The following is a 60,948-nucleotide window of genomic DNA, read 5'->3' as shown; positions in this document are numbered from 1 at the left end:
CATGCCACGCCTTCTTGTATGATATACTATAGTTCATGGTCTTTTTTATATCTTCGATGACATTCTTAATCGGCATATCAGGTTCATTCTGCATACGACAATCAAATATGAGTTGGATTATCTGGATGTGAACACTATAAACAAACAAATATGTATATATATGTAAACATTTATTTTTTATACTAACCGCAACTTGTCCCAAAATATGAGAAGCAATGTAGCTGGAGCTAATATTAGTGTGGTCCCTGTTCATTCGTGGGTATAAACAATGGTGAGGACCCCTGTACTGCTTTATTTCAAAAAGACCATGTTTCCTACTAAGAGATGCACGCAACCACCAACTGCAGTCGTGCTTGCAAGCAGACACCCAAAGGTCTCGCTTGGAGGTTACGACCTTATACTCTCGATTATTTGTTGCATGGTACAATTTCACAGCATGTAGAAGTTGCTTCTTATAACAAAAACCATTCCTCTGTCCAACTCGGGATTTTCAGTGCTCCAGATCCGGTTACGGGGAACGACATCACGGGTACTAATGTCAAAATCACCACCTATGTGAATGTTGTCATAGAAAGGGATTTCAACTCTAGGTGGAATGGGGGCATTTTCAGGGTCAACGGGAGCCTGGGCATCATATTCTTCATCATCATCATCATCTGATCTGCCTAATAAATTTTCTTCATCACACATGTCATTGTCATCATTGTTTAGGGCGACATCAGGACCGTATATGTCACTGTCAGCAAACTGCACCTCGTTTACTGTTTCAGCCATATTACCAGCAACTTCAACCGGAGTGGTATGATGGCTGCATGTGGGCACATCTTGTGTGTAACTGTCAAATTCATACCCATATCCACCACGCGAACTTGATTCTACACCATGGCCCTGAAATGACTGTTGTGTGTAGCCCAGTGGATAACATTGATCTGATTCATACATAGGAGACTGAAACGCTGTTGTGTCAATCCCATGCGTCAGCAATGTAGTGAACGGACGAGAATCCATTTGTGTCATGTTCGGGATATTGTGTACAATCTCTTTATCAATGTAGACTTCCAAACAATTTGGTGCTTGAAAAGTTGCACTGATACTTAATACGGTGTTCAACGCCTCATCGTCATTGATTGGTAATATCTTGTATTTGCTGTGTGCTTGCCACTGGCGATAAAGATATCTACATTTGAAGGTCAATCGGACACTTTCCCCGTAACTTGCCACCTTTGACGTAAACATCTCCTCCAAATTGCTAAGCATGGTGCCAATTTGCACCGCATATATCCCTTTCGGCTTAGCATCATATGATACGCCTTCATCGGGATCTCGAATTATGTTTCCCCCCCAGTAGAAAATAATTGGAACAGTGTCCATATACTTGCTTCAATTAAGACAAAAAATATTAAAATAGCAACAATATACTTATATCTCCTTGTACTCGTAAAAGAATTATATGAATTTTAACTCATTCAAGTACAATTACTTGTGATGCAAAAACTGTATTTAAGTAATCATAAATTATAATCCAACAATCATTATTGATTTTTTAATTAAGATATGAGTTAAAATAATGATAACGCTTTAGATTTTTTAGCTTTTTAAGAAAAACATCTTACAACACATACAAAATTAACATCATGCTCTTCTGTTATGCTTTTTACATTACTTATTATGATTAAGATCATGCTTTTATGCACATTAAATGTAATTCAGCTAAGTTTTAGGTCTAAAAATCTTTTATTAATTTTGGATTAATTTTTTATAAATTATAAAAAAATGATTATAAATTATAAAGTAACAACATTTGTAATCATTAAATAAATATAATTGATGTAAGTTGATTTAGGTAATTGATAAATTATAAATCTAAGTAATTTACATAAACTTATAAGTGTAAGTTGTTAATCTTGTTACTTTGAGTGTAGGTAAACTTATGAATGTAGGAAAATCCAGCAATCTTATGAGGTAGGTAAACTTATGAGTGTAGGTAAACCTAACTTTACATCAAAGTAACAATATTTCTAATTTACCTAAATTTCACATCATGACATAAATTATGAGTGTAGGTTGTGACTTTATATAAATTATAAAGTGTTGGTAAACTTGATTTATACATAAAGAAAACTTATTTATACATATTCGTGACCACGCTTGTAAGTAAAATATGTAAAAACGTGTTTTCAAAACACATTTTGAACAAAAATTCAAAACCAGCACTCACTCTTCTTTGTCACAGACACTGACACTCAATCTCTCTATCTCTCTCTCTGACACACACACCCACAACACTTACACTCACATGAAACATATATAATTTTTAATATATATAAATTTTATTTTATAAAATTCAAAACAATTATTTTTTTTTAATTTAATTTTTCTTTTGAAATAAATTATTTTTCCAATTATTTTTATTTTTTTTCCAATGAATTTTTTTTTCAATGGTGGGGGAATAACTGTCATAAATATAAACCTTAGGGGTGTCAGCGTAATTTACCAAAAACAAAAAATTACATTTTAAAAATTAAAGTAAAAAAATAATCATTTTATATAGTTTATTATTATTTGCTATTATCAATTATTATTATATATATTTAATATTGGTCTGAATTTTACAAAATAAAATTTATATATATTAAAAATTATATATGTTTGATGTGAGTGTGAGTGTGAGTGTGAGTGTTGTGGGTGTGTGTGTTAGAGAGAGGGATAGAGAGAGTGTTTGTGAGTGTCTGTGACAAACAAGAATGAGTGCTAGTTTTGAATTCTTTGTTGTATTTTTACATTTTGATTAGAAGTGATTATTATCCACGGGTCAACAGTAAAACCGTGGTTTGCAACCACGTTTTCTGAAGATAGAAAGAATTACTTAACAAAAGCATGGTTATGTATAAATCAAATTTCCTTAATCAGATTTACTTTAAAAAAATAATTACTTCAAAATTTATGTATAAATAAAATTTCCTTAAAAACGTGATTTCTAACCTAGACAGATATATCAATAATTTTGAATATGAAGACATTACGAAGATTCTTCTTTTATTTTTCTGTTCATATAATTTTATAGTATAATTTGTATCAAGTATTGTATTTATTTTTTTCTGTTCATATAATTTTGTAACAAGTCATACAAAAATCTTAAATCATAGTGTAACTTTTTTCTATGAAATTATTATTTTTTTCATTGAGTTCAAATAACTCTACTGATTTTGTATGACTTGTTCTTAATTTTTATTTCAAACATTGTTCACGTCATTTTTTTATAACTGGTGGTCCAATTAGTGAGATTTATGGACAATTAAAGAGAAGTTAATTTTATTTGCTCAAGCTTCTGCCAATAGGGACCTTAATGACAAAGTTATTTGGTAGGTTATTTCCTATGACATTATTCCCTAACTTAGGGAAATAACCTCATCCGAAATAACGTAGGAAATAACTTAGGGAAATAACGTACGAAATAACATAAATAAAAAATTAATGAGCTCTCATAATTTTAAGCAATATAAAAAACATAACAAAAAAATTATCGACCTGAATCGAGTCAAACTTGAGTTTCATTAATATTAAAGAGCTCTCATTATGTGTTAAAAATTAGGTATGCTCCTTTCAGATCTCAAGTTAAACTCTCAGTATGTGTCATGTTTATAGGTATTAATTGAGATTTGTCGGATCTACGTGGAAGGGACGTTTGGTGCGGATTGTAAGATTAGTCGATAAATACGTAAACTAATTCAGACATCCGACTATCATAAAAAGTTAAAACTTAATTGAATAAACATAATACAGGCGCATAGAGAATAAGTCAATTGGATAATTCAAATGGGTAAAAATTATCGAGAATGACTCATTTTATAAATCAAATATTTTAATTTTTTCAAACATAATTTCTAAACAAATTTTTTTTTTTTTTTTAATATCAAATGTTTTCATAATAGCATTTTCCATGACGACTTGAAAGGCCTCTTTTGGCAAAGAGGTAAAAAGTAATTTTTTGACTTCTAATTTTTTGTGGATCAAATTATTCGACCTCTAATGTTTATATCAATTTTTTTGTGGATCACTTCTAAAAAGTCATTTATTTATATCAAATTTATAAAAGGGAATGTCATGAAATTTAAGGAGGAAAAACTCGAAAATGAAATTCAACCCTAAATGGGGCATGAAATTCAAGTAAACTATACTTTTTGTATTTAACCACGATTAGATTTGAATTTAGTGCATAAATTTAGTCACACCAATTTTTCTTATCGTAGGGGCATGTGACATCAATGGCATATTTTAAAGTTTTCTTTCTTTAAAAAAATTTTTAGTGTACTACTTAAAGGGTCACCCATACAAAATATTAACAATCACAATCACTCTTTAAAAAAATTTAACAAGAAAACGAAAGAAGGCTTACACCGACATAAAATTCAATTATCTGACTTTTCTATTTTGCCATATCCCTATCTCCAAAATATATATATATATATATATATTTGTTCCTGGCCAAAATGACGAGAAAACTTCCATAGCAATTTCTTATCACAAATTTTGTTCCTTACTTTTCAATTTCTTGTTCTTACTTAAAAAATTGAAATTTAGAACAAAAATATTTTTGTTACTCTATTAATTTTAAGTTATTACTACTCCACGTCACCTAATTAATAATAATTTTTACAGCCAAATTAACGTTTCTCTTTCTTATGTAATTAATTAACAACATTAAAATTCAACAAATTATGCATAATTAAACACATTCAACAAATTCAACAAATTATTTATAGCAAAAGATTTCACATTCAACAGATTATCTATAATTAAAATTCAACAAATTATCTATAATTAAACACATTCAACAAATTCAACAAATTCTCTATAATTAAAATTCAACACATTCAACATTCACATTCAACAAATTATCTATAGTTAAAATTTCACAAATATAAACCTTAACCCTAATTTATTATTTCTGATTTCACAACATTTTATTCACAAATATAAACCCTAGCCCAAACCCCACATTCATGAACCCTAACCCTAATTTATTCACATTTTATTCACAAACATAAACCCTAACCCTAACCCCACATTCATGAACCCTAACCCTAATTTATTCACATTTTATTCACAAATATAAACCCTAACCCTAACCCTAACCCTATCCCCACATTCATGAACCCTAACCCTAATTTATTTACATTTTCACAAACACAAATATATTCACAAATATGTAAAGTAGATGATAGAAGCCATACCAAAGAGAGAGACGGTACTGAAGCAGAGGGAGCTCGAGAGAGAGAGAGAGCATGGAGCACAGACAGAGAGAGGAGTAAGAGCGAGAGAGACAGCAGAGGGAGTTTCGTGTTTGGAGGAGTAAGCGTGAATGCAAAACACAGGGCTGGGGGAGATTATATACAAGTTTTAAAATCGTGGTTGTGAACTATGAGTTCACTTAATGGAAAAAATTTGTCCAAAACTCGTGGTTAGAAAAAGCGAGTTCAAAACAAAAATTTTTTGCTAAAATCGTGGTTTGGAAAAGCGAGTTCAAAAGAAAACGGTTATTGATAAAATCGTGGTTACAAATAGCGAGTTCAGAACAAATTTTTTTTTCCACAAAAGCGGGGTTGCGAACAGCGAATTCAGAACATAATTTTTTTTCGAGGAACTCGTGGTTTGTAACAGCGAGTTCAAAGGAAAGAAAAGTTAATTAAAATCGCGTTTTGTAACCACGATTTAATAATTGAAAGCACTTTTTGTAACCACGAATTTAAGATTTCCCAACTTTCACGCGGGATAGGCAGAAATATGTTGAAATCGCGATTATAAACCGCTAGTTAGCTTATTTTGGGAATTCTTTGAAAACTAGGCTTAGTTTCGGAATTGATTTACTATTTTAGCTTATTTAGGGAAATGCCCCCACTCTCTTCTCCCATTCTCCTCCCACACCACACCATGGTCTTCTAGCTTCAAACTAGTGGCTGCTCAGCATCTCTCTGCTTTGCTTGGTTTCTTGCTTCCTGTATTGCTGGTGAAAACATTCCCTTTCTCTCTCTAAACTCATAGCTGCTCAACATTTTTGCTCTGTTTTGTTCCTATATGCTTGATATATTACATTTGTTCCTTTTGATCTTCCTCTATAGATTTTCCCTTGAATTTTTTTTAAAAAAAAATGTCAATTGTGTTCTTTTCAACCCGTTATGTTTACACTATTTACTTTGCTCTCTATTAGATTTTTCAATAAATTTAACTGAATTGTTTTCTTCCCTAGTTCCACTTTGATTTGTTGCTCTCTGTGTGTGGGGATGTTTAAGTGTTTTCTTCTCTGAACTTCGTGTTTGATTCCGATATAATTACTAGTTTGATTTGTTTCTGTCTTTGGCATTTCATCTTTGTATTGCTTCTTGATTATTTTGTTTACTTATCTTCCCAACTGGATGGGGTTTTTTTTTTTTTTTGGGGGGGGGGGGGTTTGGAAAAGGCTCGGGATTTGCTATGAGTGTGTGCTGACCTAGTTGGATATGCCATTTAGCGATGAAGCTTTTTCTTTAATTCCTATTATCTCGATGTATTCCTCTTTTTCGATTTGATTAAAGGTCAACCTAGTTAGATATGCCATTTAGCGATGGAGCTTTTTCTTTAATTCCTATTACCTCGATGTATTCCTTTTTTTCTTTAAAAGAAATTGCACTACAACCAATCAAAAGGATATTGAGTTGAGACTGGTTCCCCGGTTCCTCTGAGAGCAAATGAGGGCGATATTGTGCCTAAAACTAAGTAGATTTCGATTCCCTGCCCTTTGTCATTTAGCAATGAAGCTTTTTCTTTAATTCCTATTACTTTGATGTATTCCTCTGTTTTGAGTTGAGTCCACCAAGTTAGATATGTCTTTTAGTGATAAAGCTCTTTTTTTAATTCTTATTACCTCGATGTATTCCTCTTTTTTCGAGATGATTAAAGGTCAACCTAGTTAGATGTACCATGTAGTGATGAAGCTTTTTCCTTAAATGCTATTACCTCGAGATATTCCTCTTTTTTGAGTTAACAAAACTTCTTTTTCTGATTTAAAAAGAAAAAAAAATTTATGTAAAAATGGTCTGACATGGCGGAGAATATTGCTTATGCCATTTTGGGGAGAATTGGAAAATATTTGGTTGATCCAATCGTGCTACGGTTGGGATATCTATTTTGCTTCAACAACAACATTGAGAATTTGAAAGATCAAGTGCAGAAGCTTGAAACTATGCGAGATGGGGTGCAAGTACAGGTGGATGCCGCCAGGAGAAACGTAGAGATTGTCGGAAATGATGTTGAAGAGTGGATGACTAGTGTGGATAACATCAGGGAAGTGGCAGACAGAATTATTTTAGAAAAAACAGAAATTCAGAAGGGATGTTTGAATCTGAAGTCACGTTATGCGCAGAGCAGGAAAGCAACAAAGAGGACTCAAGTTGCTGTTGAGCTAAGACAAGATGGAAAATTGGAGAAAGTATCATGCTCTGCACTTCCAATGGGGATAGAATCTCTATCCTCGAGGAGTTTTAAGGAATTTGAGTCCCGAGTGTCAACTATGAATGAGATCATTGAGACTCTAAAGAATGATCAGGTCAGCATGATTGGGATATGCGGGATGCCAGGTGTGGGCAAGACAACAACGGCGAAGGAAGTTGCCAAAAAAGTGAAAGAAGACAATCTGTTTGATGAGATTGTGATGTCAGTTGTAAGCCAAAAGCCAGAGTTGAGTAAGATTCAGAGGGATATTGCAGAAATGTTGGATCTGCAACTTGAAGAGCAAAATCCTATTGTCAGAGCTGGCCGGCTACGGAAGAGACTAGAAAACAATAAGAAAATTCTTGTGATATTGGACGATGTTTGGGCAGAATTTAATGTGGAGGCCCTAGGATTTCCTCTGGGAGGTGGCAGTAAAGGTTTCAAGATACTTTTCACATCCCGAAATCGATATCTGTGGAGGAGAGTACAAACGAAAATAGATATCTCACTTGATGTCTTACACGAGGAGGAAGCATGGAATTTGTTTAGGGACAAGGTAGGAAATTCTGCTACAAATCCTGATCTGCAATCAATATCGAAAGAAATTGTGGAGGAATGCGGACGTTTACCTCTTGCACTGGTGACTATTGGAAGTGCACTCCTAAACAAAAGCAAGCATGTATGGAGTGATGCACTTCTTCAACTAAGAATGCCTTGTTCCAAAAGCATTTTGTCATGAGTGCCTGCAAATGTGTATCGGTCTATAGAGTTGAGTTACACTTATTTAGAGGATGAGGAAGCCAAGTCATTGTTTCTGCTTTGTTGCTTATTTGAAGAGAATTATTATATTCCCATCGAAGATTTGGTTAGATATGGAATGGGGCTACGGTTGTTTGAAGGCATCAATGAACTAGGAGAAGCAAGAGATCGAGTATTTGTGTTGGTTGATCAACTAAAGAGCTGCAATTTGCTGTTAGAAAGTGACATAGACAATTTCATTGATAGTGTACAAGGTGAGCATGTTAAAATGCATGAAGTAGTTCGTGATGTTGCCATATCCATTGGATCCAGGGATAAGCGTGTACTTGTGATAAGTGATGGCCTCAAACTGAGAGAGGGACCAAAGAAGGACATGCATGAGCACTACAATTGCATTTCAGTGATAACGGAGAACACTAGGGAGCTTCCGGTGGGGTTTAGAAGCTCAAAACTTGAGTTGTTACGGTGCACAAGTCTTTCTTCAAGAATGCCGGATAGTTTCTTTGAGGGGATGAGAGAACTCAAAGTTTTAGATGTGCGGTGCATGATGTCTCGATGGACACCTTTATCACTTCGATTCTTGAGGAACCTTCGAACATTGTGTCTCGATTATCGCTTGGTGGGAGACATATCTGCAATTGGAGAGTTATTGAACCTAGAAATACTCAGCTTTCGTGGTTCCCTCATCCAGGGTTTACCAGAAGAAATTGGAAAATTGATTAATCTAAGGTTGTTGGATTTGAGGAAATGTATATATCTCAGTAGAATATCACTGGATGTCATATCAGGCCTGGCCAGATTACAAGAACTGTACATGAGAGACAGCTTGTTTGGTAATTGGGATGGTGAGGAAGATATAGGAGGCAAAACAAAAATGAGAAATGCTAGCCTCAGAGAGCTTGAGTCATTGTCCAATTTGAATACTTTAGAGATCAAAATAAGAGATGCAAAAGCTCTTTTGCCAAGAAATTCCAGAGCCCTCTTTGGGAACCTGACGAAATACACAATTTTAATAGGTAGCGATTGCGACTGGCCAGTGGGATGCCAACTCCAAAAGCAACTGGTACTCAATCTTGGCACTTGTGTTCCTTTAGAGTATGGGATCAACTGGCTGTTAAAGAATACCGAACTTCTTTGTTTACAAGGGGAGGGTTCAAAGGATATGGTAGATGAGTTAGTTCGAGATGGAGTTGAAGGACTGCAACACTTGAAGTCTCTCTCAATTCGTGATTGTGATACACTGGAATGTGTGGTTGATACAATGAATTGGATTATGCCTACTAATACTGCTCCTGCTGTTTTTCCTATTCTGGAAAGTTTGGATATTCATTGTCTGCCTAGCTTGAGAGAGATATGTCTTGGCCAGTTTCCAGTGGGGTCCTTCAGAAAGCTAAGAGCAGTGAAGGTATCACGTTTACCTGCTTTGACGCATTTTCTGGTGGAGGGTCCAGCTCAAACTCATGTCTGCCTCAGCTACCTGAGATTCATTGACGTGCATCTTTGTTCTAAATTGCGAAATCTGATTCCACTATCAATTGCAAGAGGTCTCGCGCAACTCCAAGCTCTTAACATATCTTGTTGTGATATGATGGAAGAAGTTATTTGGAAGGAAAGAGGAGATGATAGCATTGGCAATGCAACCACTGCGAAAAAGATTGTGTTCCCCAATTTAGAAGAAATGCAACTTGATAGACTTCCAAAGCTCGCTGGTTTCTGTAGAGAGATTGATGAGATCGAGTTCCCTCAATTGAAGAAATTGCACGTTGAAGGTCTACCACAAATCAAATGCCCCTTCCCCAATAACAGCCATATGTCATCAGATTCAGAAGGAAACCACAATGCTTTTATGCAATCTATTTTGTTAAAATCCACCTACTCTCCACCTACTTCACCCACTTAAACCTACTCCACTAAACCTAACCCACTACACCACTACCACCTCACCTACTCCACTAAACCTAACCCACTACACCACTACCACCTCCACTTCACCTACTCCTTACCTACTACACACTCACCCTCTTCTATATATAGGAATCATGAATCATTGTAATAGTAACAATCAATATCAATCAATAATACATATATTTTTACATGGTATCAGAGCAGGTTTAGAACCTAATATTTTCACTTCCCCGGCGGGCGGCAACCTCACCTTAGCCGCCCGCCGGACCTCAACCTAGTCTACTAAAATTTTCTACACATACCTTCACTCTTCTTTCATCACCTCGCCGAAGCAAACCCAAAATCCCTCTGGGACATTTCGTCGAACACCATGTCTGCAACAATGATGGGCATGACACACACACAGAGATGAGGCCGTCGATTCCCAGTCATCAAGGGCATCCCCAACATGCATCTTCATGAAGCTCTCTTCAAAGAACAGCCGACTAATCTTTCGAGAGCCGAAGCTTCTTCCTGAAGTTATCTCCATCTTCTTCGTCGTTGATTCCACGCGAACAAGCCCTCTCGATCTCGTGCTCGTCTCCAATGGCCTCTCTCTCGCTTCTCTTCCCGCTCACGCTCGAGATTGTACTGTTCGTCGACGAAACTCCCGCTTCCTCCTCGCAATCCACCGTCAACGGAGCTCGATTCACGGCTCCCAAGGACTGGTTTCAGAGACACTGCTGTCATCCTCATTCATCAGTTCATAACATTTGGATTTGCATGCACACCACTGTATTTTGTGTGGGAGAAGTTCATAGGAATGCATGAGTGCAAGAGTATGTGCCAGAGGGCTCTTTCTAGGCTTCCTGTGGTCATCCCTATTTGGTTCCTTGCTATAATCTTCCCTTTCTTTGGTCCTATCAACTCCACTGTTGGATCTCTTCTCGTCAGCTTCACTGTCTACATCATTCCTGCTTTGGCTCACATGATCACCTTTGCTTCTCCTTCTGCTAGAGAGAATGCAGTAGAGAGACCACCATCATTCCTAGGAGGTTGGGCAGGCTCATACTGTGTAAACATCTTTGTGGATTTGGACTGGTGAATAGCTGAGAACTCGTTTTGTATGGCCTCAACTGGGGTGGGCAGCTTGTTCTTGAAAGCCAGTATTTCCCTCTTTCTCTCTCTTGTTTGGAGATGGTGAAGCAGAGCACATGGTTTTGTCCCCCTCTTTTGCTTTATTTTATTTGGAGTTGTATAATGCTCAAGTCATGAGTACCAGACAAAGCTACACGTAAACAACTACACCACCGCCCCCAACATTATCTTTATTTATTTTATTTTATCTTCTCTTTTTTATTAAAAAAAATAAATAAATAAATAAATACATATCTATACAAAAAAAAAAAAAAAAAAAAGACACAACCACGTTATTTCTCACTTTCTTTTATTTTAATATATATATATATATATATTTATATTTTTTTATTATAATATATTTTTCCTATCTCTCTGTTTATTTTATTTTATTTTATTTTCTTTTCTTTTTTCCATCAATATTTACTTATTCTACAACTCGTTAGTGAGCATCTCCAAATATTTTTATCCATTTTCTTTATCCGTTGTTTTATTTTATTTTATTTTTATTCTCACACAAAACAACAACACCAAATAACACCACAAACATTCCACACACTTGTCATTTTTTCATGCCGGGGATCAATCCCGATCACCATTTTACACCCAAAAAAAAAAAAAAAAAAAAAAAAAAACCAACAAAAAAACCAACAACACAAATCGAAACAGTGAGATTTTTCTTCTCTACTCTGCTGCAGGTCTCTTCTTCTTGCCTCCGTCCTGGGCGACCCTTGCCGTTGTTACCTCCGTGTTTCCCACTCCACTGGGCATGATCACTACTCCCTGCTCCTCCACTGCAGCATATGGTGGCCCTCCGAATTGGAACATCACGGTGGCCTTCCGCTTCAGCTCCTTGTTTTCTGCCTTTAGCACACTTATCTCTGCTCGCGCATCCTTATACATGCGTTGGAGCAGAGCCAGTTGGGCGTTTAGCTGCTGCACCTCATTTGTTCTACTCTGCAGCCGGTTCGACAAATTTGTAACCGCAGTCATGGTTTCCACACATGACTTCAGAGTATACTGATTGGCCTCAATATCAGTTTGCACCGCCATTTTTTGCTCCACCGACCGCATCGGAAAGTTCAACGGAGCAAAACCAGAGGTGTTTGGTTGAGGTTCACTGGCCACCGCACCAGTTATTTCTCTTGTGGGCTCGTTCAGTTCTGGAAAGAGCGTGAGCAGACCACGGGAAGAGAAGGCCATGTTTTGGGTAGCTGGACGGGAAGAAGAGGCCATGTTGCTGAGTGTTTCAGAGACGGGTTGGTTACAGAGTATTACAGAGTTTCTCTCTCAGGCAAGGAAGAGTTTTTTCAGAAGATTTTAGCAGGTTTTCTACCTCAGCCTCCGCATTGATTTATATAGAACATGACGAAGAGGCCGACACGCGCACTGTCGATCACGTGCATCACCGCGTGTCTGGCGCGCCTTTTGATGGCTCGTCTTTTGATGAATTGGGCACGCCTTTTGATGGCACGCCTTTTGACAAATTTGGGCACACCTTTTGAGGGTGCAACTCCTATAAGGGTCCGACAAGACTCTGTAAACTGTCCCGACATTGATTCCGGTTAGTTTCTACAAGGGTCCGACAAGACTCTGTAAACTGTCCCGACATTGATTCCGGTTAGCTCTTTTATGGGTCCGACAAGACTCTGTAAACTGTCCCGACATTGATTCCGGTTAGTTTCTACAAGGGTCCGACAAGACTCTGTAAACTGTCCCGACATAGATTCCGGTTAGTTTCTACAAGGGTCCAGCAAGACTCCGTAAACTGTCACAACATTGTCTGCTACAACGGTCCGACATGACCCCATAAACTGTCTTCTATATCGGTCTGACACCGCCATCCAGTGTCCTCTACACCGTTATGACACCACCATACAGTGTCCTCTACAACGTTATGACACCACCATACAGTGTCCTCTACATGGTTATGACACCCCCATACAGTGTCCTCTACAACGTTATGACACCACCATCCAGTGTCTTCACCAATGGTCTGACACGACCATACAGTGTCTCTTATCCTCTTTTATTTTTATGTATTTTCTTGTTTTGTTACTCTCTCCAAACTCAAGTTGGTTAGTTCCTATCCCCCTTGAGTTTGCGGGAGGCTGTTAAAATCCACCTACTCTCCACCTACTTCACCCACTTAAACCTACTCCACTAAACCTAACCCACTACACCACTACCACCTCACCTACTCCACTAAACCTAACCCACTACACCACTACCACCTCCACTTCACCTACTCCTTACCTACTACACACTCACCCTCTTCTATATATAGGAATCATGAATCATTGTAATAGTAACAATCAATATCAATCAATAATACATATATTTTTACATATTTTCCCCCCAAAGGTATGTGTTTAGGTTTTTCTTTTGCTATTGTTTTGCTTTGCTTTTCTTTTTTTTTTAGTGTGAATAAAGAAAGTACTCACTCTATTCTTAGGAGAACAAGAATCTGCTATGCTGATTTAATGGAAGTGTCTTGGCTGATTCTCACATAAAAATTGACTGATCTATTCTAGCATCTCTGCATTGTTGTGATGTAATTTTTTTGGCTATAAAAAAGCCCAAAGGACCTTTTTTAAAGAAAAAAATAAAAAATAAAATCCAAATTTATTTGAGGGAAGAAATTCCAAATTTAGATGTAAATCAAGTTATTACTGTGTTGTAAATATTTTAACAAATTAGAAATATAATATTATATAAATGCCAAGAAAACTTATGCGATAGAAAAAATGTTTGAACGTGGAAAAGAGAAGATGTACTGAAAACATCTGAATTTCGAAGAAAGAGAAGCAGAAATAAAGGATTCTAAAGAATATGTGCATAACGAAGCATGTAAAGATTTTACCAAGACAAGCAAATAGGTCATCCTTGGAATCTCATGTATTCTTTCTAATGTATGTTAGTCTTCCAACCTATTCAGATACGATCATACAATGAGTGTAAATTTTTCTGTTTCTTTTTCTGCATCTGGCCCGTTGTTAGCTACCTATGAACCAACTATAAAAAGACATCCAAACCAGTTGACCGGCCAATTGCAAGTATAACATCAGCTCTATATAAATTTTTGGGAAAAAAAAATCTGCAGGCACTTAAAAAATTTGCAAACTTTGTCTACAAAGTGGAGAATATTGTACATAATGGCATAGTGCACCAGAGTGGTGTGCATCTGTTACATATAATCCCTCATCCTACAAAGTGACCTGCATTCTGGCCTGTAACATTACCATGCAATTTAAGAAGGCATTTAATGACAAGAGACATCATTTTGCAAATTCTTTTATTTTTTTGGGTTCGTATAGCACTACTAGGAAGGAAAAGTACTACCAGTATCCAAGTTACTGAGTGGTCAATGTTCTATTCACCCTTGTAAATTCTCAAAATCATATATATTGCTTATGGATAAAACAGGACTAGAATGATCTACTATGCCCTAAATGGCAAAATACAAACCCCCACTTTGTCTTCCACATTTCTAAATATCCTCTTAGCCTATCACATTTCACACACCAGCATCTCAAAAGTTTATGCCTCACCCATGTTATGCCAAAACCAGGTTAACATCTTTGCAAGCTTGATATGACGTGGGGAAGAGAAGAGAAGAAGCAATTTTACTTTATTTGGGTAGGCAGCCTATTCTTTCCCTTGAAAGATTTCAAAATCAGTCTAAGGGTGTTGCCAAATTTTCGTCAGTGGAAGCCCCTGTAAATCCTGTAATTTGTTGGTATTTTCATATCAATTCAAGTTGTTGAATTTTTGGTCCATAATTTAAGAATTAGCACTAAAGAAAGGTTTTAAGTAACTTGGTATTTTATTATGTTTTCATGTTTGAATTCTCATTTCCAATGCTTTTTAAAAATTCATAGAAGTCCTATGGAGCACTATAGTTTTATATTTCGTGATCGTAAAGAAACAAGGCATTTTGCACTATAGATCCTCATTGACTACTAAAAGCTTTAAATATCATGAAAATGAGAGTGAAATTCTAGCACGTTTAACATTTGGCGGCTTGTTAGCAGGTTGCATTCCCTAGCTTGGAGGTGCTAGAACTTGAGTTTCTTGACACTTTGGAAGGTTTGGCACAGGATCCACTGCCAGTGGGGTCTTTGTGTAAACTTAGAAAAATTAATGTAGTCAACTGTGATGAGCTGGTAAATGTGGTTCCATCAAAATTGCTGGCGAGGCTGCGAAATCTTGAAGAACTCACTGTAGAGGACTGCAGGTCAGTGGAGAAGGTATTTGACTTGGAAAGGTTGGATATTAAGGAAGGAGATTCAGATATGCTCTCTCAATTGAAATCTGTCAAATTAATATCTCTACCCAAACTGAACCATATTTCAAAGAGAGATCTTATTGGATTTATGTATATTCCGAGACTAAGTACGCTGCATGTTCATGATTGTAATAGCTTGATGCATCTATTCTCACCAGCCATGATGAAAAGCATTCCACAACTCCGAGAATTGGAGATAAGAAGATGTAAGATGATGTCAGGAATTGTTGCAGAAAGCAATGGGAAAGGTGAAAGTTCAGTCCACAAAATTGAGTTCCCTCAATTGAAACTTTTGCGTCTTTATGATCTGTCAAACCTTGTGAGTTTCTTTCCCAAAGTGATTGATACTGTGGTTGCAACAAATGGCAGCCTTCAGAACTCTCTTCAGCCTCTCTTCAATGAGAAGGTAGATGCAACAAATTTCCATATGCATGTCACTGTTTTTTTGTCACAGTTTCTAGACTTTTGCAGACTTTTCTAGACTTCCCGAAAATGTCAAATTCTCTCTAACAAACGCTAATACTTTTTAGCGGTGTGCTTGTTAATGCATTTGTTGGGTTTGCAGGTTGCATTTCCTATATTGGAGGAATTGGAACTTGGTGGATTGCAGAACACAAATGACATATGGTGCAGCCAACTTCTGCCTGGCTCATTCCATAAACTAAAATTAATGTGTGTTTCAAATTGTGGCAGTTTGCGAAGTCTATTCTCTCCTTTCATGGCCAGATATCTTGTGAACCTTCAAAAATTAATCATAGATAATTGCTTGACAATGGAGGAAGCAGTTGCAAAGGAGGAAGATGAAGTCAGAGGTACAGGAAAGATTTATAAAACTCTATTCCCTCAGTTGAACCATTTGGAACTCAGAGGTCTACCAAAGCTTGGGAGCTTTTGCCACGTTACTCATGACTGGGAATTACCATTAGTGGAGTATGTGCATACCCATAATTGCCCTGAATTGAAGACCTACTCACCTGGATTCCTACGCTCCTCAAACATACAACTTGGATCTGGAGAAGAATCGGCTCAGATGGATCACTTCAAAAACACCTTGCAATACTTTTCTGGAAAGGTTTGTTACCCATACTAACATTTCTCCTCTCTCTCTCTCTCTCTCTCTCTCTCTCTCTCTCTCTCTCTCTCTCTCTCTTTGTTTTTTTGTTTTTTGGCAAAGAAACCTTTAGTAGTTTTCTTCTGTTAAGTACTTTTGTAGAATATTTTAACTATAAAAGAATATTAAGCCGTGTTTTGGTCAGTATATAAAGGAACAAGCAACAAGCTTCAGACAGTGGACAAAAAAATTATTTTGATGAAAATACAAAATTTAAAAGTTGATCAAATAATGGCATGGTAGCTAGAAATAGTGTACTGTACAAGTAAATTTACAATTAAAAGTTGCATCAGAAAAACAAAATGTAATTCTTTGAACACATCCTGCCCATCTTCAAAATCATTTATAAGTTACAACTGATTCAATTATCTGGCAACCAAACACGGTTTACTTTCATCAAAGCCTTATGAGCCTAGTTTTGTCACTTGATTAGATGCACATCTTTCAAGCCTTAGAAACCTCTTTTCTATGATTAAATTTACATTTGATTCTTTCCTCCACTAGGAGAAAAACATATATATATATATAATTTATCCAAAAAAAAAGGAATTATATATATATGAAAAAAATACTATACCAACATTTTTGCTAATGGAATGAAATGAAGATTTTCCCCCACGCATACACACATGCACAGACACACACACACACCACTCTAGTAGTACGAGGACTAGATATGAGTGAGTCCAATAATCTTTAAAAACTTCTACAAATTTGATACAATACTCATCAAATTTCTTTCCTGAATAGTATATTTGAATGCTTACAAGAGAAACAAAACCAGCACCAGAATACCAGCAGAGATTCTAGATCAAGGCTGAACTTTGGGTGCCGTTCCAAAGTTTTCATGTTAAAGCAGCTAATGTCCATATTTCCTTGAGCTAAACCTTGGGGAAGCAAATCACGAGCATTCATCAAACCCACTGGAAAAAAAAAAAAAAAAAAAAAAAAATCTGCCCAAGCATTGCTGGAACAATTTTCTTTTCATAATTCTGTTTTGCATTTTCTTCATCTATTCATCTGTTATCAGAATCTTATGATTCACGATTCGATTATCAATTTTTGCAAAATCGATACGAATCTATGAGTGAATCGATTTTGTAAGTGAATCTCTAGTGAATCGCACGATTCACAATCAATTCACGATTCGATTCACTTTTACGATTCATGCAATCTTTGAAATTATTATGTCCAACATATTTTTAATTCTTTTTTTCTCCATCTTTTTAATGAAAATGACATAATACAACTTCTAATAACGTTTAATACCAAAATAACTAACATATATACATGATTTGTTGTTATTTTTGTGATCATGGAGTTTTTAATATGATCCAATCAGACCCAACATATTTTTAACCTTTCTTATTTTTTTTCCCTTTAAAAAATCATAAGATATCTTCTAAACATGTTTAAGATTAAATTTACACTATGAATTATCTATTATTATTTTATTAAATTGAATATAAATTGAATATTATATGTATGAGGTCAGTTATACGTTTTAAAATGCTTTAGCCTTTAAAATAAAATATTCAAAATAATTCTTTCTTATTATTTACTCTCTGTTACTTAGAAAAGTATGTGTGCTTATTGTTCAAATATCAATATTGTTGTTAATTATTGTTACTTTGGAAATTGATAGTTTGTTTATTTGATTATTATCTTTATTAAGAATGGTTGATAAGAAATATCTAAAAAAAAAGAAGGTAAGATGGTGATCTTACATATGAATCTTTATTAACTTCTTATCTATTAAACTATGTGATTATTAATCAAAATAACATTTGCATTGATTTTAGTCTAAATATTTCATATTCATAAAACATATTTAACATCCAAATGTGTAGATATATGGTTTTAAGTAATTTAGAAAAAGTGGCTGAATCTTTATGATTCACAATTCGATTTGGTACGAGGCCATTTTGATTCACGATACGAACTCTGATTTGACAACTATGTTCTTAATTTTATTTTTCCAAAATTTTTGTTACAAAAATGTAGTAAACGTATGCAAACATGGGCCATGAGTCCCAAATGTGACTTTGGTAGGCAATCTATTATTTTTGTTTTTGGTATTCTTCCTCTGATTCATTATGTCTTTGCATATTTTTTTTCATCAATGAAGAGTGCTTTCTATGAAAATTTATCTACCGTTATTCCTGAAACAGCAACAACAAGAAGAGAAAGAAGATGGTGAGGATGAGGAGGGGATGAAAAGGGAAAAGAAGAAGGAGAAGAAGAAGAAGAACAAGTAAGCTGCATTCTAGTTTCCTACACATTTTCTACATTTAATTTGTTTTCAAGCATTTTTATTATTTTCAAAATTTTTTGGGACTATTTCTTTCATTAAGAAGTATATGAAGAAGAAGTTAAAAATAGAAATGATGACCATGACTGAGGCAGGTTTTGAAAATCTAGTTTTCACCATGTTTGTTCTATACTCCTCAAACTCTTATGATCTTCACTAGTCATGTCAACCAAACGAACGCGATCACTCTCCAAGCTACTGTTCCTAGTTAGGCTAGAATATCAACATTGTCAGACTCCTTTTGGGAATGCCTCAATGCGCTTCCACATTTATTTCAAGTCTGAACAAGACCATCAAATAGCTCTCCAGCGAAACAACTACTATGCCTATCGTGTTGTAGAAGCGAATGATAAATTAGCCTTTGTGATAGTATCAGTTGGACATACGAGAACATGTCTTGTAACAGTAAAGTTTTTGCTCTCATTCCAACACAGCAAATAAGATTCCCTGATGTATTAGAGAAGGTAGGATAGGAATATTATCAAATTGAATGACACATGTAACTTGGTTTGCAGATATCGGGGCATGATGGGGGAACCGGAGCCAGCCCTATAAGTTCCATTAAGCATGCCGGTGGTCGTTGGGAACTTGGGCTTACAACGCATCAGGTTTGCGTACAACTTTAAATAAATGGTTCAGATTTCTTCCTTCAATTTCTTGTGTATTACTTCAGGTTCTAAATGTTTAGAGATAACTTCTTTACAGACACTAATTGAAAATGGACTGAGAGAGAGGGCCATTCTTAGAGTTGACGGAGGCTTCAAAAGTGGGTTTGGTTCTGTAGCAATGATTGCTACTGGATGTATTATGGCTTGCATCTGTCACACAAATAATTGTCCGGTTGGTGTTGCCAATGAGGTATTAAACACAACAATATATTGTGTTCAAATTCCCATGCTCTTTCTAAGGTACCTGCTTGTGTCTGCTTATTTTCCTTGTCTAATGACTAATTACATATTTCAGAGGGAAGAACCACGACCTTGTTTTCCTGGCTTGCCTGGTGATCTTGTCCACTTCTTTCCATATGTTGCTGAAGTGGTAACTATATGCTGTCTTTTTTGATGTTTGATGGATTTAGCGCTTCCATGCCTAGAGTCTCCAGTTTGACCTTTTCATCTATTCTGTTATATAAAACAACACTAGAGATTGTCTGACCAGCAGTTTGGTATGGGAGAAATTATGGTCTGACAGGAGGCTAAAAGCCAATACTGGCACTTGGAAAAATCTTTTAAAATGTGTGACAAAAATAGTGGCAGAGGTAATGGGGGTATAGCTGCACTTGAAAAATAGTTCATGAATGCCTATCTGCATAACAGGTGGCACCTCCCTAGTTTTATTTTATGTCAATTGAGTGTTTACTTGATTTATAACAGTTAAAAATAAAAGAAGAAATCTAAGAAGGAAGGAAGAAGATGATAGAACAGAGAAGATGAGAGAAGAACAACGTTAGGAGGCACAAAACCTAATCAAAAATTAGTTTGTCCTCTCTAACTAGGAATATTTATATCAATAAGTGATAAGTAAACAATTACACAACTACCCTTCATCTAATCTTAACACTCCCCCTCAAGATGGTGCATAGATAGCTCTCATGCCCAACTTGCACACAATGGGATGAAAAACCTTACTACCTAACCCTTTAATAAATATATCAGCCAATTGTTCTGCTGGTTGCACAAAAGGCATACAAATCACTCCACTTCTGATTTTCTCCTTGATAAAATGCCTGTTAATCTCAATGTGCTTTGTTTTATCATGCTGAATTGGATTATGAGCAATGTTAATAGTAGCCTTATTGTCACAATACAATCTCATTGGCCCGCTACTTAACAATCCCAAGTTTGCCAATAAAACTTGAAACCACATAAGTTCACAAATGCCATTAGCCATGCCCCGATATTATACTTCTGCACTCGATCTGGCTACAACTGCTTGATTCTTACTGCGCCAAGTCACTAGATTTCCGCCTACAACGGTACAATAACTTGAAGTAGATCTCCTGTCATCAACTGCACTAACTCAATCTACATCAGTGAAGGCCTCTAACCTCAAGTGACCATGATTAGAGAACAAGATTCCTTTTCCTGGCGTTGATTTCAGATACCTCAAGATCTGATTAATTGCATCCAAATTACCTGTTCGTGGATCATGCATAAATTGGCTTACTACACCCACAACATATGCAATATCAGGCCTAGTATGGGAAAGATATATTAATCTCCCCACAAGTCTCTGATATCTTTCCTTGTCAACGCAATCTCCATCACTACTGCTAAGTCTGTGATTGGCCTCAATAGGGGAATCTGCCGGTCTACATCCTAACATCCCTAGTTTCACAAGTAGATCTAAGATGTACTTTCTTTGAGAGATAAATATACCCTTGTCAGATCTAGCAATCACAATCCCAAGAAAGTACTGTAAAGGCCCAAGGTCTTTAATTTCAAATTCCTTGGAAAATTGAGCTTTGATTTGAGATATCGCCTCTACATCATTCCCAGTCACAACTATGTCATCCACATAGACAATAAGTATAGCAATCTTATCAGCCCGCTGTTTGATGAACATGGTATGATCTACATGACTCTGCTTGTAACCAAATCTAATCATCGCCTTTAGAAATCTGTCAAACTAGGCTCTAGGAGACTACTTCAAACTATATAATGCTTTCTTTAACTGACAAACCTTCCCAGCAGTAGCTGGAGAGCAAAAACAGGGAGGAACATCCATATACACTTCTTCTTCTAAATCACTTTGGAGAAAAGCATTCTTTACATCCAATTGTTGTAATGGCCACCCTAGATTTGCCGCACAGGAAAGCAAGACACGAGTAGAATTCATCTTAGCCACCGGAGCAAAGGTCTCTTGATAGTCAATGACATAAGTCTGAGTGAACCCTTTAGCAACTAGTCTCACCTTATATCTCTCAATGGTTCCATCTGCTCGTTGCTTAATGGTGACCACCGATTTGCAGCCCACATTCTTTTTCCCCGATGGTAGAGACACTAACTCCCAAGTGCCATTCTTACTCAAAGCTCTCATCTCTTCTGCAATAGCTTCTTTCCACTTAGGATCATTAAGTGCTTCCTTCTAACCCTGTGGAATAGATACAGAAGACAAAGGCGAAAAAAATGCACAATATGATGGAGATAAGGAGTCATAGGACACAAAATCAGATATAGGATGTTGAGTACAAGTTCTAACTCTTTTCCTAATAGCAATAGGAAGATTAAGATCATCAACGAAAATGGGAGTAGTGACCAAGGACTCATTACCTGAAGGATCCACAAACGGAATAGTAACTGGATCCGGAGTTGGCATTGGGCATGGAAGCACATGAGATGGTTGTTCTTTTTGTCGTCGAGTGTAAGTCTTGAGATCTAGTCTATCCATCTTACTAGACTCCCCCTGAATATGTTCAGTTTACGCCTCCCCACTAGACTCCCCCTGAATATGTTCAGTTTGCACCTCCCCCTCATTACAAATGATAGAGAAAAAAGGATCAGACGGATCAAAAGAAACAATCTCTTCTGTAGAAGCCTCCCCCTGAAGAGATTGACCTTGACCTGAAAAAAAGGACTCAGACTCACAGAAGGTAATATCCATAGTAACATAGAATTTATGAGAGTGAGTATCATAACACTTATAGCCTTTTTAGGTGGAGGAATAACCAAGGAAAACACAACGCACAGCCTTGGGATCTAATTTGCTCCGAGTGAGGCGGGAGGAATGAACAAAACAGACACAGCCAAAAACTTTAGGAGGAAGAGAGATGGAAGACACAGAAGTGTGAGGGAGAAGATTAAGAGGGCGCTGAAACTGAAGAACACTAGAAGACGTGCGGTTAATAAGATAAGCAGCGCTAAGAACCGCATCACCCTAGAATGGTTTGGGAACTTGCATCGTGAACATAAGAGCATGAGCAACCTCAAAAAGATGACGGTTTTTCTGTTCAGTAACACCATTCTATTTAGGAGTACCGACACAACTGGTTTGATAAAGGATACCATGTTCTTCGAGATACGCACGAAAGTCACCATCAATAATTCAGTGCCATTGTTACTTCGAAGGACTTTAATGGGAGTGGCAAACTGAGTATGGACCATCTTATGGAATGTTTTAAAACAAGAGAAAACTTCATTCTTGGTACGAGGCATGTAAATCCAAGTGACACGAGAATAACAATCAATAAAAGTGACAAACCAACGATAGCCAAACACAGACATAACACGAGAGGGATCCCATACATTAGAATAAATAACCATAAAGGGAAATAAACTTCTTTTATTAATTGGAGGATAGCAAGAACGTTTATGCTTGGCAAACTCACAAGTGTCACAATGAAAATTTTTCCTATCACAATGCTTCGCTGAACTAGGGAGAAGTTTGTCTAAAACAAAAATGGGGGATGCCCTAAATGCCGATGCCACTGATGTAAAAGTGAGAGGCTAGGAGTGCCGATAGTCTGAAGAGCGTGTTTAGCGGAGGAAGGTTCGGCATCCAAAACATACAGGCCCTCATGTGCTTTACCACTGCCAATCGTTCTCCCCGTATCCAGTTCATGAAAGACACAATGAGAAGGATAAAAGGTTATGTAACAATTTAAAGAAGTGGTAAGACGACTAACAAAGAGCAAGTTAGTAGAGAAATTTGGGATATGTAAAACTGATGAAAGAGAAATAGAAAGAGAACAATGAATAGAGCCTTTCCTAGAGACAGAGGATAAAGGCCCATCTGCAACTCTTACTTTATTCTTGCAGGAATAAGGGGAGTAAAAGTGAAAAAGATTAGACAAACCTGTCATATGATCGGTAGCACCAAAGTCAATAATCCAAGGAAATTATGAGATAACACTCAGGGCACGCGAAGGATTACCTGTGAAAGCAAAGTTGGAGGAAGGGGGATCAGAAGTGGTGGTAGGAGAAGAATCAAGCTGAGCCATTAGATGCCGGAGAGTATGTAACTCGTCTGGGGAAAGTGTTGCAGGATCACTCGAATTATTAGGAGATGACTCCGAGAGATGTGCATGAGAGCGAACAGTACCGTCACGATGGCCTCGACAACCACCTCGTCCTCGAGTAGGACGACCATGCAACTTCCCACAATGGTCTCGATCATGACGTTTTTTCCCACAATAATCACAAATGATCTGATCATTAGAGGAGCCTCTGCCTCCAGACTTGGACGGACTAACTTTTTTAGCTGTAGGAGTTGAAAAGACGGCTATAGTAGAGCGATCCTGAAGGGGCTGATGAACCATGGCACTCTGCCTACTTTCTTCCTGCAGAACATAAGCATAGGCCTCACACACGGTAGGAAACGGATCACGACCAAGGACTTGAACACGAATTGGATCATACTCCATGTTGAGACCATCAAGAAAGTCATACACATGCTCTTTGGACATCATCTGCTGAAACATAGTTGCATCTTGGGAACTCATAGCCTGGAAATTTTGATAATAGTCAAGTTCCTGCCATAAACTACTCAACTCTGAATAATACTTAGTGAGAGATTTGTCTTTCTAATCAAAATCCCAAATCTTTTTCCGTAGTTCATAGGCCTGAGCATTATTACTTTGTCGGTAATGCATTTGATTTGCAATAGTCCAAATCTCATGAGCAGTGTCCATCAAAACAAAAGACCGACTCATATTAGAATGAATAGAATTGAGTAACCAGGTCATAACCAAAGCATTCTCCTTATTTCATTTGTCACGTGTTGGTCTATCCTCCGTGGGAGCCTGAGTAATGCCTTTGATGTATCCCAACTAGCCACGAGCAGTAATAGTCAACTGAAAGGAATGGGACCATACCAAGTAATTGGTGCCATCCAACTTAACAAAAGTAAGTTGAAGAGAAGAGTTATCACCACGCATCATACTAGGACCTAAACTCTTAGTCTCATTGTTGGCATGGATGACACCTTCGGCAACCATTAGTTAAGACCACACAACCAGATGAAAATTGAGATGAACAGAGAACAAAACTCTGTCTGGAAGTAAAAATCTCACCAAAGACAACCAAGAAGCACCAGAAACAAGCCTAAACAGCAGCAGAAACAACCCAAACAGCACCCGAATGAACCAGAAGGACCAACAACCAAAAAATATCCCAGAAGTGAAAACTGAAGCCAAGGAAGGTTCTAAACAGCCTAGTCGGCTCCTTGAAAACAAACTATGATCCATTATTCTCAAAAATAAAGAAAAAATCAAAAAATAGGCAAAGATCTCAAAAAAATTAAAAAAAAATTCTGGGCAATCCCCAACCCTAGTCGAGCATGCTGGGATTTTAATTTTTATTTATTTATTTATTTATTTATTTATTTTACATTATTGAATAGTGAAAGGATAGACCAGGAAAATGAAAGAACACATAAATTGTGTACCGCTCTGATACCAAGTTAAAAATAAATGAAGAAATCTAAGAAAGAAGGAAGAAGATGATAGAACAGAGAAGATGAGAGAAGAACAACGTCAGGAGGCACAAAACCTAATCAAAAATTAGTTTGTCCTCTCTAACTAGGTATATTTATATCAATAAGTGATAAGTAGACAATTACACAACAACCCTTCATCTAATCTTAACAATAACCAATTTCTTGAGTTTTATTTGGACTTGTGCCCTATTATGCTTGATGGGTTGATTTGGTTAGAGCGCAACCGTCGTATCTTTCAGGGGGTTGCTTGTTTGTTATCATGTTTGGAGAATAGGTTATTTGCAGTTTTGTATAGTTGGGTGTCTAGGAGGGTGGATCCTGATTTGTTTACTATTTTGGATTTTGTAGATGATTTGATTGGTTAGGTCTCCCCTTTTTTGGTGTTCTCTTAATTGAAAAGTCCAACCCACGCTTCTCCTTAAAACCCAGGTATTAAAGAGAGGGAAACTGGAGCCTTATAATCAGCATAGATAGGGCAGCTCCAGACGATGTGAGACACATTCCAACACACCTTTTTGGACCACAACATACAGTAGCTGGATAAACGGCACACCAATCACAGGCCTAACCATGGGGCAACTCTAGATGATGTGAGACACATTCCAACATATCCTTTTGGACCACAACATATAATAGCCGGATAAACGGCACACCAATTACAGGCCTAACAAAGCTCTAAGACCAAATTGAAAAGCCCAACTCACACTTCTCCTTAAAACTCAAGTATTAAAGAGAGGAAAATTGGAGCCTTATAATCAACACAGATGGGGCAACTCCAGGCGATGTGAGACACATTTCAACACTCTTGTATTTTTTGGCATCTTCTTGAAGCTCGTTTAATAAATTTTGTTTATCAAAAAATAAATGGTCCATGGGATTGGAATTTGTCAATAATGTCATGTAATTGGGTGAACTTTTTACATCTGTCTTATATTTTGACACTAGATTCCTGATTACATATTGACCTGTCTTTTGAATACACAACATGGCAATGAATAAAAACTCATTGCTGGTGATAGACCATATTGCAGTAATCATCCAATAAAAAAACTCTTAGCATCGCAGCAAATGTTTGGTAACGTTTATGTTTTCAGTTTATATTTGGTGATAGACCGTATGTTTGGTAACGTTTACGTTTTCAGTTTATATTTACAAAAATTTTATAAACTCGTTTTTGTTTATTTTTTGTTTATTTTTAGAAAAACATAAACTACAAACGCGTTTGGTAATTGACAAAATGTTTAAAAAATTTTAAAAATATAAAAAAGAGTGAGAAATGGCAAGTGGTGGCAAGTGACGGCAGAAGACGGTGTGGAAAGTGGTGATGGTGGGTGGTGGGTGGCGGGTGGGTGGTGGTGGTGGGTGGGTGGGTGACGGTGGGTGGTGGTGGGTGGTAGCGAGTGGATGGTGGCGGGTGGTGGTGGCAGGTGGGTGGCGGGTGGTGGTGGGTGGTGGCGGCGAGTGGTGGTGGCGAGTTGGTGGCGGGTGGTGGTGACGGGTGGGTGGGTGACGGTGGCGGGTGGTGGGTGGTAGCGAGCGGGTGGTGGTGGCAAGTGGGTAGTGGTGGCGGGTAGGTGGCAAGTGGTGATGGTGGGTGGTGGCGAGTAGGTGGCGGGTGGTGGTGGTAGTGGTGGGTGGTGGGTGGTGGTGGCAGGTGGGTGGCGGGTGGGTGGTGGTGGTGGCTGGTGGGTGGTGGTGGCAGGTGGGTGGTGGTGGCTGGTGGTGGCGGGTGGGTGGCAGGTGGCTGGTGGTGGCGGGTGGGTGGCAGGTGGTGGATGGTGGTGGCAAGTGGGTGGTGAGTGGTGGTGGCAAGTAGATGGCGGGTGGTGACGGCGGGCGGTGGATGGTAGTAGCGGGTGGCGGGTGGATGGCGGCGGTGGTGGCGGCGGTGAGGGGTGGGTGGTGGAGGCGAGTGGGTGGCAGGTGGGTGGTGGCTGGTGGGTGGTGGCGGCGGGTGGTGGGTGGTAGTGGCAGGCGGGTGGCGGTGGCAGGCAGGTGGCGAGTGGTGGTGGGGGGTGGGTGGTGGTGGCGGAAGACGGTGGTGGAAAACGGTGGCAGATGGTGGCTAGTGTTGGGTGGTAAAAAAAAAAAAAACTGAAAACTGAAAACTGAAAACGAAAACACATTTTTTGTGTTTTCATTTTTGGCCAAATTTATAAACTTAGACCACTGATTTATAAATCAAAAATTTTATCAAACAAGTTTTTATTTGAATTTTTAAAATTTTTCTAAATATAAACAGAAAACTGAAAACGTAAGTGTTACCAAACGACACGGATTGACCTGTCTTTTGAATACACAACATGGCAATGAATAAAAACTCATTGCTGGTGATAGAACATATTGCAGTAATCATCCAATAAAAAAACTCTTAGCATCGCAGCAAATCAAAATTTGTTCATCTCCACCTAAGGTTCATGAAATTCTTTCTAAAATAGGGTTTGGGCTAAGATTGGAAAAAAAAGTGGAAGGAGAGAGAGAAAGAGAGAGAGAGAGTTTGATGGTGATTTAAATTGGATGTTTCAATATTATGTGTACTTTAAAAAAACAAAAGAATAACAAAAATAAAGATTCCTCACCTGCTAAAGCTAGACGGTACAATGGAAACAATAGGGATCAAATCCACTATTTGCAATAAGGATCACCGCATAAACAATGGGGACTGGAGAAAGAAATCTAACCAGTTAAGGTTGGAGGGTACTGGAAAACGAGAATTAATACAATATAGATGGGGTTTGAAGTTACTTTCAAGTTTTCCATATTGCATTATGCAGTTGGTGGACTTTAGGAAAAAAAAGTTGCTTTCCTGGAAAGGGCGAATATAAGTTTGTAAGGTGCTGTGAGGATGAGAACAAAAGTGGTCGACTTTGGGGGACGTGTTGTTTTTTTATTTTTTTATTACATATCTTAAAAAATGCAAGCATGGAAGTTTTTGAATTTTGAAATGTGGACCACAAACAATTTGATCGTCATTCTTAATTAAGTGAATCCAATTTTTTCATAATTGGTAATAAAATTCAAATTTTGATTATGATTATGTGTCAAATCCTAAGATCAATTAATTCACCCAAAAAAAAAGCATCATAAGCCAATTCTGTTCTCGGCTCAATTTTCCACTCTAATTTTGTGAATCTATCTAGGCCTGTTGGTGTGCCACCTGCTATTCTATCTACAAATTTTGATATCTTAAGTTTTGCTATGCCCACTATCTATTCAACAATGGTCATCGATACTTTATGTTTTCGGGTCAGGTATGGGGCATCTTGGCACAACTGGGCTATGAGAAGTTGGGTGACATAATTGGCCGAACAGATCTACTAGGACCACTAGATGTAACGTTGATGAAAACACAGCATCTTGATCTCAGTTATATTCTCGGTGTATGTATCCAAAAAGTTGTGCGTTTTCCCTATCATCTCAACATTCACTTGTTCTTGCCTTATTGTGTATGTAAAATATACCTTTTTACATTTCGTTTTTTGACAGTGTTGGATTACCAAAGTAGAGCAGTACTCAAATCAGGCTTCAGGATGTTCATAGTAATGGCCCTGTTTTGGATGATATTTTACTCTCTGATCCAGAGGTAAACAATTATTTGATTACAGTTTGTAATTAAGCAATGAACATAATAGGATTTCTGCACTTTCAATCAAATTATTTTATTTTATTTTATTTTATTTTTTTTTGAATTACAGGGCAATTGCTAAAAAACTAATACTACCAACTAATAAGCATAAGTGTGTAACCAGAACTTCTAACTGAAAGGCTTGATATGAAGTTCTATCACCATGATAACATGGTTGTTGAATTTTGTTAATGACTAAGATTAATTTTTATGGGTTGAAAGTTGAAAGTGTAAGTAATTGTTGGTGGCAATGGTTCTTGAAAGTTGTTTTTGAAAGTTTTGCTTCCAAAGTAGTTTATTGTTTTGTTAGTTTCTTTTAGCATCATTATTCTATTTTCCTTATTGTGGTCACTGGTCACAATCTAAGGAAATTTTCATTTTTCATGCAGATATCAGATGCAATTGAGAATAAGAAAGTTGTCAATAAAACCATAAAGATATACAAAGTGGACCGTGCAGTTTGTGGGCATATAGTAGGTGTAGTTGCAAAGAAATATGGTGACAATGGTTTTACTGGGCAGCTGAATATAACGTAGGTTTTTGCTTTGTGGTATTCTGTGTGTGGGATTGGCATTGTCTGCTCAGTTTAGTGCAATCCCATTAATAATCAGAAATTGTCTTCATGTATTAGATTCTTGGGGAGTGCTGGACAGTCATTTGCTTGTTTTCTGACACCTGGAATGAACATTCGGCTGGTGGGAGAAGCTAACGACTATGTGGGAAAGGTAATCTTATTTCACTCAAAAGTGGAGTGTTGTTGGGTTGACACTGTATTGTAGTATGAAAATGATTGATCAATCAAGTTCAATTCAACTAGTTCATATTGATACAACTATACATTTATGCTAATGAAATGTAAAGTTGGTTATTTTTGGTCAAGCTACCTTGCCATTTTAGTGGAGTTTGATTTTTTTAGGTTTGAACAGTCATTGCCTTTTCCACGTTCTATAGCATTTTGTAAAATCTGACACTAGCAGTTAATTTCCAGGGTATGGCTGGAGGGGAATTGGTTGTAACTCCCGTTGAGAATACCGGGTTCGGCCCCGAGGAAGCCACTATAGTGGGAAAAGAAAAACCACAACCCACATTATGGGGGTCAACCTTTGCCTCTTAATTACCTAACAAAGGTGAGTCAGCATGTCTCACTTGTAAAATTTTCCACTACGTGATTGGTTTGGGGCACTACATAGGCAATGCCATGTGGTGCTCTGGGACTAATTACCCATGAAACAAATGCTAACATACAAAATCCCCATTTTTGTACAACTAGTTTGAGCACTTGCTTTGTCATTAGTGCTTTATTTTCCACAAAGTAATGTTAGTTTTTAGTCTGTTGATTCTCAAGTCATGGCTTGTATAATTGTGGACCAGGTAAATAAGGAAATTGTAAAGATCCAGAGAGTGGTTGCACCTGTGGGGCAGATGCAGCTAAAGAACCTGATTGAAGCCCATGTTGTAAGTGCACCATGAACTGCATGATCATGACCACACATACACAACACAAAATGCAGTTACATGGTAACACATTCAAATTCTCGATAAAATGCCTTTTGCATTCTTTGGACTATCCTGATTATTGTCTTCTGTAAGTTACTAGTTATTTGAAATGTCAAAAATTCAAGTTCAGTTGCCAAATTATTTATGAAATTCTTGTTACCTGTCAAAGCTTTTTATTTTTTGGAAAATATTTGCCATGATCTTGTAATCGTGTTCTTTTACCAATTTCCAATCTTATGCCTATTGCCTGCAATGACTAAAGTTCTAGATTGCCTTTGGGTCGATTTTTATTTTTTTTATTTTTTTTTGGCTCCTGCACATTTTAAGATTTTATATGTCAATGTAGAAACAAGCATTTGATATGTGTATTTGGTTCTTAGTTCGATGAACGGCTTGTTTTGCTTTTGATGAAGGAAAAAACTGGGAATGGCATAGGCTCTTCTATTTTGAAGGAGTGGGACAAATATCTACCGCTATTTTGGCAGTTGGTTCCACCTAGTAAAGAAGACACCCCCGAGGCTTGTGCAGAGTATGAGAAAACTGCTTCTGCGACGGTGACTTTGCAGTCTGCTTAGAAGATCAGCACCACACAATACACAAAGTGCAGTTGTATATAAAGTTTCAACCACACCGATCATGGCCAAAGCAGGGATAGATTCTATGATGGAAATTCTTACTAATTGATTGGAGCGGTTTGCAGGTGACTGAAATTTCGTAATCATCTTATTACTTGGTGACTGAGACCTTGATTGCTTCATTGAAAAGCAATCGAGTTTCCTGTACAGCGATGGTGTGCACACTGTAAATTTTAGGTAGCTGTGATACGTTAATTTTTAGTTTTGTTGGGTAATATGCTTTCATGGCTTGTTTGTCTGGTATTTTCTCTAGTTTTTCTAGTTTTATTCAAGGATAAAGCATATCTGAATCTGAAATTCTCGATCTTGCTCCCTAATTTTCTTTCCCTCTCTGGTTGTGCAAGTCTTGCACTTGTGACTGAACAATGGCGTAATTTATGTATCTCATAATTGTAATATACATGTAACTAGCTACTGTGGACTCATGTACTGAACATTGTGAACTCAGATTTAATAATTTAAATAGTTTATTTTTATGTATTTATATGTAGAGCATTCTTCAAATATATATATATATATATTGATTGGAAAATGCTAGAGGTCCCAAACTTTCTACCAAATAAATGACCAAATGTCTCACATGGGTGTGGGGCCCACAAAATTGCGGACTCCACACCATGTGAGACATTTGGTCATTTGTTTGGTAGAAAATTTGGTGTCCCTAGCATTATCCATATTGATTTGATAAGTATAATCATATACTTTCAAGGTATTTGTCTTTAAAAAATGAATAACAAATATGATGATAACAAATCATCTTTTTAAATTAAATACTTCAAAACTATGTGAGGCTTGGTTTGGGAAGTGGGTTGGCTTTTTGGCTTTTTAGCTTTTTTGGCTATTTTAGCCTGGGCTAAAAAGCTTGGTTTGGGAAGGACTTTTTGGCTTTTTGGCTTTTTTGACTTTTTTTGTGAGAGAAGAATGTAATGATTATGGGTTGGATGTGATGTTTTGTTTGTTATGGCTAAAATAATCTATTTTGTTTTTTGTGGCTAAAATAGCCAAAAAAGCCTGAAAACTAACTTGCCAAACAGAGGCTGATTATGTTTATTGAATCAAAATAATGTTTTTTTTAGAATTATTCAAACTAACACTTAACAAATGAACATCTTAAATTATTAAAATAGGATTTATGATGGGTTGACAAGTCCAAAACTAAAAGCTCTAATTCTCACATAGGTCTACACAGCGAACCTTAATTGTAATTAGGTAATTTATTATCATTTTTCATCCGACAAAACAAGTTAAATTCTTTACACATTTTAATTGCAAAACTCGTTTGGCACAAGTTTTTGAAATATTATTGAGCCGCCGGTTTTTCTACAACTTTAATTCTACGAACTTGTCCATTTTTGTCCTAGTTTCGGAATTCATTACCTAATTTTAAACTTTTCTATTTTTGATACATACACTTTTTACATTGACGTCATTGCTTTGGAGTTAATTGCGCATTTGGGGTTGATTTTTTTTAGCAATTTTTTATTTTTTAATTTTTTTAAGTGTTTAGAGTTGATTTTTTTAATGACTTTTTATTGGTTTTCTTTAGTATTTTTTTTAAATTTAAAAAAACTTTAGGCCCTGTTTGGTTTAGATTTCAAAACATAATTTCACCACTGATTCGAATGTAGTATTTGGTTGCAGTTTTTAAATCATAATTCTACACCCATTTCTCAAAACTCATTTCAAACTATAATCATTATTTTTCAAAACTCATAACCAAACACACAACTCAAAACTCTTTTCAAAATTCAAAAACAACTTTTACACTTTTAAGTTCTACTTGACAAGATAGATTGGAAAAGTAATTTCTTCTGAAAAAAAATTCAGAAAAGGACAAAAATCCAAAAGTGATTTTTATGTTTGTCTTTTTTTTTTCTTTTTTTTTTTTAAACTTTTTAAATTCGTCTACACAAGATGAATTTGAAAAATAACTTTTTTAACATAATTTAATAAAAAATCACTAATGATAAAAATGTTCAGTTAAAAAATAATTTTTTTAGCTGTATGCTAAACTCATCACCTTTTTTAAAAAAAGCTGTATGCTAAAAAAATGAATTTTTTAGTTTGTGTTTAGAAAGTTTTTAAAAAGGTTGCTCTCTTTTGTGAGTGAAAAAAGGTGATGTAATATTTAATGAGTATTTGGGGTGATTTAAATAAGTATATTTTTTTTATTTTTTATGAAAAGATATGCAAAAAAATAGAGAGATGATATAACCTAAAAAAAATAAAAAGATAAAAAAAATATACTTTTTTAGTAGACTCCAAATACTCTCTTAATGACAAATGACTAAATAATTTTTAGATTTTTTAAGCAAAAATTAACTTTTTTAACCTGTTGCCAAACGCTCATAGATTCAAGCACATGATTAGGTAAAGAAAGATGAGATGAGATGGGATGATCAACTATTTATCAAGTTCATGCACTTGCAAGATGCATGTATTGTAGTATCAAAATTACAGAATTTCCCAATGCCGACTTTATTCGTTACTGTTAAATAAAAGACACATATTCAACATTAAAATAATTCTGATCATACAATTTTTTTTTAATTTTTAATTTTTATAGCTAGTGTCTGGATCAATTTATGCATACTTGATTAATTTTAGAGGATCAATTCTATAATTCACTGGCAAGGACCCTTTTAAAGTGAGAGCAACTTTGATCATACCTATCATTTAATATATTACTGTTTCACTGAAATTGCTTAGCCTCTATTTTTTTTGTATTTTCTGTGACTATTGTTGGTTGTGTATATCTCTAGATTTATTGAAAATTCCAAAAGAAATAACTTTTATTTTTCTCACGTAATAAAGTCAAAGCATTGGTATCAAGTGGATGAGATGCTTCGAACTGTTATAACTTCCCATTCCCTTATTTCTCGCCTAATTATAATAAGAAAAATGCTTGGTGGTCCGAATTTATGTGACTCAAATGACTTGAATGTGTCAAAATGACGTTGTTTTATATTCAAAACGACGTCGTTTTGAGTGATTCAAGCCATTCGAGTCATGATTTTTCAGATCACCTAACATTGTTGTTGTAATAAAAACTAGTAAAATATATGAATAGATAAGATTTTATATAGAATTTGATGGACCTATTTCAAAAAAAATCTTATTTATGTATATATATAATTCTATGACTGATTTTTGTGTTATTATAACATATAAGGGTTTTAGAGATCTTTCGTTCCGAAAAATAAAAATTTTATTGCAAAACATTAGGAGACCAATTCATGTTATCATATGAATCATCACAAAAAAGTCGTCTAGAAAAGTAAAAAAATAATCTTTAAAAATGTTAGGGTAAATTACACTAACACCCTTGAGATTTGGTTCAATTATATTTCACGCCTGACATTCTAGAAATTACGTTTATACTCTTGTGGCTAATAGTCTTTATTTCACAAATTCTCTATTTATATAAAAGACAACAACTCCTAATAGAAAAATATAGAAAATTACATTGAAAAAAAAAAAAATAAGGCAAAGGAAAGGAAAAAAAAAGAAGGGGGGGGAGTAAAACAAAGTAAGAAAAGAGAGAGTGTATAAGTTATGTTTTCATTTCGTCTAAATAGTTACAATGACAGGGGGTTAGTGTAGTTTTTCAAATGTTAAGGAGCGATATGTATTAAACTCAAATATCATAAGTATAAGTGTAATTTACCCTAAATATTACTAATAAATGTATTTTAGAGATAAAATAACCGTATTAAAAAATTTATTTTTTGATATGAAAATTTTGATTTTTATAATAATTCATTACTAAATATTTATTTTTTTCGTTAAAAATATGACAATAATACTTTTGATAATTAAAATATGTCGTTCTTCAAAAATTATTTCATCCATAAATCTTTACTTATGAAATTTTAATGTGTTATAGTGTGTTTCTATACCTAATAATAATAATAATAATAATAATAATAATAATAATAATAGTAATAATAAAATCATACAAAGACGCAAGGGCTTCATCAACATCTCAAACTCCACCATATGAGTTCAATGAAGCCGTTGAATATAGATTAAATATATATATATATATTGGATTTCAACCTTTTATTTGCAACCCAGCATGGCTTCTTTGACTACTGTCCTCATTGTCGGCTGGCACCATTACTAAGCATTCTCTGTGTCTCTCTCTCTTTTCTATGTGCTAATTGATTGGGGAAACATATCTAATGCTTGTGACTTTATATAGTTTTGAATCTCATAGTGTTTTATCCATTAATTGGGGTGTCTATTTATCAGTTGAAGCCATGAGTCAAGGGATAATAAATATGGGTCCAACAAATTTTAATACTATAGGCAACTTTTGATTTTGTGGCAAATAAGCAAAGTTATGAACCATCATCGCATGTCAACCATAGTGGTAGACATCATTTGGTTCAATGGGCCTATTGCATGAGTACATTTATATCACATGCTCATGATATTTTGTCATTATATATATATATTTTAATATACTCTTAAACATTAGATTAAATAAATTTTTTAATAAAATGTATGTGAATCTTAAAAGATGATAAAAGATTTATATCGCGAAGTTCTTTTTTAATACTAAATTACATTTGAAAAAAAAAAGTATAAATTATAAGGGGTTAGTTTAGTGGGTGCAGTTTAGGATCTGTGGTTGTGCTCTCTTTAGGATTCAGGTTTAATTTTCACGAAGTGCATTCAATTACCCTCAGACATTCAATCATTAAAAAATCAAAAAACTCGTACAATTGTGAAAAGCAACAATCTTCAATCAAATTTATCTAGACATCAGATCCAAAAATTAATCCGATCAGATCAGTTGACAAAGCTAGAGAGATAGCTAATTGTTTATGCTAAGTCTCTCTTAGATTATCATTCTAAGTAGAATATAAATATAAATATATATATATATATATATATATATATATATATATTTAAGCATTGGATATCATAGTTAATTGCACCCCCCCGAAAAATGGTGGATTCACCGACCTCATAGTGAACCACCACCCAGCTTGGCTTAACTACCTCAGGTGGTAGCCTTCATTAAACTTAGAAGGTTCATCCTGCCAGCCCATCATAATATATTGACCAATTTTTAATTGTCAATCAATATGAAATTCATGAAATGCTTTTCTATTCAATTCAACAATATAGGTTCTCCCAAGTTGAACATAATTATTTATTTATTTATTTTTAAATCATACATATATTGAACTATTTTTCTTTTAGATAATATTATAGCACACACTCTTTAAATTGTGTGTAGTGTATATACCATTTAAGCTTTTTTGTGACATATGTTACGTATTTTTGTGATAAATGTTACGTATTTTTTCTAGTAAAGTTACAATAATTTGTGATTCATAAATGAAATTAAGTGTTTTGTAATAATGCTATACATTTTTTGTTAGAAATGTTTGAATAAAAAAGTATTTAACATTATCACAAAAAATACGTAACATTACAACAAAATGTACAATTTCATTTTTGAATTACAAATTACCAGAATTTTAATAAAATTTACGTAACATTAATCACAAAAGTACATAACATATACAGTGGACATGAGACATTTTGATGCAGGCCAAATTTAAAAAAAAAAAATTATTTTATTATTTTGAAATTAATAGTTGATTAGAAATTTTCTAATTTAGTATAGAATATTATAGAATTATTTAGCTATTTAGTTTCCTCATTTGATATGATACAATTTTCTTACTTTATTAGTTTTGATTTTATTTCTTATTTTATTAGTTTCTTGTTTAACAAGAATTAGGTTTATTATAAATAAAGATGTAAGCCTTAGGGCAAAGATAGTTTTTGAGAATTATTTTAAATTTTATACTATTTTCTTTCAACTTTTGGTATTCTTTATGAATCAATCATTGTTAAGCTTTTATTTTTGATATTCTTTGTGAATCAACAAATTTATAGAAGAATCTTATCTCTAGTATTTGTGTTTGAATCAACAAATTTTAAAATTATTATTATTTTACTTTTAGTACTGCATCACACTTCCTATGGTTGAATGGTACATACCCTAAAAACCAAAGGACTGAAAAGTATGAAAAAAGAAAAAGACAGAGCGTAGATTAGATTCATTCCGCGTATGATTTATATAATTCAAATTTATTTTATATACTTATTAACTTTATTATATAGGTATTAAATTTAGTCATGCTTTTTGTAAGTAAATATTTTGAGAGATTATTTGACATTTTTTAAATAAATATATTTATTTAAATTACATTATCTTCTTATTTTTTTATATATATTTTTATAAAAATTAAAAAATATATTTAGGCCAAGTTTGAGAAGACTAAATAAGTCTACACTTTTATCTTTTTATCTTTTTTGGGTCACATCAATCAACATCTCTTCTCTACTTTTCTATACATCTTTTTATAAAAAATCAAAAAATACACTTATTTATAACATTCCAAACAACCCCTTATTTAAATCATTTAAGACGACCCTTAAATATTTTAGTAGGGGTAGCCGAACATAGTTGAAAGCATATTATTATGAAGTCTAGGGAGGGTACCAACTGGTGGTTGGTTGGTTGATTAGAGCAATAAAACAACCACCTATAAAGTTAAAAGATATTTGTTAGTCTCCATACAGATGTATATAGACCCACCCCCACTGCCACAACCTGTTTTCCTTTGAGAAAAAACAAGATCGCACGTGTGTACGTATATTGTATAGCAGAAGACTTCGTTCCATTCAAAATTTTAGACCGGAGGAATTATTTAGACTCGTGAGATTCATTCTAGATTCTATTTTAATAATTTTAGGGGTATGCACCAATAAATTTTAAATTTGTATCTTGTAATTCATTTGGTCTTATGAATTTTCTTATGAACCGTTAGGTCCTATCCCAATGTTAGTGACCATTGAACATCATCGACATCAAACATTATCCATCACTGTGATATAATATCACAACATCATCATTATCAAAACATCATTATTAGACTGAAAGGTCCCATTAACATCAAATATCACAACATCATTATCAAAACAACATCAAACATCATCAAAATAGATCCACATTAGCAAAATAGATCCACATTAGCAAAACAGATCAACATTAACATCATCAAAACAGATCAAACAGCAAACATTAACATTAACATCATCAAAACATATCAACATTAACATCATCAAACCAGATCAAACATCATCAACACAGTGATGTTCTTCACTTAAATCAGATTGAATATCGGATCTGTGATGTTCTTCAATACATTGATGTTCTTGAATGTTGGATCTGTGATGTTCTTCAACATAGTGATGTTCTTGAATGTTCTTGAATATCGGATGTGTGATATTCGATCGAAATCATCAACACAGTGATGTTCTAACCTCAAATCCCTCAAATCGAAGAAGAACATCAGATCGACTGAATGTGGCGTTGATGACATTGAAACCACCGCCGAGTCCCATGGAGATTGCGATGGCAGCGACCTTGGCGATGCCGGCTGTGAGGATGATGGAAGAGGAAACGTTGGCACCGGAGAGACCGGCAGCGAGAGCGAAGTGGACGGTGAGGCCGTGAGAGACGCCGATGATGATGTTGCAGACAATCTCGCCTGCCGTGAAGTGTTCTTAATCCAAAGGTTCAAACCTAGATTCAAAACCAGATTCAAACCGTGAAGTGTTCTTGGGTCTTGAAGAGTTCTTTGCCTTCCCTCATCGACCCTGTACCAGATTCAAAACCCATCTTCCTTCTAAAACCTAGATTCGTGTTTGACCACGGTATTTTGAGTTAACATTCGGTTTGTTTTTATTTATAACATTGATCGACATTTAGGGCTTATATATATATATATATATATATGATCGCGTGTATGTACGTGTTCAATCTGTTTGTGTTTTGAATCTGGAAATTGATGATGTTCACATTTTTTTTTTTATGATGTTTTGTTAATGTTTGATATTGTTGATTGGTGCAGTTAATGTTGCTAATGTAGCTAATGTTTTGATGATGTTAATGATGTTGTTGATGTTGTTGATGTAGATAGTGGGACTAAATGGTGCATAAGAAAACTTATAGGACTAAATGGTTTAACTTTCTACTATATAGGATTTACTGGTAATTTTTCCATAATTTTAATCATTAATTTTATTAGATATTTTATGTATTTTATTCATAAAAAAAATTAGGTCTTTGATAATTGCAAGTTATTCAATTTATTATTTTTTTATTCAAAAAATAGATGATAATTATATTTTAAAAAATAAATCATACATTTTTTATGATAAAAACAATAAATTGAACAAGTCGAAATTATTGGATCAACCAACAAAAAAAAAAGTTTGAATCATTAAAACCGAACCCATGATGGACCTCATAGGCCCAAACAACCCCCTCCAGAGAATCCTCCTATGTGATTGGTTTCTTATCAATTTGATAGTATGCTAGTATATGATTGAGGCGCTCAACCTAGTTGGGATTAATTTGAGAGCTATGAAACTCTTTGCAACCCCTCTTTTTTGTTGAATGTACCTTTGTTCTATATTGAAGTAATCAATAAGTTTCCTTTTATCGATAAATTTTTTTTTTTTTTCCTTGGAGTACATATTAAGTAAGTTTAAAAGTTTATATACAGTATTTTTATAGTGCTTAATTTTATGCAATATGTATAATTCTTTTAAATTACTTTGGGTAAATCATACTGACCTTTCTTGAGGTCTAAAAAAAAATAAATACAATAAGTCTTATAATTTTAACATAATTACACTGATTTCATTTTCAATAAGATTAAATGGACCAAAACTATTGCATATGTTGCTAAAATACAAAAATAAATAATGTAAAATATACATTTTCGTGTAAAAGATATGACAAAATTATTTTTTCATCTATATAATTAATAAATTTTTAATAAAAATTAAGTTAAGTATTATATGAATTAAAATATCAAAAGAGCTCAATATAATTATGTTAAAATTATGAGACTTTTTGTATTTTTTTTTTATATTTTATTTTAAGAGGTTAGTTTTTTTTTTTTTTTTCAAAGTTAGATTTCATAGGATCAAATACATCAAGAATGAGTATCCCCAACTTTAGAAGGCATTATAGTCAAGATTAAGTATTTCAAATCCGAATATTCGAATACTTAACAATCATAGCCTGTAATACACTGCGACCATAAACCAACAACCATAACCATAATATATTGCGGCCATCAACCAACAACCATACTTGCAATATACTGCGGCCACCAACAACAGAGACAAATCCAAACCTCTATGGAAGAGGAAGAAAAGCCTCCACAAAGGAGGGAAAAAATAATAAAACAAAATACAAAAACACTAAAAAAATCATCAAAAACCAGATTTACACAACCCGTGGCGTAGGACCGTCAAACAACTCTGGTATCGGCCTTAGATTTGTAGCCTACGGAGACAGTGGAAGTCTAAATGGTAGAAAATCTCAGATCGGAGAGCAAAAGACTAGATCTTATAAAAAAAATAAATCACTCACGTAGACCGAAAGAAAAAGAAAGGAAGAGGGAATCAGATGCCACCACCCTCTACTTCCCTACCATGACAGCAAGAGAAAACTCTAGAATTTAAAGAGAGACTTTAATTAAGAGAGAGAGAGAGAGAGAGGGGAGGGAGGGTATCTCAAAAAAGAAAAATGCTTCGGACCCACTGGGAGTCGACCCCCAGTGAGGTGGCACGTCGTGATTGGACAAAAAAAAAAACTGTTTTATTTATTTATTTATTTTTTTTTGAGTTTCAGCCAGTGGGGGCTCACCACCTCACTGGAGGTGCGACCCCCACTGGGGTCTGCAGCTTAGTTGCTCAAAAAAAGGTTGGTTTAGTCCCATTTGTGTTTACTAAACAAGAGGTTAGTTTAATTAACCAATTTCTTAACATACGTTTTTAGGACACACATTAATAAAATCGTATTATAAATTAGAGATTATGGAATAACTGGTTTTGAAACAATTGGATTAAACACTTTAAATTAGTTATATCTTTTAAGATAATTCTCATATCAATTTAATTGTTAACTTTATATAATAATAATACGATAAATAATATAAACATATATATATACACACCACCATGCATGCACCCTACTTATGTTGTAGAATTTACTAGGTACTCTCAAAATATTACGTGTCCATATTCTTTCATCAATTATCATTCATCATGTCTCTTTATATTTCTCAATTACTTGACACAAAATCAAAATATCCTTTTTTTTTTTACCTATCATTTTTTTTTGATCGGCAAAAAAGAGACTTTATTAATGGAATAAACAAGTACAAAGTACAAAGCAAATCACATCAATAAAGAAAAAGAGAATGCATAAGTATCACAATGAGCTAAATCATCCCAATTAAGTTGACATCACAAAGCCCATCCTATTGTTTGGTAACACCCCAAAGTTGGTGAGAGATCAATAAAAAGACAGACCATCTAATACAACAACAAAAAAACACAGGCCAACTCAGACATTCAAGCAGCCATTCAACTAGGACATAGCAGCACAGACAATCAGGCATTCAGCCATTCAGCCACCCAACACAGGCACTCCAATTTTTTTTTTACCTATCATAATAACATAGGGTAGCATGTGGCCAAAATACCCAATAATCACCCATGTCTTTAAAGATATATAGAGAACAAAATAAAAAGGACAACTCCCATGTGTCTTTCCTCTCGCAAGGCCGCATGCCGCCCCCCCCTCTCCTTGACTGCCCATATTTCTCCTCTCTCCAACCCAATATTCTTTGCTCTCTTCTCTCCTATTATTATTAATTTTTTTGTTTTCTGTTTCAAAGTTTTCAAAATTAAGGACAAAGTGGAGTGATAAGTAAAGAAAGGAAAACCCAAAAAAGCAAGTATTTCTAATACACCATTCCAAATCAGATGGCATCAACTTGGTAGGTATAGTACTTTACTTTTTGATAGTGAGTCAGATTTAAACGCTCAGGAGAGCTAATGATGGTTACACCAAAAATTTGTCCTTAATCAAACTCAAAAAAGGCCTTAAAACTGTATGTCTCCCAAATTTAACCAAGTCTAATATTTACTCTCATCTTAAATTCAGAGAATTATTGCGAAACAAATAACTTTTCAATATTGATTTTAAATAAAGGTTTCAGAATACGGATCATATATCGACACGTTTATGTTTACAACCCTAACACTTGCTTGGCTTGTGCCCCTTTTGTGAACTGTTGGCCTGAATAGGGAAGAGATGCGCTATCTACTTGCTTTGTTAGGAAGCTAAGCGACTAGTTTACTATTGAGAGGAAGCAAAGAGGACAAGCTACTCGAAATCCTTCATTTTATCGTTGTTTGAGTTCTGCAATCGCCCTGATTCTTTCTCTAATCTCGACCTATGACATCTACCTAGATCCCGGTAAAGAATTAGAAACTTTTATCGGCCCTCCCTGACCAACTGACTTCCAAAAAAAAAAAAAAAAAACTAAAAGTGCGATTCGTAAATACCAACATTAAAATGATAGTCTTTTCAAAGGAGTCCGGTCAAATGATTGGCTGCAAGGGAATTTAGAAGAAGGATACAATGAACGTAGAGTTGAATTCTTTAAGAACCTTTTTTGAAATCCATCCTGATTGACATTGATCTTTCCTTTCCAACTATGAATATCGGGAATTGATCTATCGATAAATATTGATATCAAAAGTCAAATTTACCAAAAGAGTTGCATGAATAATGACATTAGAATTTTTAATTTCATTTGGAATTTTAGAGTCTCCCCTCTGATTATTTAACATTTGTTACATATAATTCTTTTCTCTGATCCTGAATAATCATAAAGAATGTTGTGTCATATGTGTGCTTCAAATATAAGAGCCATGCTTATTCTTTTGATATAACTGCATTAGAAATTAAAAACAACATATTGATTATATGTTCCAACTCCAACAACAAAACCCTAGATTTTCTCCACATGAAAAACATGAAATGTACACAAAAACAAAACAAAAAACCAAAAAACAAAACAATTAACATATCCATTCACATACACTACTTGGAGGAGCAGTGGATCAGAATATAGAGCAAGAGAGGGAAGGGGTTCACATACAAAACTTGCAGCCATGGATCCGATCAGAGTGAAACTATCTAGAGCGAGAAAGTAAATTGAAATCCATGATCCCTCCCGAGCACGAACTCTCAACCTTTTTCTTTTGTTTGTTATAAACAGTATCAGTCATATATCGGCCAATATGAGACAACAACATCATCAACAGATATGTCAATGAATATCAATATACGCATCGGCTGATATTTAAAACTCTGGTATCAGACAGAAGTGATCGCGACATTAGGAACTTGGGAAGGAGTAAAGGCCAAGAGAATCAAAACCGCCATGATAAAGACCGGGATGAGGAGGAGCATCAACGGTGGTGGAGGAAGAGGAGGCAACACCACCGGCAACACGAGAAGGGACACCGTTAAAACCGCCATAACCATGAGGGACCTCAAGCTGAACATCAACCTCTGCGGCGACGAACAGTTGAGAAAGATTGTGTTGGTAATACCAAACGATGATGATGATGATGGTGACCGTTGATCAAATTCATAAGTATTCATCTTCCTCCATCTTAGTATCATCGAAACAAGATTCAGCCAAACCCCTCCACAGCAGCTGATCACAAAAGGCTTGCTAGTCAAATGAGAGTTTTACAAACAAATATATATATAGTTAGATATATAAATAGATATTGATTTAGATTGATACAGATTCATATGTGTGTGTATATATATATATGTATGTATGTAAAGGATGATAGGGAAGAGGGGATGGTATGCGCACACCACATAAGGGGTCGTTTGCCAATATGGTTTTTTGTTTTTTAATTAAAAAAAATCAAAAAGCTAAAAAAAGAGTCTCTAAAAATAAAAATAAAAAATATACAAGCTTACTTTTTAAACCCACTTTCTAGACTGATGTGTAAATGGGATAATAGATAGATAATTAGAGAATCTAAAGTCCCGTTTGTTTGGGGTGTAATGGATGAGAGGAGATTAGGATGGAGGTGGAGTTATTTAGTGTTGTGTTTGTTTGCAGAATTAGGGAAGTGATTAGGATGGAAGAGGGGATTAAAACAACAATGATAGGTAGCCTAAAAAATCATGGCTCGAATGGCTCGAAACACCCGAGTCATTCGAGCCACAAAAATTCGGGCCACCAAACATTTTCCGGATTAAAATGGAGGTTGGAAGGGGGATTGAGATGAAGGAAGTGAAGGTGGTATTAGAAAAATAATGAGGGGATTAGAAATTTTTTAATTTTTTTTTAATTTTTTACATATTGGGAATTTTTTTTTAAACATTAATGTTTAATATTTTTTATCTTTTTATTTATTTTATATAAAAATAATTTAACAATTTCTACACTAACAATTATCATCAAAACAAAAAAATTTTTACTTAATTCTCTCACTATCAATTTCCTCACTAACAATCTCTTTACTATTAATCCCCTCTGTATGAATCTCTTTCATTCTGTCTTTGAAAACAAACGAGGCCTAAGAGAGAGAGAAATAGCATATGTGAGCAATTAGTTGATTGATCATTGCGCTTAAAAAATGATTTTTTTTTTTTTGAATTTTAATAGCATTATTAAAAAATAAATTATACACACCAGTTATTTATATATTTTTATGTAATTAAAAAAATTACTCTCCAACATATTTGCTTTTTTTGACTCATGAAAAGGTAAGGGTAAATTTTAAATGCACTTTTCGAAATTAGTTAAAATATAATTTGTTCCATATAATTTTGAAATGTACAAATATGCTTTGTTAGAATTTGTTGTTTAACAAAGCTAGCAAAATAAAATTTCTTATTATTGCTTTATATAAGAATAAAATTATCAAAACTGTTAATTGAAATATATTTATGATACCATTAAAAATAATTAATTAATTTAATGATTGATTAATGAAATGAATCATTTTTTGTACGATTATAAATTTTAAAGAGGGGGATATGATTTTTAAAATATAAAGGAATAATTAGTATTTAAAGAAATAATTATTTATAATTTATTTAAAAGTAAAAAAAAATCACTAAAAAACACCACATCCAAACGAGGCCTAAATAAAGACGGAGGTAAGTGAGCACGTGACTTTGCCGTTACGAGTCTACTTTTTGGTAACGTCAAAATGACACGTCAGCAGCCAACCACGAAGACAAACGTAAGTTTAGGAATTTGGGCTGGATACATCGTACCAGGGATATTTTGGTAATCTTGATAGGAGAAGAAGTTTCTACGTAATTTCACTTTAAACTCTGAAAATTGCCTTAAAATTTCTTTTATGAACCAAAAACGTTGGTTTTCCACAATAGAGGTGGCTATACTTGTATGGACATTTTCAAGATAAATCATTGACAAAAATAGAAAAATTAGAAGAAAATAACAAATGTTGGTTAAAATTTCTTTACCAGAAATTCTATGGGATCAAAAAAAAAAATTAGAAATTTATTATGCATTGTAGATTAATGATGCATATTTGAAATTTTTATTATTATTTTTTATTTTTATAATCGGGAGTCTGACTAACTTACGCGCGTTTCGTGTCTCCAATTCCACCTCTCATTTATGGAAGCCTCATTTAAACTCAGAGTAAACATCCTGTATGGACTAACCTCAATGGCTCCGTTTGTTTTGGGAGATAGAATAGATGGGATTGATAGTGAGTAACCTCAAAGCCCCCGTTTGTTTTGGGAGATAGAATGGAGGGGATTGATAGTGATGAGATTAATAGTGAGGGGATTAATAGTAGGGGATTGATAAATTATTTTTATATAAAATAATAAAACAAATAAAAAATATAAAAATTAAACATTAATATTTAAAAAAAAAATCCCAATATATAAAAAAATAAAAAAATTTCTAATCCCCTCACTATTTTTCTAATACCATCTCTACTTCCTTCTTACCAATCCCCCTTCCTCCTCCTTACTAGTCCCAAGGGATTACTAGTCCCTTCCCTATCTCTCAAAACAAACACCCCTCAATCCTCTACTCACTATCAAACCCAATCCCCTCCCTATAACCCAAACAAACGGGGCCAAAGAGCTTATTAGAGTGCTTATTGGGACTAGTGAGTATTAAATCTGAGACCTAAAGAATGGAAATGGGGTCACTGTTGTGCAGTGACTGTGGTGTCTTCATTTGAGGTGTATTATGATTTTATTTTTATAATCCAAACAGTTTAGTTTGTAGGGTTTGTTGAGTACTTCATGTCAACCAAAAATCATATTAATTAGATATCAATAACAATATGATCGAATTGCATATTGTTTATGCTATTTCTCAAAAGAAAAACTTATTATTTATTTTTTTGGTTAACGATCATATAGTTATTAATATCCGATTAATATGATTTTTGGTAGGTATAAAGTACTTAACAAACCCTACAAAATTAACGATTTGGATCATAAAAATAAGACCGTAATACACTTCAAATAGAGGCACCACAGTCATTGCTGTGCTTTTTTAGCACAGCGGTGACCTTATTTCCTAAAAGAACATACTCCAAACCTCAAGTTAAACGCACTAGGCCAACCCCTTATAATGTCACCTCTTAAGTGAATCTTGGCCTTAAACTTAAAATTTTGAGTAGAATTTTAGTTATTTGATTTTTTCTTTTTTTGTAGCATTGATGCTTATATCAATGAAAATGTTAAAATTGTTTAGGTTATGATATAATTTTGTGTAAGGAATTGTTAGTGTAATGGATATATTAAAAGGTGTGTTGAGAAATAATAGGGTCCGCTTTAATGTGTTTTGTAAGAAAATAAACTAAAATAAAATTGTGTGACCAGCCCTTTCGCTCTTTCTCCCTCTTTTCCTGGTAGCGCCTCAACGCCTCCCACGGTTTTTTTATTTTTGCTTTTCTTTGGCAAATTGTTTTGGTCACATGGTATGAACAAAGCAACTAATAGTAGTGTAGAAATAAATATAATTTATTTTATATTTTCAACCTAATACAATCATATTAATAATTTTTCACTCAATTCTACTTTATTCACAATTCCATTCAACCTAACATAATAAATAAACATGACTTTAAGGCCATGTTTGTTTGGATGGACATGAGCTTGGGATTGGACTAATAGTCCAATAAAATTATTAATCCGATGTTTGGTTAAACAATTAAAATATGGATTAATTATTTTAAACTTGACTATTAGTTAAGATAGGATACATAATCCAACGAATTGGTAATCCTAGGACTATTAGTCATGAGAATGCTAATTCAGTCCGCCCAAACAAACATGACCTAAGTGTTTTCAATGAAAATAAAACGTTTCATTTTTCTTTTGGAAAAATTTACGATTTGTGTCTTGGGAGAATTAGTTCAGTACATGGGGAAAAACACTTTGGAAAACTCACTATGCATCTCTTATCACGTACCAATTAATTCATGTTCTCTTTAAGAGAGAAAGGAAACATTTGCAACCTAATCTTTAGAGATGATTCAATTATTAGGCTACTTAAGTTGTTGTTTAAGATTTACAAAAAAAAAAATTCAAAAAAAATTTATTGTTAAAACTCTCAACTTTTCAAAAGTTTAATAGAATATACAAAACAAACTTAACAGATAATATGGAGCTAATCTTGATCCATAACTAACAGACTTTCAAGATAATAGAATACTCCTAAAACTTAGGACACTACAACTGACTCCCAGAAGAAAAAGACAACATAGACTTATTCAAAGAAATAACAATAATTAAAATAAACTCTTAACACCCTCTCTTAAACTGAGTATCTTTTAGACATCAGTTTAGAGAAAATAAGCTCCGGCTTCTGCATAACGGTGGTCTCCTCTTCCTTCAAGCAACATCCTTCAATGAACAAATACCCAACATTTGCCTCAACTTCACAAACACAGGTAGCTTGAGAGGCTTGGTGAAAATATCTGCAGCTTGATCTTTACTTGTACAGAAAATTAAATCAATGATACCATCCTTACAGAGATCACGCAAGAAATGATATCTCACATCTATATGCTTGCTCCTCCCATGTAAAACTGGATTTTTGGAAAGCTTGATTGTAGAAACATTATCACAATAAATCAATGTTGGACCTTGTTGCTGGCAGTGGAGTGTCACGACCCCAAACCCGGCCCTATGGGTTTAGCACCGTAACCGGCCAGTAATCCGAGATTACCGAAGGCCTGCTTAACAGTAATACAGTAAAGACAGAGTACAGGGCCTGGCGGAAGCCAATACAGTAAATAAATAGTGTCCATTGAGCTGTGACAGTCTGTATGCAAAAAGGCTTTTCATACATTATACAAAAACAGTACAGAACAGTATACACAATATTCACATCCATTCAAACTAGGGACTCAACCCCACATACAGTACAGAAAACATTCCGTCTGTACAACACAGTATACAAAATTAACAGTCACACAGTACAGGGACCTAATCCCTGTATAACAGTATAGTAAACAGTCAGTCTATACAAAACAGTGAAACAGTACAAAAGGGGGGGGGGAAAATTCTAAAACACCCCTAAGCCTTAACAGTAGGCTCGGAACCTCGCAGTGAGGCACAAAGGCTGGCTTGACAAAACTGGAGTAACCCTGACGCCTCTAGCTGCGGTCTGGTGCCTGTACACCTACATATATATATGAGCAGTGAGCTAAAGCCCAGTGAATAACACAATATGTAAAGAGGTTAAGAATGAATGTCCTTACAGTATGAAAACAGTTCATTTCAATCAGTCATTCAGTTGTTCAGTACAGTAAACAGTCATATGTGGTACATCCATTAGCATAGCAGTAACAGTAGGTCTTAAAAGACCGAACAGTAATGATGGCCATCAGTCAGTAAACAGTAGTGGTTCCACGAGGGAACCGACAGAGAATTCTGTCGCAGTAACAGTAACAGTAAACAGTAAGTACTAAGGATGCCACAGTACAGTTCAGAAATAAAGGACATACATTCATTCAGTTAACAGTAATCAGTTCAGAAAACAGTGCAGTTCAGTTGTTCAGAAAATAATCATTTGTGAACATATCTTTACACAATTGTTACTCACAGAGTTCTGGGCTACAGTATGCTAGAGCGTGTCTCCCTAGTCGCCAACCCTACACAGTTAACAGATTGAACACACACTAAGCTACACAGTTGGGAAATCTCATAACTTAATCCCTAATTTGCCTTGGTGTGTTCTACAATGATATCCTCATCAAGATGCCTTAAACTAGGCCTAAGAATGCCTAGGATGGGATGAGGATGCAAAAATACACTTAGAAAACATTTCGTAAAGTTTGCTGAAAATAGGAGCCTCGCTCGAGCGAGACTTTCTACGCTCGAGCGTAAGTCCAAAATCAAAGGCTTCGCTCGAGCGAGTAATCCTTCGCTCGAGCGGTCTGCAAAACAGTAAAAGTACTGGATGCTGAAATTTTACGCGCGATGGTCGCTCGATGGTCGCTCGAGCGGAGCCCTGGACAAAGGTGCTCGCTCGAGCGGGGAATCCTTCGCTCGAGCGAGGAAGCCAAATCTGGAATTTCCAGATCTGCCTCCCAAGCTCAAACCAAGCATTCTACCACTCCAAACTCGACCTCTTGGGCCCAAATTCTGGAAAACATAACTAAATTCAATGTATAACAAGTTTCAAAGCTCAATTTATGAATTCAAGCCCCAAAGGTGAGTCAATTAGAACCATATCAAACCCATTTTCAAAAACAACATTCGAACATGTCATGCATGAGTTTTAAACCAAATTAAAGCTCCAAAGCTTGATCAAATGAGCTCATTTCTTTTCAAAACAAGATGAAAACATGGTCTACTCTTACAACATGGACATGCATGTAACCATTTACCATGAATTCAACTCAAAACTCATTAATTCAACCATGCATGCAAGAAATGAGCTTCAATTCACCATTAATGACCCAAATCATGACTTAGTTCTACAATGAAGCATGAACCATGCAAGAACTAGTTCAATAGCATCAATAAGAAGATAAGATCCTTACCTAGAGCTTGAATTAGAAGACTAGGAGCTCAAATATGCAATCTAAACTTCAATTCCTTCAATTCTCCAAGCAAAACCCAAGGTAGAATTCAATTCCTCTCACTCTCTCTCCTCTCTTCCCTCTTGGTCGGCAATGAGAAGGAAAATGGCTGAGGAAATGTTGTTCTTGGCTCAAGTATGTGTGTGAGATAGTGGCCCACTCAATGGCAAAACGGTAATTAAGTCCAACTCTTCAATTGGCTTATTTCAATCTAATTTAATCACACCTAATCAATTTTCAGATACTTATACCATAAAATCACATTAATTCTGAGGATCATGGAACATCAATCGGTTTCTAATTCGGCCGCCGATATGGCCTTCAATTTACAGTTTAAACATATAAGCATGAACAGATAATCAGACAATCAAACAGATAGAATGCAATTAACTAACATATACTCAGTCAATTCAGTTTCAACTTCAGTCAGTCGGTTCAGTATTTCATTCAGTTCGATTATCAGTTAGTTATCAGTCATTATCTGCTTCGTTTAACAGTAATCGGTGATTAACGGTAATCAATCGGTCATAAATCAGTAAACAGTACGAGGGTTGTTACAGTCTCCCCTCCTTATAAAGAGTTTAGTCCTCTAAACTCGAGTTACCTTCATTCTGGAAGAAAACAGGATTCAGTGGAAACAGTTCAGGATATCGTTTGGCCATGTCATCTTCCCTTTCCCAAGTGGCATACGCGCCACCGTGGTTTTGCCAGTCAACTTTCACTAACGGGATCTCTTTGTTCCTCAGTTTCTTGATCCGTCTGTTTACAATCTGTATAGGCCGTTCCTCGTATGTGTAGTCATCACTCAACACTACGTGGGTAGGCTCTATTACATGGAAGGGATCCCGGAGATAGTCTCTTAACATAGAAATGTGGAAAACATTATGCATGCGTTCCATTTCAGGAGGGAGCGCAACTTGATACGTCACCGGATTAATTTTCTCAATAATCTCATAAGGTCCGACGTATCTCGGTGCTAACTTGCCTTTGACTCCAAAACGAGTCTGGCCTTTCATTGGTGTCACTTTCACAAAAACGTGATCACCCACTTCATACTCTCTGTCCCGTCTTCTGACATCTGCATAACTTTTCTGTCTACTCTGTGCAGTTTTCAATCTTTGCTGTATCAGTTTCACTTTTTCAGTTGTTTCATATACAATCTCGGGCCCAAGCAAAGGCCCATCTCCAACTTCTGCCCAGCAAATTGGAGATCTACATTTTCTGCCATACAATGCCTCAAAAGGCGCCATACCAATACTCGAATGGTAGCTGTTGTTGTAGGCGAATTCAGCTAAGGGCAAATGGCTTTCCCAGTCTCCCTGAAAATCAAGGACACACATTCTCAGTAAATCCTCCAGAGTTTGGATGGTCCTTTCGGATTGGCCATCTGTCTGAGGATGATAGGCACTACTCAGCCTCAATTCAGTACCCAATGCAGTCTGTAGGCTTTGCCAAAACCTCGATGTAAACTTCGAATCCCTGTCAGAAACAATAGACACAGGCACTCCATGCAGTCTAACAATTTCATCAATATAGATAACAGCCAATTTGTCCGCATTATAAATCGTCTTGACAGGTAAGAAGTGAGCAGATTTGGTTAGTCTATCAACAATAACCCAAATTGAATCCATACCTTTTCTGGAGCGAGGTAATCCGACGATAAAATCCATCGTGATGTGCTCCCATTTCCATTCCGGTATGGGTAAGGGTTGCAGTAATCCGACAGGTCGTTGATGTTCAGCTTTGACCTGTTGGCAATGAAGACATTTGGATACAAAATCAGCAATTTCTTTCTTCATTCCCGGCCACCAGAAATTCTGTTTCAGATCTTGGTACATTTTCGTATTCCCCGGATGGATAGACAATTTCGAATTGTGGCTTTCTTGCAGAACTCTTCTTTTCAGTTCAGTATCATTCGGTACACACAGTCTTTCTTGAAATTTCAGTACATTATTCTCACATTTGAATCCCGGTCTCGGTTTAGATTCTCTTTCCTCGATGATCTTCTTCAAGAAATCATCCAGTTGCTGTTTCTCTTTAATTTCCTCAATCAGTGCCGGTTGAGCAGAAATAGCAGCTAAGGTTCCACCTTGTTCCCGTAAAACAATTTCAATTTCAGATTTTTCAAGGTCACAAAGCAACTCTTTCTGTCCTGTAAGCAAACATGCTAAGTTTCCAATCGATTTCCGGCTCAATGCATCGGCAACGGTATTGGCTTTTCCTGGGTGGTACAAGATCTGTAGGTCATAATCCTTTATCAGTTCTAGCCATCTCCGCTGTCTCATATTCAGTTCTTTCTGTGTGAAGAAATACTTCAAGCTCTTGTGGTCGGTATATACTTCACATGTTACCCCGTACAGGTAGTGACGCCAAATTTTCAGTGCAAATACTACTGCAGCAAGTTCCAGATCATGGGTCGGGTAATTCTTTTCATGTGGTCTCAGTTGTCGGGAAGCATAAGCTATAACCTTCCCATTCTGCATTAAAACACATCCCAAACCCTTATGAGAAGCATCACTAAATACAGTATAACCATCCGTACCTGAGGGTAAAGTCAAAACTGGTGCAGTCACAAGTCGAGTTTTCAACTCCTGGAAAGCAGATTCTCTTTGGTCGGTCCAGTCAAATGATGTCCCCTTTTGAGTTAACTGAGTCAATGGTAGGGCAATTTTGGAGAAATCTTTGACAAATCTTCTGTAATATCCAGCCAATCCCAAAAAGCTTCGGACTTCAGTCACATTTGTCGGTCTAGGCCAGTTCACTACAACTTCAATTTTCTGCGGATCAACAGAAATTCCATTTTTGCTAACAACATGCCCCAAAAACATAACATGGTCAAGCCAAAATTCACATTTAGACAGTTTAGCATACAGTTTCTGTTCCCTTAAGGTTTGTAGGGCAAGTCTCAGATGATGTTCATGCTGTTCTATACTTTTGGAGTAAATCAATATGTCATCGATAAATACAACAATAAAGTCATCAAGGTATGGTTTAAAAATTCTGTTCATGAGGTCCATAAAAGCAGCTGGTGCATTCGTGACTCCAAAAGGCATAACCAAAAATTCATAATGGCCATACCTTGTTCTAAAAGCAGTTTTATCGATGTCTTCCGGTTTAACCTTCAGTTGATGATACCCCGATCTGAGATCAATCTTAGAAAACACTTGTGCACCCTGTAACTGATCAAATAAATCATCAATGCGTGGCAAAGGGTATTTGTTCTTTACAGTTACCTTATTCAGTTCACGGTAGTCAATGCACAGTCTCAGTGAGCCATCTTTCTTCTTGACAAACAAAACAGGAGCACCCCATGGCGAAGTGCTAGGTCTGATGAACTTTTTATCTAACAGTTCTTGCAATTGCACTTTCAGTTCTTTCAGTTCAGTTGGAGCCATTCTGTAAGGAGCTTTAGAAACTGGTTGTGTTCCGGGAATCACATCAACGGTAAATTCAATCTCCCTATCAGTCAAATCTCCTGGAAGATTATCTGGAAAAACATCTGGAAATTCCCTGACTATAGGAATACAATTCACATCAGTTTTAACACTATCATCAGTAGACACAGTCAGTACAGAACACAGATATCCTTTACACCCCTTTCTAATTAATTTAACAGCTTTCACTGACGAAATCAAATACGGAGGAGGTACTACTCCACTCCCATTAAACACAAATTCAGGCAAACCAGGTGGACGGAAAACAACTTGCTTGGTCACACAGTCAATAGTGGCATGATATTTTTGTAACCAATCCATCCCCAATATTACGTCAAAATGATCAATGTTCAATGGCAGTAAATCAATAAACAGATGCATATCCTCAACAATAATTTCACATGCGGGGTACATATAAGCACATGTCATGGATCCCCCTACGGGTGATGATACGGCTAGCAGATAGCTCATGGGTTCTAAGGGTCTATCCAATTTCCGTGAAAAAGCATATGATACATAAGAATGCGTAGACCCCGAATCAATCAGTACATATGCATTTTGAGTACAGATAGAGAGAATACCTGACACAACGGTCTCGGTATTCTGCACATCTCCCGGTACTAGTGCGAACACTCGGCCTTGCCTCATAGGCTCTTTCCCGGTAGCTTTAGGGTTAGGCTTTGGTGGAGCATTTGATACTGCTGCGCTTGGTGCAGCTTTACCACTGGCTTGTGGAGCAGAGGGGCAGTCTTTAACCATGTGGCCCACCTTGCCACACCTGTAACAGGCTCCAGATATTCTGTAGCAAACCCCTTTGTGCTTCTTGCCACATTCAGAACAGGGTGGTATGAAACCACTCCCTTGGCTGGGGCTAGTTGTCAACCCCGTATTCTGTTTCTTGTTGGCTGGGTTGTGCTTGCCTTTCTTAAATTTGAAACTCTGCCTTTTTCCATGCCATTCAGTTGTTGGTGTTTCAGATTGTTTCACTGCTACAATGTTCGACTCGGCCATCAATGCCCGGTCGAGAACACCCACAAAAGTCGGTAATTTCAAAACATTTATCCTGTCAAGTATTGCCACATTAAGGCCACCTTCAAATTTTCTGGCCTTCTTATATTCAGTATCCACCATGTGCGGTGCATAACGGGCAAGTTCAGTAAATTTGGTTTCATATTCTGCAACGGACATTGTGCCCTGCTTCAGCTGTTCAAATTCAGTCACTTTTCTATCCCTGACACACTGAGGGAAGTACTTTTCAAAGAAGGACTCCTTGAACTGAGCCCAAGTCATAACAGTGTTTGTTTCACGGATTAACATCCACCACCTTCTAGCTTCTTCTTGGAGGGTGAAGGTAGCTAACAATACCTTATTCGCTTCAGAGCACGGGAACACCTCAAATAATTTCTCTGTCTCAAGCACCCACGCTTCAGCTTTTAACGGTTCAAGGCCTCCCTGAAAGGATGGCGGTTTCATTTTGCTGAAATTCTGGGTCAGAGCAATAATATCCCCATCATTCACATTAACATTAGGTTCCGGCTGTACCGGAGGAGGAGGTGGGGGCTGTTGGTTCTGCTGTTGCCCAAGTCTAGCAGTTATCAGTTCTATCATTCTTTCCATTCTTTCCATTCTTGCCTCGGTAGACGAGGATTCAGGTTCATTTGCATTGTCCATTTCACTATAAGCAGTTATAACAGTTTTATACATAAGCAGTCATTTGTTTAACAGTTTAACACATTAGCAGATATTCAGTTATAACGTAATCACACACTTAACATGCTCATGAGATGCCCTAATAACTTTTCTAGGACACCCTATAGCTCATTTGGACACGTGTGTGCGGTATAACTCGTGGTAAGTATCGCTCTGATACCACTCTGTCACGACCCCAAACCCGGCCCTATGGGTTTAGCACCGTAACCGGCCAGTAATCCGAGATTACCGAAGGCCTGCTTAACAGTAATACAGTAAAGACAGAGTACAGGGCCTGGCGGAAGCCAATACAGTAAATAAATAGTGTCCATTGAGCTGTGACAGTCTGTATGCAAAAAGGCTTTTCATACATTATACAAAAACAGTACAGAACAGTATACACAATATTCACATCCATTCAAACTAGGGACTCAACCCCACATACAGTACAGAAAACATTCCGTCTGTACAACACAGTATACAAAATTAACAGTCACACAGTACAGGGACCTAATCCCTGTATAACAGTATAGTAAACAGTCAGTCTATACAAAACAGTGAAACAGTACAAAAGGGGGGGGGGGAAAAATTCTAAAACACCCCTAAGCCTTAACAGTAGGCTCGGAACCTCGCAGTGAGGCACAAAGGCTGGCTTGACAAAACTGGAGTAACCCTGACGCCTCTAGCTGCGGTCTGGTGCCTGTACACCTACATATATATATGAGCAGTGAGCTAAAGCCCAGTGAATAACACAATATGTAAAGAGGTTAAGAATGAATGTCCTTACAGTATGAAAACAGTTCATTTCAATCAGTCATTCAGTTGTTCAGTACAGTAAACAGTCATATGTGGTACATCCATTAGCATAGCAGTAACAGTAGGTCTTAAAAGACCGAACAGTAATGATGGCCATCAGTCAGTAAACAGTAGTGGTTCCACGAGGGAACCGACAGAGAATTCTGTCGCAGTAACAGTAACAGTAAACAGTAAGTACTAAGGATGCCACAGTACAGTTCAGAAATAAAGGACATACATTCATTCAGTTAACAGTAATCAGTTCAGAAAACAGTGCAGTTCAGTTGTTCAGAAAATAATCATTTGTGAACATATCTTTACACAATTGTTACTCACAGAGTTCTGGGCTACAGTATGCTAGAGCGTGTCTCCCTAGTCGCCAACCCTACACAGTTAACAGATTGAACACACACTAAGCTACACAGTTGGGAAATCTCATAACTTAATCCCTAATTTGCCTTGGTGTGTTCTACAATGATATCCTCATCAAGATGCCTTAAACTAGGCCTAAGAATGCCTAGGATGGGATGAGGATGCAAAAATACACTTAGAAAACATTTCGTAAAGTTTGCTGAAAATAGGAGCCTCGCTCGAGCGAGACTTTCTACGCTCGAGCGTAAGTCCAAAATCAAAGGCTTCGCTCGAGCGAGTAATCCTTCGCTCGAGCGGTCTGCAAAACAGTAAAAGTACTGGATGCTGAAATTTTACGCGCGATGGTCGCTCGATGGTCGCTCGAGCGGAGCCCTGGACAAAGGTGCTCGCTCGAGCGGGGAATCCTTCGCTCGAGCGAGGAAGCCAAATCTGGAATTTCCAGATCTGCCTCCCAAGCTCAAACCAAGCATTCTACCACTCCAAACTCGACCTCTTGGGCCCAAATTCTGGAAAACATAACTAAATTCAATGTATAACAAGTTTCAAAGCTCAATTTATGAATTCAAGCCCCAAAGGTGAGTCAATTAGAACCATATCAAACCCATTTTCAAAAACAACATTCGAACATGTCATGCATGAGTTTTAAACCAAATTAAAGCTCCAAAGCTTGATCAAATGAGCTCATTTCTTTTCAAAACAAGATGAAAACATGGTCTACTCTTACAACATGGACATGCATGTAACCATTTACCATGAATTCAACTCAAAACTCATTAATTCAACCATGCATGCAAGAAATGAGCTTCAATTCACCATTAATGACCCAAATCATGACTTAGTTCTACAATGAAGCATGAACCATGCAAGAACTAGTTCAATAGCATCAATAAGAAGATAAGATCCTTACCTAGAGCTTGAATTAGAAGACTAGGAGCTCAAATATGCAATCTAAACTTCAATTCCTTCAATTCTCCAAGCAAAACCCAAGGTAGAATTCAATTCCTCTCACTCTCTCTCCTCTCTTCCCTCTTGGTCGGCAATGAGAAGGAAAATGGCTGAGGAAATGTTGTTCTTGGCTCAAGTATGTGTGTGAGATAGTGGCCCACTCAATGGCAAAACGGTAATTAAGTCCAACTCTTCAATTGGCTTATTTCAATCTAATTTAATCACACCTAATCAATTTTCAGATACTTATACCATAAAATCACATTAATTCTGAGGATCATGGAACATCAATCGGTTTCTAATTCGGCCGCCGATATGGCCTTCAATTTACAGTTTAAACATATAAGCATGAACAGATAATCAGACAATCAAACAGATAGAATGCAATTAACTAACATATACTCAGTCAATTCAGTTTCAACTTCAGTCAGTCGGTTCAGTATTTCATTCAGTTCGATTATCAGTTAGTTATCAGTCATTATCTGCTTCGTTTAACAGTAATCGGTGATTAACGGTAATCAATCGGTCATAAATCAGTAAACAGTACGAGGGTTGTTACATGGAGTGCTTCAATTAACCTTCTTAGCCAAATAGCTTGACATGAACATGATGCTGTTGCAACAAATTCAGCTTCAGTTGTTGATAGAGTCACAATTTGCTGTTTTTTTGGATGACCACGAAACAGCCCCTGTCCCCATCATAAATACGTGACCTAAAGTGCTTCTTCTACCATCAGGATGCCCCGCATAATCACTATCAGTGTAACCAAATAGACCAGATTGTGCTCCCCTTTTATAGAAAATACTAAAATCTTTTGTACCTTGCAAGTAACGAAATATTCTTTTTGCTGCTAAGAGATGGAGCTATGTTGGATTCTCCATATAGCGACTGATTAGGCTGACAGCATGCATTATATCAGGCCTGGTTGAAGTCAAATACATTAGACTTCCCACAATTTGCTTATAAAGAGTGGCATTTACCGTATTTCCATCTGACTTCTTTTCTAGCTTCAAATCAGGTGTTGTTGGAGTTCCAACTGAATTGCAATTCTTCATATAAAACCTGTTCAAGACTTCTTGGACATATTTCTTCTGAGAAACAAAAATCCCAGCTGATGACTGTACTACTTCGATGCCGAGAAAGTAGTGCTTCAACCCCAAATCTGTCATATCAAACTCAGTCATCATAGATTGTTTAAAACTATCAAACATGGCATTATCATTACCTGTGTAAATCAGGTCATCCACATATAAGCATACAATAAGAATTTTTCCACCTTCTCCAAGCTTTGTAAAAAGTGTATGCTCATATGGACATTTATGAAAGCCTTCTCTAGCAAAATAAGCATCTATACGACTGTACCAAACTCTGGGTGCTTGTTTTAGTCCATATAATGCCTTCTTTAACTTATAAACTTTTTGCTCATTTCCTTGCTTCACATACCCAGGAGGTTGATTCATATACACTTCTTCTTGTAATTCGCCATGTAGAAAAGCCGACTTCACGTCTAACTGCAATATAGGCAATGAATTTTGTGCACCAATGGAAAGCACCAACCTGATAGTATCTAATCTCGCATCTGGAGCAAAAACCTCTGTGTAATCCACCTCAACTCTTGCTTATACCTTTTTGCCGCTAAACGTGCTTTGTGCTTGTCCACTTCTCCCTTCTCATTTAACTTAGTTTTGTAAACCTACTTGACATTTATTGTCTTCTTCCCTTTTGGAAGTTCTATCAACTCCCATGTGTCATTATTCTTTATGGCATTGATATCCACATCCATGGCTTTCTGCCACTTTGTTTCTTTGACAGCATCTTGAAAATTTACAGGATCACAATTTGTAAATAGAGCAAAGTGCGTGAGTGGATCAATTGTTTGATCAAGTCCACTTACCTCATAATCTTGCATCCATGTTGGCCTCCTTTTAGTGCGTTGAGATCGCGATCCGGTTGGAGCATCAGGATGTTCTCCTGCTGAATTTGATGGGAGCATATCACTAGATATTGCTGTTTATGGACTTTGTGGATTGGTGGGGATGAAGTCTGATTGCTGCTGCCCATGATCATCTGAAGGCTGATTACTTTCTTCATTATTTCCATAAAAATTTGTTGGAATCTGCTGCCGCTCTGAGTCATCAACAACCCACGTCCATGACCTTTTTTCGTCAAACACTACATCCCGGCTAACAATAATCTTCTTGGTGATGGAATTATACAACTTATAGGCCTTTGAATGTTCACTAACACCAAGAAAAATACATTTTTCTGCTTTGTCATCAAGCTTCTTCCTCTTTTCATCAGGAATGTGAGCATATGCTATACATTTGAAAATTCTGAAATGATCAACGAATGGTCTGTGCCCACCCATGCTTGACAGCTAGTGTGGGACTTTTATTCAATATGTGAACTCCCCAATTGACTGCTTCAGGCCAAAAACTCTTTGGAACGCTTCTCCTTGCCAACATACTTCGCACCATGTTTAAGATTATACGATTTTTCCTCTCAGACACACCATTTTGCTGTGGTGTATAGGCTGCTGTAAGTTGCCTTTTGATTCCATGTTCCTCACAAAAATTTTCAAATTCTCGTGAATTGTATTCTCCACCACGATCGGTTCGAAGAATTTGAATAGCTCTCCTAACTTCTTTCTCAACTAGGGCCTTGTAACTTTTAAATGCTGAGAAAGCTTCAGATTTTTGCTGCAAAAAATATACCCATGTTTTCCGACTATAATCGTCAATGAATGTAATAAAATACCTCTTATTACCATTGGATGTCAGATTTATGGGCCCGCAAATATCAAAATGGACCAGCTCCAGCGTTTTTGTAGCTCTCCATGCATTCCATTTTGGAAAGTGATCACGATGCTGCTTACCAACAACACACTCTTCACAGATTTGCTTAGGAGGATCAATTTTTGGAAGGCCTGTTACCATCTCTTTCTCATATAGGGTCTTTAACCCATTAAAATTCAGATAACCATAGCGAAGATGCCATAGCCATGTTGAGTCTTTCACATTGGCAGAGAAGCAGGACTGAGTATCATACTTGATATATAATGGAAACATTCGATTTGCAGTCATCTTGACATGGGCAATTACACCTCTTTTGGGATCATTAATTAAACAGACACCATCTTTGATTGTGATTGTGTAACCCTTCTCTTGAGTAGAATTAATTAAACAGACACCATCTTCTCAATTCTGGTACATAAAAAACACTAGAAATAATATGAGTAGAATTATCTCTAGTTTGAATGTGAATATCACCTTTTCCCATAACCGAAATTATAGAATTGTCACCAAACTTTACAGAGGTCGAAAAGATTCATCCAAGTTTGTAAAAATTGACTTACTTCCACACATATGATTACTGCAACCTGTGTCTAGATACCATAAATTCTGCTGATTCCCTTCCATGGTATGACACACCATTAGAAGAGTGGCTTTTTCTTCTCTCTCTCCAAAACTGGACTTTTTCCCTTTTTCTTTGTGTAAATTAGTACGGCATTTAGACTTATAATGTCCATACCTGTGGC

General features: G+C 36.0%; 3 protein-coding genes across 3 annotated transcripts; all 3 read left to right on the top strand.

Moving 5' to 3' along the window:
- Window positions 1-7,078: 7,078 nt before the first annotated feature.
- LOC145800196 (disease resistance protein At4g27190-like) lies at window positions 7,079-8,206 on the top strand. The gene has a single exon (XM_082889841.1). The coding sequence runs from the start codon at window positions 7,079-7,081 to the stop codon at window positions 8,204-8,206; it is 1,128 nt and encodes a 375-aa protein (XP_082745967.1).
- Window positions 8,207-8,344: 138 nt separating this feature from the next.
- LOC114310620 (uncharacterized) lies at window positions 8,345-31,639 on the top strand. The gene is made up of 15 exons (XM_082889840.1): window positions 8,345-9,995; window positions 13,535-13,611; window positions 15,282-15,941; window positions 16,101-16,607; window positions 18,818-18,900; window positions 19,473-19,565; window positions 19,663-19,815; window positions 19,921-19,995; window positions 28,644-28,772; window positions 28,879-28,975; window positions 29,407-29,549; window positions 29,649-29,742; window positions 30,006-30,144; window positions 30,389-30,472; window positions 30,928-31,639. Exons 1-6 carry the CDS (start codon window positions 8,345-8,347, stop codon window positions 19,510-19,512), a joined length of 3,018 nt encoding a protein of 1,005 aa, XP_082745966.1. The 3' UTR covers window positions 19,513-19,565; window positions 19,663-19,815; window positions 19,921-19,995; window positions 28,644-28,772; window positions 28,879-28,975; window positions 29,407-29,549; window positions 29,649-29,742; window positions 30,006-30,144; window positions 30,389-30,472; window positions 30,928-31,639.
- On the top strand, window positions 27,993-31,089 carry LOC145800195 (ferredoxin-dependent glutamate synthase, chloroplastic-like). Its single transcript, XM_082889838.1, has 8 exons — window positions 27,993-28,081; window positions 28,167-28,221; window positions 28,644-28,772; window positions 28,898-28,975; window positions 29,407-29,549; window positions 29,649-29,742; window positions 30,389-30,472; window positions 30,895-31,089. Exons 1-8 carry the CDS (start codon window positions 27,993-27,995, stop codon window positions 31,087-31,089), a joined length of 867 nt encoding a protein of 288 aa, XP_082745964.1.
- Window positions 31,640-60,948: the final 29,309 nt, after the last annotated feature.

Source organism: Camellia sinensis, chromosome 10, assembly GCF_055761805.1.
Source record: "Camellia sinensis isolate YWXY chromosome 10, ASM5576180v1, whole genome shotgun sequence".
In the NCBI taxonomy this organism is placed as follows: domain Eukaryota; kingdom Viridiplantae; phylum Streptophyta; class Magnoliopsida; order Ericales; family Theaceae; genus Camellia; species Camellia sinensis.
This window is presented reverse-complemented; position numbering and strand designations above follow the sequence as displayed.

Excerpts from the sequence above, each read along its gene's own strand:
- LOC145800195 (XM_082889838.1), top strand. The coding sequence starts at position 27,993 with ATGGAAACAATAGGGATCAAATCCACTATTTGCAATAAGGATCACCGC. Across the intron at positions 28,976-29,406 it reads TTTTACTCTCTGATCCAGAG|ATATCAGATGCAATTGAGAA; the intron begins GTAAACAATTAT and ends TTTTTCATGCAG. Across the intron at positions 29,550-29,648 it reads ACTGGGCAGCTGAATATAAC|ATTCTTGGGGAGTGCTGGAC; the intron begins GTAGGTTTTTGC and ends TTCATGTATTAG.
- LOC145800196 (XM_082889841.1), top strand. The coding sequence starts at position 7,079 with ATGGCGGAGAATATTGCTTATGCCATTTTGGGGAGAATTGGAAAATAT.
- LOC114310620 (XM_082889840.1), top strand. The coding sequence starts at position 8,345 with ATGGGGCTACGGTTGTTTGAAGGCATCAATGAACTAGGAGAAGCAAGA. Across the intron at positions 15,942-16,100 it reads AGCCTCTCTTCAATGAGAAG|GTTGCATTTCCTATATTGGA; the intron begins GTAGATGCAACA and ends TTGGGTTTGCAG. Across the intron at positions 16,608-18,817 it reads TGCAATACTTTTCTGGAAAG|CAACAACAAGAAGAGAAAGA; the intron begins GTTTGTTACCCA and ends TTCCTGAAACAG.